Source organism: Mixophyes fleayi, chromosome 5 (assembly GCF_038048845.1).
Source record: "Mixophyes fleayi isolate aMixFle1 chromosome 5, aMixFle1.hap1, whole genome shotgun sequence".
Taxonomy (NCBI): Eukaryota; Metazoa; Chordata; class Amphibia; order Anura; family Limnodynastidae; genus Mixophyes; species Mixophyes fleayi.
In genome coordinates, this window is record NC_134406.1 from 16356754 (window position 1) to 16428842 (window position 72089).

At 42.8% G+C, this 72089-nt stretch overlaps 1 protein-coding gene and 1 pseudogene across 1 annotated transcript; one reads left to right on the forward strand and one right to left on the reverse strand.

The window, feature by feature from the left end:
* Window positions 1–3073: 3073 nt before the first annotated feature.
* LRATD2 (LRAT domain containing 2) lies at window positions 3074–9591 on the forward strand. The gene is made up of 2 exons (XM_075211714.1): window positions 3074–3955; window positions 4316–9591. The coding sequence occupies exon 2, from the start codon at window positions 4320–4322 to the stop codon at window positions 5142–5144; it is 825 nt and encodes a 274-aa protein (XP_075067815.1). The 5' UTR covers window positions 3074–3955; window positions 4316–4319; the 3' UTR covers window positions 5145–9591.
* A 21803-nt stretch (window positions 9592–31394) lies between these two features.
* On the reverse strand, window positions 31395–31610 carry LOC142159696 (U2 spliceosomal RNA; annotated as a pseudogene).
* Between the last annotated feature and the right edge of the window lie 40479 nt (window positions 31611–72089).

Here is a 72089-nt window from a genome sequence, read left to right on the forward strand (position 1 = left end):
CCCAAACTCCAATGTTGAATTTCCCTGCAATACATTTTTTTGCCACATGATGGCACTGTAAAAGAATCATATGACGTATTTCAGATGAATGACAAGTATGCAATGCATATTGTGCTTTGTGAAATAGATTTCTATTTTCAGGTCCCTACTTAAATGATTGAATTGGCAACGTCTGTGGTCTGAGTGGAGGTAACTGCCAGTTACTTGCAGAAAATCCCCCACATGTGGCTGAATAGTGGAAAACTGCAAGTCATTGATAGTAACTTCTGATCAAACCACATCACTGTGTAATAAAAATAAATAATTGAATAACAGACAACATGTTCCTCCCCCCCAAATCATCAACCAGCCCAAGCTCTTGACAGTCGCTGTACATACACCAAAATATAAAAAAAAATAATTATATATATATATATATATATATATATATATATATAATTTTAAAGTAAACTTTAATGGATTAAAACACTCCCAAGAACCCTTGTTCACCACTTTAATAAATATAAAATAATTTAAATAAATGTGTTGCTTGCTTGATCCCTTGTAGGCTACATTAGTGAGCATAAAAAATCCTGTAGAATCCACAGCACAAAATGATCCCACCTCACGCTACAACATACTTGCCAACTCTCCCGGAATGTCCTGGAGACTCACGCATTTTAGATGAGTCTCCCGGACTCCCGGGAGAGTATGGCAAGATCCCGCATCTGCAGAATTAGGGCCAAAATACCGCTATTCTCCGGAAATCGTGGCATTTGGCCCCGCCTCCCACTGTAAAATCATTACGTCACGGGGCGGGTCCAAAATGACACGATTTTGGAGCCCCGCCCCCCGCACGCCCACCTCCCCAACGGCAGCTCTCGGAAGACAACGCAAGAAAGTTGGTAAGTATACGCTACAAACAACTACAGCTAAATTATATAAAGCAGGATTCAGATGCAACACCAGCCAATCACACATGGCCAGTGGGGGGAAAATGCTTTTGATTGGCTGGCTATAGAGAGGAGTTTTTAGCTAATCCCGGTTATAGTCATTTTATGTCTTTGCGAGCAGCTGAATGTTTTCCATGGGGATTTTTTTTAGCTTTTGTTTTTCCCACTTGGACTACGACGGATAAGGAAATGTTTTAATGTATATTTAGTTGTGAACAAGGATATTACAAGTGTTTTATTAAAATTAAGCTTTATTTTAATTCTATATCTGTGTGATTGGCAAAATCAGAGGCTAGTTTTTAGGTGGTCTCCCTGTTATAATGGAAACCAGTCCAGGCTGTCCGCCAATGGGGCTGGTTGTCTGTTTTTTAATTCATTATTATTATTATTATTATTATTTACAGCATATGTGGTCTGAGTGGAGGTAACTGTCAATCATAATAAATAAATGTTGATGATGATGATATTTATCAAGCGTTGCTTCCGAAAAACTCTGATTCTTGAGAGTTTGTCGTCATTTTTTAAAACAGCAATTTTATTAAAGACAAAATGGTTTTGTCTTTAATAATATTGCAGTATTACGGATCCCGCGTTTGATAAATATACCTCCAAGTATTCACTTTTACAACACTATTTATATCCTCTTCCAACATACACTGCTACTCATTTGGGTTACCCTGTCTTTAGCATAGCCCTGTGATATGAACAACACTTTCAATTCATCCTATTGAATCCTTTGTGAGCGCCACAGCTAACAGTGAAACAAATGCAGCTTATATGATAAGCGTTAATTCTTTTTATTGGTGGGTTAAATGTGGAAAACAAAACCGGACGATTGAAAATATACCTCCTATCCTATGTCTAACCATTAGTTAGATACACTCTCTAGCAGGGAGTATCTAACATGTACCTTTTCCTGCAGCTTTTTGACATGCCCCCGCAGGCAGTGTCAGAGAAACCTAGGTATATAGACCTGGACTAGTCTAGCTACTGGGAGGCAAATGGCAGTGGGTATAAATGCTGTATTGATCCAGATATAACACAGTCACTGATATCTCAATAAAATAATATTCATAGCATACAAGTCCAGTAGATGGGAATTGGTATTTCTTTAAGTCTCTGCTAGTGCAATATAAATATTCAGATCACTGTCCACATATATCACATGGTTATTGCTGCAATGCTTTCAAATTTAACTTTGTTTACTTGCAGTTTCGATGTATATAGAGATGGTGGCCGGGTACCCAGTGTGCTGAAATCAGAGGATGTTTCTCGTGGTCCGTGCTTGTTACTGTTGGAGAGGAAGGTGCCTGCGTTCCACTGTGGAACGCATCTGTCCCTTCCTGTTCTCGCGTATGTCCAAAAGATAAATTGTATGCAAGTTGGGAGTCATCTGTTTTCTTAGCTCCTCCCTAACAATGGAGGGGGCGTGGCTATAATGTGGCGGGGCCTACCGGTGGATAGTCCTGCTGCCCTGCAGGCCAGTCCGAGCCTGCCCGCAGGCACAACACAAACCAACCCCACAAAGTAGTGTCAAAAGCTTTTTACAATATTCCATTAAAATCACTTACTCGGTGGCGGGGTCCGGGTATAGGAGAGGAGCCCATATGCCTAGCCCCTTGCGTATTGAAAGCTGCAAGAAGAGGTACATGTTAGATACACTCTACTAGTATGTATCTAGCCAACAGCTAGATAGAGAATAGATGTATACTTGTAAAAAAAAGACCCTTTGGGTCTATATTCCACAGTTAACACAAAATAAATGCCATAAAGGTGTACTTTTCCTTTAATATTTTCCACAACACTGATGTTTGCCACAAATTAGTATATCCCCTGTATGCCCTCCCTGCCTTATATGCAGTGTTACTTGTATGGGTCAGTTTTTGGTTGGTTGCACTCTACACACAGCCAGGAGCAGATACAGTCATTCTGATTGTTTCATGTGAATGAATTACACAGGATAACAATATGCAAACAGGAGCCAAGTCCTGTGACCCCGCCTGTGTAGGAAAACACACACAGACACACACACACACACAAGGTCATTCTCTTACACTTCCCTACTTCAGGTAACATTATGAACAACTTGTAACATAACCTCCTCCACCCACTGCTGATTGCTCTTCTCTAGAAGTTCCCAATTCATTTACTGTTGCAGTTTCCTGTGTTGATTCCATTAATTGATGAGATTGCTTTTACTTGGACATCGATTACATTAATTCAGCCCAGGTAACGACAGCAGCAAATGATCTTGGTAGTTCGAGAGCACTTTGTACAGGACAGAATGGGTCGTGTTGGACGATCTGATTTAAACTGTGCTGTATATAGATTCCAACCAACCCCCCCACCTGATAGCAATTAATGGTTAAAAGCGATTTACAGTCACTTCATAAGTGGTTTAAAATTGCATGTGAACACTGCAGCAGAGTGTTCCCACATTTCAATTAATAGGAGCTTTTCCCCATAGAACCGGCGGCTGGAAAGAGCTCAAGTATTGATACCGAGGTATGAAATAAAAACAAGACAGGACAGGTTGTGACTTATGGAATCTGGCAAAACTTCCAAAAAAACTAATCTGCCTGATATTCAGCCTAACACACCTGGATGGTGCTTCTCTGCACCTGCTACACTACAAGATACAATCAAAAACTCAACTTTTCTTGCAAAATGACAATGTGGGAGCTGTGCACAATGTAGGAGGGGGAGAGAAGGAGTTAACCTGTCATCCGTTTAGTAGTCTCAGATACACTGAGAGGGAGGGGGCAGTGTGCTGAAGGGAAGCATGATACAGGAAGCCCTGGCAGACAACACACTGCACTGTGTCTTTAAATGTTGAGGGCTCAGCCGGATCTGGAGCGCTGCACAGAGCTGGTGGCTCAGCCGTAGGTGCGGTTGTCTCACTCCGGCACAGCCCACCGTACAGACACACAACATGATCCATGGTGTCTCCCCGTACCAGGACTCAGCTAGTATCATCTACGGAGGCTTTTGGGAGAGATTATCGTGCCTAGCGCTGCTGCATGGTAAGTTTGTCCTGTGCGCAACTGCCCCAGCGCTATTGGCACCTGCGCTCCCGTGCGCCTTGGACGCGTTTCCATTAAACTTGTTCATTTTTATTTATTATTGTTCTGCTTTATTTATTAAATTTTTTCTATTGGGTTTTATTCAGCTGTGTTCAGTAGCTGCCATAGAGCAAGGAAGAGGTTAAACCACTTGCAAATGTGTGCTTGAAAATGAAAGCAGCCTATCCTCTCCCTAGGGTGTGCGCTCTCTCTCTCCTGCACACCTCAAGTTACACAGCACCTTGCTACGTAGCTGCTGCCTAGCATCCAACAGGTGGGAGCTGAACTCTGATGGGTCTCTCTCTCTCTTTTGTTTTGCAGGGAGATGGGAAACCAGGTGGAGAAACTGACTCATCTAAGTTACAAAGAAGTTCCTACTGCGGATCCTACAGGTGTGGATAAGGATGATGGACCTAGGATTGGAGTCTCCTACATCTTCTCTGCTGATGATGATGACTTAGAAGACACCGGACAGGACCCTGACAAACAAGGGTCTTTGCAGGAGGATCTGCAGTACGACCACTGCAATGAAGTGGAGTGTTTTGTATATTACAGAGAGGAGTGTATTTATGAGAAAGGCTTTGGGGCTGGGGAACAGCTGAGCACATACTCCCCGGAGAACCTATTGAACAAATGCAAGCCTGGGGACCTTGTGGAGTTTGTAGCCAAGAACCAGTATCCCCACTGGGTGGTGTACGTGGGTGACTTCCAAGTGGTCCATCTATACAGACTGGAGATCACCAACAGCTTTATGACTGATGCCAGTCAGGGCAGGAGGGGCAGAATAGTCAACGAGCAGTACAAATACAAGCCCCTCAGCCCTGAGATGGTGGTGCAGAACGCCATGGAGCAAGTAGGGGCCAAGGACCAGGAGCTGAGCTGGAGAAACTCTGAGTGTTTTGCTGCTTGGTGCAGGTATGGAAAGAGGGAGTTCAAGATAGGTGGGGAGATCAGGATAGGGAAACAGCCCTACAGGCTGAGGATCCAGCTCTCAGAGAAGAAGAGCCACACGTTGGAGTTCCAGAGCTTGGAAGATCTGATCATGGAGAAGAGAAGGAACGATCAGATCGGTAAAGCAGCTATGCTCCAGGAGCTCTCCAACCATCTACACGCTGAAGATGAGGTCAGGACTGATCACAATGCTAACTGATGGATTAGAACTGAAAGCTGCGAAATTGAGCTGTTATAAGCCCTTTGGGCCGTTTCAGTGCAGTTTTATTCAAATAGCATGTGAAGGGAAAGCTGATTAGTTCAGCTTCGATTTAACCCTTTCACTGGTCGAGCCCTCCTCTATGAGGTTTAATGCAGAGACTGGTTTACATATTTGGAGCAAATTTAATAGGTTCAACTATTTTGATCATTTTATATTCCTGGAGAAACAATCATATTCTATATTTCTTTTTGTGTCATTTGTTTTATTTTATTTAACTTGCTGATAAGAGCTATATCTTGATTTCACATTTTTTGGAGTCTCCTAAGCAATTTTTTTTAATATATTGCTTACACACTATTGAATCATTCTCTAATATAGGATTAACTCTTCATACTTTTTTTTTTCTTTACTACAGCCAATCGTTTTCCTCTACCATAAAAAAAAAATGAAATTCTGCTTTAATTTTATATTTTATTCCAAAACCCAGAATCTTGTTTAATATCTGTAACGTCAAGGTGTGCAGCTGTGAAGTTTTCATTATATAAGATGTGTCCTCCTGGCGCTAATGTTTGCATAATGGTCACATTTTGTGCTCATAAAAATGATTTGTACTCTTTAATTTTAGGATGTGACTGCTGTGCTGAGAGTGGGGGGAGGGGATCATTTTATTTTTGTCATCTGAGATCTGGTAAACATTATAAAGACGATGAAACGTTAATGAAAATGTGGCTGCACTTTCCCTGCCATGTTGAAGCTTGGCAGAGATCTTGGTCTACAAGGTGTTAAAGCGTTTCTGCTTGAGCAGCTGGCTGATATGTCTGGGGGATGGATGGTGGGCTTCCTGGCACAGGTAAAGGACTATTACAGGTTGCTTAAGGTCTAGCTGAGACTCTGTATCAAAGCATTAGTACTTCTCAATGTCTGTTATGTATCCTGTGATGATCGCTGCAAGAAAATGTCTTTTTTGTTGAGTTTTATTTATAATTTAATGTATTGTTGTCAGATTCCTCCAGAACTATCCAAATCTCCTGGGTAAACTCGGTGAAGGTGATTTTGTATAGTTGAGAAACATTTTAAGGGGAAGGGAGGCATAAAAACAGCAATAACTATTGCACTTTGGTTTGCAAATAGTCAACTCCTGTCCTTTATCTGCAAATGACCAATAATAAGGCTATCCATGCAAGAAAGTTACTAGCCAGAGTGCACAGTGGCTACCAGTGCTCAAGAAGGGAGTTTCTGTAGATCAGTGTTTCACAAACCCAGTCCTCAGGACCACCTAACAGTGCAGGTTTTCCAGATGACTGGTGAAATAATTATACCACCTGTGGATCTGTTACAATGTGTCAGTCAGTAATGAATACACCTGTACTCCAGAAAGGAGATATGGAAAACCTGTTAGGAGTCCCTGAGGACTGGCTTGGGAAACTCTGATATAGAATATATGGGTTGGAAGTCCTATGTTCTAGGATAGTTTCTGATGATGAATACAGAATATAGTTCTAGTGTTGGCAAATGGCGTTAATCAAAAATTATGCAAAGACTTGTGAATGTTTTATTTGCAATTGTCACGTGTAATATTTTATTTTACTAGAGCCTGGTATCATTTGCTGGGCATCTTACTGCTCTGTGGTAACCATGACAACCGAGGTCTATAGGAAATGAAAAGGTCATTAGTAAAGAGCCATTAATTTGCAACTTTATAACCATATTAATATGTCTTGAAAGCCACAATCGTGGCCTTGTTTAGATAATCTGGGGAGAAAAGAATGTGTTCAATAAACATGACATGTTATTGGGCATAGATACTCAACTGTCACCAATTATTGGGTATACCCATCCCAGGGCTGTTGACATGAATATAAGATAACTATGCAACAAGAAGGTTTTGCTGTGCCCAATAAGAGTACATGTCCTGATTTCACCCACTTCCTTCCTAACTGTTCCTTGTACTCTGCTTATGCTTAAAGTCTATACTTCTTATATCAGTGTTTCCCATACCCAGTCCTCAGGGAGCACTAACAGAGCAGGTTTTCCAGGTCACAAGTGAAATAATTATACCACCTGTGGATCTGTTACAATGAGATATGGAAAACCTGCACTGTTAGAGGTCCCTGGGGACCAGGTGTGGGAAACGCTGTCTTGTACAGACAAGTAAAAGAGACACCAGGAACAGTCTGTGATTAAAGTAGAAGGATCCTACAGCTCCAGCATCTGTGGGGAAGGTGAAGGGGCACAGAATGCTCAATCCTCATACAAAATAACAAGATTTAATTTATTGGTTTATCATATTTATTTCTGCCGGATATGGAGTCCTAGATACAAATTTAATTTGGTGTCAAAAGTAGGTGTGTGTGTAGTAAAAGCTGTAGCTGATTGGATCACATATATATCTGAAGCTGATTGGATAAAAGATTTATATCTTTTGCTTGCATTATTTTTTTCATACACAGGAGAGACGGGATAGTTAGACAGGAGGCACCGCATAGAGGGTGGGAATGTCAGTTTTTCTATCCTTTTAAAATGAGCTCTAACCTTCTCATCCTTTTAATCTAACCTCTTGTATGTCCCCTCCTGCAACTTTTTCAGACACATTGTTTTATCTCTGTGGTTCCTGTCTGTCCTTTTTTTCTTTTTTTAGTCCTGTACTAATCTATAAGCCAGGGTTTTCTAATCTTGTTATATGACACAGTTGTGCTGGTCTTCATAGTAGGCAGAGATCAGCTTCTGTTGTGTACATATGAATCAGGAATATATCTGTTTGAAAGACACGTCCGGATAGTGTAGAGGCTGCTAGAAAAATGCAATGTATGTCTTCAGAAGCTGCCGGAGGACATGTACAAGACAATGGAACAAAAGTATTAAAGAAAAGTGGGAAAACCCGTTTTAAAATCATATAGGATCTCGGTATGCAAAATGTGCTGCACTTTTTATACAACATATGGAAGATGCAACGTTATTGGCAGATAATCCATCAGCACATATGACCGAGATATCTCCCTGTACACACGGAATGTGCGTGGTGTCTAAACGCAGCTGCTATCGGCCAGCGGTTTTAAAAGTCCGATCCTTCTCCCAGGACAGAATTTGTTTATTTTCCTAGAATAAAGACCGTCCGTATCTGATTTGACCTAGCCTGATGGAAGCTTTAGTTGACCAATATCTGTACTGCTGAATCTTGTTTTCGTCTGTCTAATGGATGAAGTATAATAGTGGAATGTAAACGCCAACTCAAAGCCTTGTTTTGGTGACGCTCTTTAAGCCCTAATTGCACATCAGAAAGACTGATGACAAAACAGACTGCTCGTCTTGTAAAGTTAATTAAGTCTCGCATGTTTTGGGTATGATCCTGGATTATGATTATGGCAAACTTTAAACTGAACAACGCCCCTCACTATCTTCTGTTTTTTTATACAACATTGTTTAAAATGTACCCACTGCTGTTACACAGCAGTCATTTAGTGGGCTGAACCAATAGTCATGAGGCTGCAGCCTGTCCCTTCACATCTCCGTGATGTCACTAGTTCCTAGTGAAGGGATTGACTGAATCCATTGCGTAAGGGCAATGGGTAAACCTTTTAAAGAGCCCCTGTCGCCAACTTAGACAGTTGCGTATGGAGCCAGGGTTTAGGGGGCACCTAAAACACAGACATAATGTCACTCATCCAGTGTCTATTGTCACGGCGGTGTCCCAATGCTTACCTGTGCTGTTCCTCCATGTTTGTGATGGGCTGGGGGTGTGGCACTAGGCTATGATGTCATAGCCCAGAGCCATACTAGACAAGGGGGAGGGGCCGTGCCTGGGGAAAGGCAAGTCGGTGGTGCACGAGGCTTCGGGGGTTGCCTAGAACACCCAGAATGCATTGGTGCTGAGGGTGGCCTATCTTTTCACGCGGAAGCATTGATAGCCGACACTTCACTGTTGCCTTCTGAATCGATAGGCTATATACTCTTACTGGTTTAGCCCACAAAATGTTTGCCTTCATTGTGTAGGTGACACCTTCCTTTTGCTCTTGAGAAGTGAAACTGAGATGTTTTAAGTGCTTTGGTACATAGGCCTCTAGTTCTAAGTAGATGGCACTTTCTAATTTTTGTGCACACCAGGATTCATTTACTGACCTCGCACTTAGGTGCATTAAAGTATAGCAGCCAATCAGATGCTTGCTTTTATTATATGACTTGCACTAAACAGGTACAAGCTAACTGATTGGCTGTTGTGATTCAATGCAAACTGCAGTTCATTGCTGTCGGTAAGTGAGCACTGGTGTATCTTCCTTGTTGGAATGTAGCTCTGCAAAAAAAAGAATAACACATCTGTGTAGATATTCATATTGAAGTTTTTCTAGCAATCATATTGTTTTTCTCTATTTAAATCTAAATATTTTCTTACAACTATTTTTGAAAGCTGCGAAAGTCATTAAATTTTGCAATTTATAAAGTAAATGAATGCATTGTGTGTGTTTCTGTATTATTCTCTGATGTTTCGGAAGTTTGAACAGTAAAGGAATGTATTTTACTTCTCTTGTTAAACCTTTTCTCTAGGGCATCTGAAAGAATCCAGGATAAGTGCTGAACACTTCTTCCCCTAATCTATAGTTCACATCCCATACAGCACTATAAGTTAATAGGTTGCGAAGAGCGTTTAAAATGCAAAAAAAAAAAGAAAATGCTATCAAATTCAATAAACTTGTCCTGATAGGGATCATGGTCCTTCAGATTCCTCTGCGACAATATCACATGTAGCATGAGTAGTTCTATGTGCCCCAATGTATTTGTAATGCAGGGTTAGTGCTTTAGAATGCAGCATCATCGTCATTTCTGACAAGTGTTTACGTTCACATTGATGTGTGTACAAGTCTGTTTTGGCTTATGTTGTTACTTTTGCACTTTCAGCGTTCTCTTGTGTTTAATCCCCTTTGATACGGAGTGTTAAGTTCCTAAACCTAATCATGTCTGTGTGTGTATGCCTTATGCTCACCCGTTGGGAAAAAGAAAGATGAGAGCGATATAACAGTATTATAACAAGTTCAGTTAGATTACATTTCAGAATTCTCCCATGAATAAAATGCAAACAATATTATTGGGCTACTAAATGATTATTAAATAGGACACATACAAAATAAGAGTTGTTATCTGGTAAACTAGTTGTTTAACAGTACCTAACTCGCACCATTAAATGTTACTTGTCTAACACAGGAGAAGGTGTAGATATGCCTAAACAGAAATAAGAAAGATAAAGTCTGACCCTGATGGCTTACACCTATGTGTGCTAAAGGAACTTAGTTCAGTACTTGGTAGACACAATCTCTTATAATTATGTACCAAGTGTGTGCTGTAAGATTGGCAAAGCGCAGGTATCTATACTTAAAAATATATAAAAAAAAAAGAACAAAATGAGAACCAGGGAAGTGGAGACCTGAGAACCTGACTTTTCTTGTGGGTATATTATTTGGAGGGCTTCTGAGCAATGCAATTCTGAGGTATTTTGTAAAAAAAAAAATTTGATTACAGTGTCAGTATGTAGTCAAGAAGGGCCCATCATCCCTAACAAATATTTTTAGATTTAACTAAATCCAAGTAGAGCAACTAATATATCATCATTATCAACATTTATTTATATAGCGCCAGCAGATTCCATAGCACTTTACAATTAGGAACAAACCGTAATAAAACAATACTGGGTGATACATACATACATACAGAGAGGTAAGAGGACCCTGCTCGCAAGCCTACAATCTATGGGACAATGGTTTGATACACAAGGGTAAGTGCTACATTATATTGTATATTTGTCCAGCGAGAAAGGTTACAAAGTATTTAGTGATCAGTCACACAACTATGTTGGTCAGAGGGTTGTTGTCTTGTGTTAGCTGTGTAGAGGGTGGTAATAGGGTAACCTGGGGAGATTAAGAGGGTGGTAGAGATATACTATAAGCTTCTATTTATAATGCAGGGGGTGCAAATTGGTTTATTACATCTACCGCAAAGACCCCTTCTCTACTGCTGCCATCCAGTACCTATAGCACAATGGAGCAACTCAATTATGGGCACAGACTATACAGACACCCCCATAGGTTTCTAACAGGCGCTCCTCACAGGGGTGGCTGGCAGGCCCCTGAGCTCCGCTACAGTGCACCTTCATAACGAAAGTTGGAAGGGAACTGCCCCAATATCCACTTCTAAGTCAGACTAATCCCCATCGGAGCTCTACTGCAGACTGAGCTGAACCAACACCACCTGAGAGGAGGCCGGACCTGTTCACTGAACAAACCCAGAGAAGCAGGGACTCGTTTATCTTACTTAGACTCTTCAATTCAGTGGACTCCGCATTCATCGATCTACTGTCAGGGTCTGGGACTTGGGTCTTCGTAAAAGGACAGACACACACCAGTGTGGTAGGAAACAAATTAAAATCAGCTTAATTCACACTATACTCTCAAGGCTCCGGCCTCCAATGTAGTATCCCATCCCCCCATGAGGACCACCCCAAGAGGCATTGCTGGGCCACCACAGCAATATCACCATCACCACCCCCTACTATGGTAATACCACCACCACACTACAGCAATATCACCATCACCCCATACTACAGCAATATCACAACCACCACCCCCACACTACAGCAATACCACCATCACCCCATACTACAGTAATAACCCCACCACCCCCACATACAGCAATGCAACCCAAACACACACCTCATCACTGGGCCGGCCGTCTCCTGCTGCTTAGAGAGCAACATAGTTTCCTTCCCCTCTGAGCAGGTTCTGTGCAGTGTCAGCGGTCATACAGTGAAAGCCTCTGACCCCACACTCACACTCGGCCGTTGACAAGGAGCCAGAAGAGACACGACGGATCAGAGCTAATTAGTGTGACACATACAATAAGGTGCTGGTGGTGGAGAAGGGCCCGGTCACATGTAACAGGTCCCTTCCTTTAAAAAAATAAATAATATATATATATATATATATAATTTTTAGTTTCTATATAAAAAAACAACATGGTAATACAGAGTAACAGATTAGACATACTGAGAAATTAGCTGACTGTCAAAGTTTTCAAATGGTTCATTAAATCAGAAGTGATCTTATCAGCAGTGCTAGCAGGTGCTTGAGGTTTAAGGTAACTGGATTCATGGATTTCACTGGAGTGTTGGATTTTGTCCTCCTGTATCAGTGGTATCAGATGATACCACTGCTCTCCTTATTGCCGTCTGTTATAACGCTATAACGCTGGATCATGCCATATCACTCTTAATACAAATGTAACTAACACACTAGCTAAGCAGCCCATACACACCGTATGGTTAACAGACACGTGTGATCAGTGACTTCAATCAACCCCCAATACCCTCCCTCAACAAGGGCTAAGCAGACAGTGAAAGGACAGCACACCTTGTATTAAGAAGTAAAATTGCGCTTTCGTAATTCAGTTCAGATACTGGTGCAAATAAGGTATGGATAACTACACATTGATGAAAGTAAGGATGGAGATATTAGTCACTTATCATGGTCAGATATAGAGATAAATAATATGAACTCCAGTATAACTCTGAATTATGGTTTATCACTCTTAATACACTTGTAACTAACACACTTTGAACTAAACACAGTAGCTAAGCAGCCAACACATACTCCATATACAGTCTAGTCCAATCTCCAGGGTGATCTAACAAAGGCCTTGAGGTTCTTGGAACACACGAAGGTTCAGATATGTCATCATGTAAAAGGTTTGTCATGCGTACGGTGAATTATTTGGTCACCTACTGTGCGGAGGAGATAATCAGTGTGCTGTTCGGGCTGCTTGGTCTGGTTCACCTCCTATCAGTACGGCAACCTTTCTCTTTCTTATTCTCAGTTAATGTTCTGTTTGACGTCTTACCCTGAAAGATTGATTGATCGTATAAACACACTATGGAATGGGGTGTTTAACTCCCTCATCGTGGACGATCTTCATGGTAAGTAAAAAGTCAGGTGCGATAAAAAGTCTTGGAGAATATGGTTTGCTGGATGAAGCCTCTGTTGCTCCACATACTGATGTAAACACCCCTTAGGCTGAACAGAGATGATCATTATGTAACGTGTGAGGCAGATAGAAATAGGCACCAAAATGTGGGGAAATGTTTTGGTGATTTTTCTGCCAAAAGTCTCATTAGGTGGTCTCTGAGGGCCCGTTAGTTCTAATAGTGATTATTTATCTTTTAGGGCATATACATTCTAATACAAACACCATTTATATTTTCCTTCTGTGCTTTTTGAATTTAGAAATTGGCTGAAGAATGGGAGCTCTTTAAATACTTTTGTTATTGGGCCCAACGACTACTTCTTATGCCCCCGTGGTGGGCTGTTGACCTTACATCTTCTTATACTATTTGAAACTTTACTGGGTGGTGATCTATGCGATCGTAATCGAGATGCCGGTATTCTCAAGCAGGAGTGTCTTTCCCATTGGGCACGCTGGGCAACTGCCCGGGGGCCCCACATGCATAGGGGTCTCATAGCCGGGGCTCTGAAGTAATTAAAAAAAACAAAAAAACCCTTACCTTTGTACGGTCAAGAGGTGCCGATCCGGTTCCCTCCCTCTTCCCCTCCTCTCTGCTGCGCTGGCACTGAATTTCGGGAGTGACGTCATCACGCACGACATTTTCAGTGAGGAGCACACCGAGAGGAGCGACAACACAACGGACAAGCAAGCGAGGAAGAGAGGAAACAGAAAAGAAATAAAAGAAGAGAAGAAAGTGATAGAAGGGAGGTAAATAGGAGAATAATGGAGGGCACAGTCATAGTATTTGATACAGGGGTGGGGGGAGGCCAGAAGAATGACGAAGGGGACAAAGAGGAGCATAATGGAGGGCATAGTGTGTGAAAAAGGGGCAGACCAGAAGCAGGGTGAAGGGGGGGAAATAGCCATCAAAAAACGTTTATGTGGATTAATCCCTGTAGTAAAGCATGTTTTTTTTTTTAATGTTTAAGCACTGACTTTTTTTGCGGATAACAATAAATATAAACTTAATTTTATCGATAATTTACATTTCCGTTCCTGTAAGTGCTTGAGTAGGTACGTGCCCCAGTAAACTGCTTTTGCTCGGGGGCCCAGAATGTTGTTGAGATGGCCCCTTTTTTCAAGTTGGAATATGGCGGTGGACAGGGTCAGTGCAGGGGCACTAGCCGCTTTAGGAATCCCATCGCTGCCACCACCATCGGGAGCGGAGACAGTCAGGGGAGGGTTAAATCAGTCTCAGTGCTGCTGCGTGCGGCTGCTCCCCTGTATTGGCGTACACCAGCGCCTGGTTGCCAGCCTATCACTGACAGAGCAGCATCATCAGAACAGAATTTAAGAAGCACGCAGGGTGTTGTCAGATTAATTTTAATTATTCAACAAACCCCCTCTTCCCCTTTCTCAGCCAATGTGTAAGAGGTGTGCATTTAATTTAAATCCCCAGGGTGCATAATGTCACTCATTCAGTGTTTTAGGCACCAAATAATTAAGTTTGGTTAATGGATTGTTCCCGTAGTGTGATCTGTATATTCTCAACTTTGCATCAGTCATAGATTTTCCTCTTTAGTGATATCTAGTTTCTTTATTTTCATGTGACTGACCAAGCTAATTTGCATAAGGTGTATGAGGACAAAACCCTCCAATCAGTGCAGCTTGTATCCACTCTCATTTCACCGTTTCATTGAGAAATATTTACATGATACATCTATTTCACTTACGAGCTAATTGTATGCCTGGGCATTCTGTGGGCGATTAGTAAAATGAATAAAACCCTCAGTGTCTCGAGTATACCTCTTAATGGAAAAATTCAGGTATATGTGTAATTAATAACACTAGCAATTAATTAGAGAGTAGGCAAAGTTGGCTCTAAAATGAAATAGCTATAAAACTGAAATACAGGATTGTCAATATTGAAAAGCGAGTGTAAAAATGTGCTGAATGGATGGGTTTGTGGCAGTGTGTGTCGTGTGTATCCTTTAAATGATATGACAATTAATTAGCTGGTTCAGTCATGTGCACATCGAATAAAAGTACATTGCTAAATATCATTGTGTCTAAAAAGAAGCAATCTTGAATATGACTAATTTATCTTGTGATAGTGGTGTGGAAACTTATGAAGGAAAAATATAATTAGGTCTTCGTCAAACTAAAAAAAGTTGCCAAGTTATGTTTTTATTTCACTAAATCAGCGAATAACACAATCTGCTCCAGGCAGAGGAAGGATGTGTTTTATTTTATTTATTTATTAAAATGTTGAATGTTGAAATCATACTTGCCAGCTCTCCCTGAATGTCAGGGAGAGTCCCTGAAATAGGGGTGATCTCCCTCACTCCCTGAAGCGTCTGGCATTCTCCCTGATGCTGAGCCAGTACAAGACATGGTTGGCTTCGCCATCTGTGACACGATGACACAGTTCAGAAATTGTGTCCTATGTCCATGTATTGATGCCTATGGAGGTGGCCATTTTCATGGAGACCAAGATTTAATCAAAGACTGACAGGTAAGACAACATGACTTCAGTAATGGAGACAGAAATGTAAAAGACACTTCAGTCTCTAGAGATTCATTCGCTGCTTTTCTTTGACGCATAGTTGCCTACTCTCCCGGAATGTCTGGGAGACTCCCGCATTTTTGGTAGATGTCCCGGGCTCTCGGGAGAGCAGGGCAACCTCCCGGTTCTCGCCCCCGCAATAGATAAGTTGAGGGGGGGGCTTAATGTCGCAAATATGGCATCATCTTAGCACCGCCCCCTGCTGTAATTGGCCAAACTTGTGACAATGGTTTAGGGGGACGGGGCCCCGGGATCTCCCTGAAGCCAATGAGGAAGGTATTGTATAATGGTAACATGACAGATTGGCACTTGTCTCCACCATTCCCTATCAGTAGAACAACCCCTAGTAGGTGGGAGGCTAAGTGAAAAGAAGGGGAGACTTGAAACTGACAGTCTAGGCAGCATTAATAGATCTATGAAAATAGATGCGTATGATTGTTAGTTGCTAACAGATAAAAATTACAAAATCATTTAGTGCTTGAAATAGATGACACCTATTAGATGTTACTATAAATCTTAATGGCATGGTGAAAATTACTGGGGTTGCACTAACTATAGGCCTAATATAGGTTAGGAGTAAAGCAGCTAGGAGGTACAATTTTTGCACCTTTGCAAAATCGTGTTGCACTGCAGGGGGGGGGGGGGCAGATTTAAAATGTGAGGAACGATTTAGAGTAAGAGCATACTTACAACTTTATGTAAATTCCCTCCCAGAGATCCCAGAAGGGAGGAGGTGATGTTACAACTAAGATGGGGGAGGGGAAATTCACTTCATTTTGGCCCCACCCATCATGTTATTGTGCAGTAGGGGCAGGGCTAAAAGTGCGTTGGCTCATTGGTGCATGAGTTGGAGACCGCTGTATCTCTGGTAGTCAGCAATGCAGCAGGGCTACATAAAAATGGCGATATAGAGGGTGCATTGAGGGCTGGAGATTGGGGGGAGTGAGGGAAGAGGACTGAAAATAAAAGGAAGTTACCACCGGCACGGAGGGAAGCCCGGCAGAGTGCACCAAAGAGAGCTGGTAGAGGGCACAGCAATAGAGACAGATTTGAATGCTGGAGAGTCCCTGCCACAGTGATTCAGGAGAGAGTCTGAGGGAGAAAGGTAGAGAGTTTAGGAGACCCTTTATATGCCAAGGTGGAGTGCTGAGCAGAGAAGAGGAGAGATTACACCGTTGATGATTGAAGAACACGTGATACCGTGAGAGCGTCAGAGACTAGAGAGATTGTACCTCTGCTCTGGACGTGGGATATGTTTTAACTGCAGCCTATCAGCATTGGAGTGTAACACGAGCCCATGGCCAGAGAGGGAGAGTTCTGACCTTGGTGAATGGTATGTGAGCTGGAAGGACAGCAATCAAAGTCTGCTGCGGAAACCGGCTCTCCCTCTACCTTGTTGTTGATACTGCGCTGACAGATAAGTGTATTTATCATCTAAACACATATGCATATTTTACAAAGAGACCCAAGTGTAGCCGTCTACTGTTCCTGAATTGTGTGACTGCTGCATTTCATATCTATATTCAGTGTCGGTCTGAAGGGCCCACCGGGGGATGTCATGGTAGGGTCCCACCAGAGGCGGTGTGGCCAGCCACCTGAGTGTGTGACTAGAGGGGGCATGGTCAGCCCACCGAGGACAAGGCTAGTGCCATATTGTAGTATATAAGGATGCAGTGTGTACAAAAAGTGCACAGTCCAGGCCCCAGCCTCTAGAACGGTACAAAGTGGAACAGTCACCCAAAATCATGACTGTCCCACCAGAATCAGAACAGTTGGCAGCTATCCTACTGTATCCCACCTGTTCTTTCAGCTTTCACTTCCTGGGGGTATATTTACTAAACTGCAGGTTTAAAAAAGTGGAGATGTTGCCTATAGCAACCAATCTAATTCTAGTTATCATTTATTTAGTACATTCTACAAAATGACAGCTAGAATCTGATTGGTTGCTATAGGCAACATCTCCACTTTTTCAAACCTGCAGTTTAGTAAATATACCTCCTGGTCTCTGAAGCTCCATAGTTGCTTGTTTCGATCCTGGAATGTTGGGCTAATGTAGATTATTAACATTGTCAGAAAAAGCTCTAGATAAAGAAATTCTACAGAAGAGAAAGACAACAATGAAACTGTAAGCACGGTGAGCTCTGAAAGCAGATCTCATAAAACCATTAAAGACACTAGTTAAAGTCCTAAAATTAAAATATGTTCATATATTATTCGTTTGATTTTTACATTAGACCAATTCCAAGGGAAACAAATAGATTCTCCTTTCTTAAGATTTAATAAAACTGTATAACGCAGAAAGAGAAACGCTGGATTTCCGTCGTGCGCTACACAGTCCTCTATTTGTTTTTTAAACTAATTTTTTGTGTTAAGTTCATTGTTGGAAATTAAAATATGACTTTTATCTCAAACATTATATAAAATATTTTTTATTGTTATTAAAAACAGCGAAATGTATGAGTGATAAATGAAATAAACGGGGTTTAAAGGAACCGTTGAAGTGACTTGTATTTTTTGTTTTATATCTGAAAATGATGATGGGTTATTGAAATGATTCTATTATTAATTCTATTATTAACTATATATTGCTGTATAGCTCTGTAGAGACATAAAGGGGAGGGAGCTCACAATCTAATGAGATGAATCTTGCCGGTTAGTGCTTACAATATGATTCATCTACACAGAAGAGGGATGGGAGCCTATACAGATACAATTACATGCTTCTCACTTACCTCTACGTTAGCGATGACAGAATAACATCCACATATTGGATACAATGTGCTGTGTGCTTGCCCCCCAGGGCTAAAGTCTGCCAGCCCTCCCCTGAGTAACACTACATGCAAATGAAAGTAAAACAAGTAATTTTGGACTAGCAATGGTCATTGCCAGTTAAGTGGCACCTAATAAACTGCACTAAATAAAGCATAATGAGGACATAATGAGGACAAGAAAGGATATAACACTGTAGTCAGTAGGGAATGGACACAAAAAAAGCTGTTGCAAACGTGTCCATGTTTTGTGTGTGTTAAGCCACTTGCATCCCTCAATTCTGCGTGGAGGTCGGGCTGCCTCCTCCGTAGATCGATCCAACGGCGTTGCAGCTGCACAACGGAGCGAAGACTGCCCAATTGGAGCCGCAGACGCCTGCGGACGGCCCGATAGCCATTCACCTTGTCTTCGTTTGCAACATACCGAGCTGAGGGTTGAAAGCAACGGTCAAGTGTTGCTGTCAGGACCTGCAGCTCGGTACGCGAGAAGGCAGCTGCTCGCATGTTGTCAGGTACGTGAGACAGTCTAATATCCTGCATAGCTATTGGTTCCCAGTGCACGTAGGTGCGTCTGCACGTCATGCCACTACAAAGATGGCTGACACACCTGTTAATTAAATTAAGTATTCTAGTAATTCGGGGGGGGGGGGGGGCGAGTTGGGGTTTTGTGCCTAGCGTTCTGACGCCTACTGGTGCTTGCGCAGGAGGATGCACCGGTACCCGCTATAAAACCCCACTGCATTCATTAGTCAGCCCTGACAACTTATGCATGGCTGACAGGTTATTGCTGTTAGGTATGGGATTTTGCCTGTTGATTTTGTGGTAAGTAAGATGGCCGTAGGTGTGAGCCCTTACATAGCATACAAGGAAAAGGACTAAATTTGCTTTCCTATCTGTTCTATAGCTTTCCATTGACATTGCTAATTACCAGTACATCTACATCAAAGGATCACCCTCCATTTTGTGGAGATGACCCTAGGTGTGCGCCTTTTTGTATAGTGAAGAAGTAAAGTTTGTTGTTTTGAATTTGAAGAGATGTCTGAACAAGTCAGGCTTCAGAATCATATTCCTTTGCAGTGAAAAAAACGGCAGCCAAATCTCTCAAATGCAGAAACAGAAATTTTGGTGGATCCAAAGCCAGAATATGGGAAGAAATAACGAATGAATTCATGACGTGGCTAAAATCAGACGCAAGGTAAATGAGGTCCAAAAAGGGTAAATATGGAATGGTGCAGCAATTTTCGGTTTGTTCTTATATAAAATATGTCAAAGTTTTGGGGATAATTTCATCCTTTTTGTATCCATTTTGCACACAGCTGGCAAGATTTTAAGCATCGCCGTAAGGACAAATTGAGTGAGAACAGAAGGCATGCTCAAAGGACGGGCGGTGGTCCCCAGGCCGCTAGAGCTCCCTTCATTGGAGACCAGGGCAATGGCCTGTTTGGGTGCGGAGATGGTGCAATGGGTGGGCTGCATTGACACCGGATATAGCCCACCTATCACACCACCAAGTATATAAATATCCATATATATAGATATATAGTCAAGTCCATAAATATTGGGACATCGACGCAATTCTCATATTTTGGGCTCTATACACCACCGCAATGGATTTGAAATGAAATTAACAAGATGTGCTTTAACTGCAGACTTTCAGCTTTAATTTGAGGGTATTTACATCCAAATCAGGTGAACGGTGTAGGAATTACAACGGTTTCTACATGTGCCTCCCACTTTTTAAGAGACCCAAAGTAATGGAACAATTGACTCAAAAGCTATTTCATGGACATGTGTGGGCTATTCCCTCATTATTTCATCATCAATTAAGCAGGTAAAAGGTCTGGAGTTAATGCTAGGTGTGACATTTGCATTTGGAATCTGTTGCTGTCGACTCTCAATATGAGATCCAAAGAGCTGTTACTATCAGTGAAGCAAGCCATCATTAGGCTGAAAAATCAATTTATATATATATATATTTTTTTTAATATATGCATAATTTTTTTTGGGGGGGTGCTTAACTAGCAAAATCAAAACGCAAAGATATTTGCACTTCCATATAGTGAGAAGTAATGAAGCAACACTTTAAACCCCACACACACAACGTATAAATTTGTACTAGCAATGAATCGTTACAGAGTGGCACATACCGTAACACGGGTTCTTTTGCTGAGCATGCGCAGAAGAGTTTGGCGTATAATGCGCACAGAATAAGGACATGCGTCTCTAAATGACTCAATCCCATAGGCAGAGGGAGGGAGGTCCAAGAGAAGGCCGAGAAGGGTAAAGTTCACGTAAATGCGACTGAGTCTGACCTGGGCAGACTCAGGTCAGAGCCAATTAAGGGCAGCATGGTGGCTCAGTGGTTAGCACTTCTGCCTCACAGCACTGGGGACATGGGTTTGATTCAGGACCATGGCCTTATTTGTGTGTAGGTTTTGCCTGTGTTTGCATGGATTTCCTTCCACACTCCAAAAAACATATTAGTAGGTTAATTGGCTGCAGATAAAAATTGTAGCCTAGGGGTAAATATTTTAAGTGCTGATTTCTGCAAGTCGCCGGAGATCGGTGACTTTGCAGGGGAAATTTAAAGTGGCGATGGCTTTCAGAGGCAAACTTTGCCGTTCGTAGTTTGCTGTGTACATTTACCAATTGAGGTCCACTGTTTACATTAAAAGAAAACCCACTTAAAATGTTTAAATTTAAGTTCAGAAACGTTCCAATTGCCTCATACATGTGCAAACTGGCTGCAACATATTCAAACCAGGTCGATCATTGTAGAACATGTTGAACCTGTTCGACTTGCTCAATTTTAACTTCAGTTTTTAAAGCGGTCTAAAGTTCGAGAAACTGTCAATTTTCAAATTTTTGTAAATGATGCAAGACTCCTCTTATGCGGGATTAACTTGTTTAATGTTCAGTGGAGGACAGCTTTGACCATGTGGAATTGTTTTCTCTAGGTCTTACCTCCAGATTTGTGTCATTACGTCGCGGGGGCCAAAATGATGCGATTTCGGCGCCCCGCCCCCCGCACGCCCACCTGCTACAGAGAGTCTCCCGGACACCAACTTAAAAAAGTTGGTAAGTATGATGTAACTATGGTTTTCTTTCCAAGAGGTAATGCAATTATGATATATCCTAAGGTGTAGGGTGCACACATGAATGGCCACAGACAGATACAACAGTGAACAGTACAGGTGTGATAGGAAATGTGCTCAATTAAATATTGCTCCATTAGTTACCAAACTTTGCAAGACAGAAAATAAAATCACAAGTAAAAATATTTTATAGATATTTGTGTGTTAAGCTGGGCATTATTATTATTTTTGCACAAGCTCAGATTTATGGCAGATACTGAAGTGCATTATTATGGGAAGACTTTTCATTCATTTTCGACAACTGAAACTTTTTCTGCTTCTTAAACAAATAAGTATCAGAGATCAACGTAAAGGTACATTGTCATTTTATAGGTTTGTTATTCCACAGCTGTTTATGAATGTTCTGCAGAGATGCAAACAGTTTTCTACTGAACATTATAAAAGGGGTTTGCTGTTGTCGTTAGTACAGTTTAGGCAATCAAATGCAGAAACTGCAAACTCTCCTCTCTTGTTGCCTCTTAGGCATTGATCTATTTTTTTGCACTGACCTTTTACCGGGAGGGAGAATTGTTAATATTTGCCCGGCCAATAGGCTGGACCCACACAGCACTATTTATTTTATACTGTGCTTTTCACTTTCACGTTTATGTTTTATTTCACGGTTCTAGCATGTGCGGGAGGCCCTTATAGGTTCTGTATTCTCCCGACAATCTGTAGGGGGTGTAGCCCTGAGATTCCCGTGGGCATGTTTCCAGACCCTAGGTCAGTGGATCCCAAACTTTTTCAGTTCAGAGCACCCTTAGGTCTCCATAATTTTTTTCAAGGCACCCCTAAACCAAAATAATTACCAAGTAGTCCCCCGCCTTGCTTAGCACAGGCTCTGGCTGAGGCACCCCTGTGAGATTGCCGAGGCACCCCAGGAAGCCTGGGCACACAGTTTGGGAACCACTGCCCTAGGTAAAGCTTGGATGGATCCCAGGGTAAATGGACCCGCCCTAACCTTGGGGTAAGTCTGAGGATCTTGCCTCTTAAGAGGTAGAGATGTTCACTGATCCCCATCTTTTGGTTTTGGATCTGAATTGACTTCGTGTTTTGGTTTTGGCAAAACCGCCCTAGCACGTTTTGGTTTTGGTTTTAGATCCCTATTTTTTTTTCTAAAATCCCAATTTTTTTTGCTAAAATCACATAATTTGGCTCTTTTTATTGTTCCTACATTATTATTAACCTCAATAACATTTATTTCTAGTCAATTTTTCTCAACTGACAAAAACACTGCTATCTCTACTGTTCAGGGGAAGGCTGGTAAACTTTAGCCCGGGGGGGGTAAGACTCTACTCAGCAGGCTATTTTAAAGGGAAAAAAATGCAGGTGGCCTAGTGACTTATCCCAAGGTAGTCCAGCCCAGTCTGCCCCTGCTCCTGTTTCTGTATGAGCAATGGCACTGAAGACTGGAGAGTGACAAGAACACTGCTACCCCTGTTTCTGTATGAGCAATGTCACTGGAGACTGGAGAGTGACAAGAACACTGCTACCCCTGTTTCTGTATGAGCAATGTCACTGGAGACTGGAGAGTGATAAGAACACTGCTACCACTGTTTCTGTGTGAGCAATGGCGCTGGATCTCCTGGGGACGGAGGTATTTATGGAATCCAAAACCCGCGAGATCCGACAACGCAACAATGACATTTTGCCTCGATTCAGATCTGAATCCCCTAAGTTCAGGTGGGTTTGGTTTTCAGAAAACCGAGCTGGAGCATCTCTATTAAGAGGCCTTTTGGCTCTGGAGGTCGGAGAAAAGGGGGCACTTCCTCTTTAGAGGAGGGCTTGACGTTTTTTGCAACCTTTTGCACATTTTCGTTGTTGCACAATATTTTTGCACCAGGGCATGAAAGCATCGATCCTGATCTCTAATTAACCAAAAAATATCTATATATTTGTGGTGCACAAAATTAGCAACAGTGCCCTCTCCTTCCTCCCCTCCAACCCCCTCACCACCCCACCATGGAAGAATATCAGTTATCAGTTGGGTCAAATTACTTTAGGGCACAGCTTGGGCTTACACACAACCAATGCAAATAGTGCCAAGCTGCACCATAAATTAATGTGCAGAAATAGCCTTGTGGCCAGGGTAGTCATACAGATTTAAGCCTTATCTTGGGCATAATCGTGGTTGACGTGAGTAGGCCCAAGCTGTGGTGTAAATTAGTAAACAGTACCCCATTTCCGAGGCCCGTATTGGTCATTATAACTTAGAGTGTTGCTCAGGCCTACCCACTACAATAGGAGGAGGCCTAAACCAAAGCTTAGTTTAGTATGTCACCCGGCCCTGTCCTCAGGTGGCATTGTCATAATAATTTTGACTGTAGCGCTATACTAAACTTAGGCATTTTTAAGTTTCATACCTGTCTAACGAAAGCCTAACGCAGGAAATATAATACACATTATTAAGCATAAGGCTTAGTTTCACTTTGAAATGGAGTCACAATAATTTTCAATGGGGGACTGCAGTCTGGGGCAGTATAATAAACTCCAAAAATCCTAGAACGGCTAACGCCCATCTAAATATGGCATTAGCTGGTCTGCCCTATGGGGAGAAGATCACAGGAGAGGGAGCTTTGGATCCTTCCTGCTCTTCCCTCCGGTAACTATTGCAAAATCATCATCATCATCATCACCATTTATTATATACAGATTCCGTAGCGATGTACAGAGAACTCATTCATATCAGTCCCTACCCCATTGGAGCTTATAGTCTAAATTCCCTAATATACACACAGACAGACAGAAAGAGAGAGACTAGGGTCAATTTTTGATAGCAGCCAATTAACCTACTAGTATGGGTTTTTTTTGGAGTGTGGGAGGAAACTGGAGCACCTGAAGGAAACCCACGCAAACACGGGGAGAACATACAAACTCCACACAGATGAGGCCATGGTCGGGAATTGAACTCATGACCCGAGCGCTATAAGGCAAAAGTGCTAACCACTGAGCCAAAAATAGTGTACTCACACCCATACATAGACTGAGTAAGAGGCATCGCAAAGGGGGCCCAGCTCTTCACCTGAAGCCAATACGCCAGTTTTACGTCAGACATTCATAATCGCACGTACAAATAGCCACAGCCAGGTCATAAGCGCAAGGAAAAATTGTTAACATTTGTTATTATAGTTAAAAATACATTTGCTATTAGCCTTGATATAATATAGGAGATATAATATTTCTTCTCACACATGAAAGTAGCAAAATGTTGCTTTTTCAAAAGATGCCCACAACAGCCTATAATTATTGCACGATCAATGCAGAAAGTACCAATCACTTTAAGATGTGAATTTACTATCAGTCAATTGAGTAGCCATTAACGACAGCTGTCATTGTCATCAATGTGTATTTACACCTACCCTCTAGCAGAGCAGTTTTCAGAGTGCATGCATTTATTTCACTGGTGTGCGTCAGCATCAGTCCCTAACTGCATTTCTATTCAATCTATATTTGCATTTTGCCTCTGATTCCCTCCTCCCCAACTCCCTGCACCGGGGCCCATAGCTCACTAGTTCCACCTCTGGCTATACGTACTGGTGTAGTACTCACTATATGCACTGGTGTAGTACTCACTATACACACTGGTGTAGTACTCACTATATGCACTGGTGTAGTACTCACTATACGTACTGGTGTAGTACTCACTATGCACACTGGTGTAGTACTCACTATATGCACTGGTGTAGTACTCACTATGTACACTGGTGTAGTACTCACTATATGCACTGGTGTAGTACTCACTATACACACTGGTGTAGTACTCACTATATGCACTGGTGTAGTACTCACTATATGCACTGGTGTAGTACTCACTATACGTACTGGTGTAGTACTCACTATGCACACTGGTGTAGTACTCACTATATGCACTGGTGTAGTACTCACTATGTACACTGGTGTAGTAGTCACTATATGCACTGGTGTAGTACTCACTATACGCACTGGTGTAGTACTCACTATATGCACTGGTGTAGTACTCACTATACGCACTGGTGTAGTACTCACTATGCACACTGGTGTAGTAATCACTATACACACTGGTGTAGTACTCACTATGTACTCTGGTGTAGTACTCACTATACGCACTGTTGTATTACTCACTATATGCACTAGTGTAGTACTCACTATGTACTCTGGTGTAGTACTCACTATGCACACTGGTGTAGTACTCACTATGTACACTGGTGTAGTACTCACTATACACACTGGTGTAGTACTCACTATACACACTGGTGTAGTACTCACTATACACACTGGTGTAGTACTCACAATGTGCACTGGTGTAGTACTCACCTATGTACTCTGGTGTAGTACTCACTATACACACTGGTGTAGTACTCACTATGTACAATGGTGTAGTACTCACTATACACACTGGTGTAGTACTCACTATGTACTCTGGTGTAGTACTCACTATACACACTGGTGTAGTACTCACTATACACACTGGTGTAGTATTCACTATGTACACTGGTGTAGTACTCACTATGTACTCTGGTGTAGTACTCACTATACACACTGGTGTAGTACTCACTATACACACTGGTGTAGTACTCACTATGTACTCTGGTGTAGTACTCACTATACACACTGGTGTAGTACTCACTATACACACTGGTGTAGTACTCACTATGTACACTGGTGTAGTACTCACTATGTACACTGGTGTAGTACTCACTATACACACTGGTGTAGTACTCACAATGTGCACTGGTGTAGTACTCACTATGTACTCTGGTGTAGTACTCACTATACACACTGGTGTAGTACTCACTATGTACACTGGTGTAGTACTCACTATACACACTGGTGTAGTACTCACTATGTACTCTGGTGTAGTACTCACTATACACACTGGTGTAGTACTCACTATACACACTGTTGTAGTACTCACAATGTGCACTGGTGTAGTACTCACTATACACACTGGTGTAGTACTCACTATACACACTGGTGTAGTACTCACTATACACACTGGTGTAGTACTCACTATGTACTCTGGTGTAGTACTCACTATACACACTGGTGTAGTACTCACTTTGCATCATCTCCCAGGTTGATTGGAATATAAATCAAGATAAGTAAAGTCACAATTCATCCCCAGATCCTTTGGTACCACTCCAAATGTCCTTATTATAACCTGCCATTGGCACTTCTCAGAGACTTTACAATGCAGCTGTTTTTTTTTTTTTATGAAAACTAAATGACCCTCTTATTACTTAACAGATTTTATTGTAAATTTGGCAATTTATTTTCATTTAACTTTCATTTCACCCAAGCTGAGTCATAGTTTAGCTTTAGAAATGTTTCGGCTTCACTGTGAATTAAATAAGGTATAATATGTAAAAACACAATAGATAAACTATGCAGTTAGCATACACCCTCTGAAAGCACAATAACCACGGTGGATTTTCTTTTCAACACAACACTTCCAATGAAAATTACATAATAGCAAAAAGAATCTGACCAACAGGCTCAATCGTTACAGGATGTGACCTATTGTTCATGTGCAGGATTTTTAATATTAGAGATACTTAGGAAAATAATACGCAAAACTTTATCTAATAGGATACATTGTGCTGCATGAGGTGACACATTAGTATAATGGGAACAGTAATTCAAAATAATGTCTCAATATAAAAAAGTCCTTGATGTATTTTGATCCCGCTGAACCTGGTTCATGCCGAATCGTGTTTGGTTGATCAACCAAACAGGATTCGGCATTAACCAGGTTCAGTGGGATCAAAACTCATCAAGGACTTTTTTATATTGAGACATTATTTTGAATTACTGTTCCCATTATTCCCGTGTCTAGCTCTCCTAAGCGGTAAGCCACTCCCATCCCTACTATTCTCCCTAAAATTACCCACGGGGACTAGAGACATACCTCTATAACTTCAGGAGGGTGGGACATATGCCTGAATGTATATTGTGGACTGTACTGCTGCATTTATAAATGACTACCACCCAATCTGTCCCGTGTAGTGTATCTCACATTTCCTTACATTAATATTTATAGATTATTATTATAATAATAATAATAATAATAATAATAATAATAATAATAATATAAAACAGCAATACTTGAGGAGTCCCTTTATTAGCTGTGGGCCACAGCATATTGTACTACAAGTGCTGAAGGATGGCGCTATACTCCGCTCCGACAACTGGCGCTTGGGCTTAGCACCTGTGTAGGAGAAGAAGCTTAGTAAATAACAAAATAGGTAATTGATTTAACATACAGCATTAATATAAACCAACATATAATATTAATATAGAAAATATATTTTATGTCTTTGGACAATATTCCTTTTTATCTTTGCATCATATACATTTCTGTTCTGTCTTTTCTAATTAAGATGTGTGTTATTTAAGGGAGAAATGGAACATGTTCTACTACAAGACGCATTAGGTCCATCCCTGAGGGCCTATAGCGCACAGGTTTCTAAGGACAACAACACATTTCAATGGGATCTAATTATGTTTCCTGAAGTTGAATTGTAATAAACATTCGACTTGCAGAATACTATAGTTTCACAAAACAGTTTGTGGGGATTTTGCAATAAATTCAGCTTGTGGGGTCATTATTTCGGCATTTACCGATTATTCTGAAATTATGAAGGACGTCATATAAAATTCTCATTAACCTCTGCACATATACAATTCTATAAAATGTGTAACTTTGTGACCTGAAATACATCTAGGGCCTGATTCAGTAAGGAACGTAAACGCCGATCCTTGCTTTATTCTGTGTTATATTGCACTGCACATGCCTAGAAAAGAAACATTACACCAGAGAACCTAAGTGCATGCAATTTATCTTCGAACGCCAAGGACGCTTACAACAGCCTACAATTTCAGGGGCGGTACAGAGAGAAAAATGGGCGAATTTGTAGTCAATGTACAGTAAGGGAGCGCCAACCTAGAGTGCACACAGCAGCGCCCGATTCAAGCTTTGGGCATCTCAAAGATACGTGTTTTTCAGCCATATCACTTGCACCAACTATAGGTCTGGTGTAAGTGCCGATTACTAGTGATGACGGCTGTGTATGCAGCTAGAACATGTGTTTGCAATCAGGAGCAACTATAGAACATTATATATTTACTTTGTTGTGGCTCCTTAACCACCTCCACCATTGAGAGGGGTTCCTCAAGTTCCACCGCCATTGAGAGTGGTTACTCAGGCACCACAACCATTAGGAGATGCTCCTCAGCCTCCACCACCACTGGGAGGTACTCCTCAGGCTCCACCACCACCGGGAGGTACGTCTCAGGCTCCACCACCATCGGGAGGTACGCCTCAGGCTCCACCACCACCGGGAGGTACGTCTCAGGCTCCACCACCACCGGGAGGTACGTCTCAGGCTCCACCACCATCGGGAGGTACGCCTCAGGCTCCACCACCACCAAGAGATACGCCTCAGGCTCCACCACCACCGGGAGGTACGCCTCAGGCTCCACCACCATCGGGAGGTACGCCTCAGGCTCCACCACCACCAAGAGATACGCCTCAGGCTCCACCATCACATGGAAGGTTGATGATAATGGTGGTTGTTTAGCAGAGGTCCTAATAATTGTAAGACAGAGTCGTTGAGCTAAGCAAATGGCAGGATTGTCAGGAAAGTGCCCAGTCACCATCGAAATACATGCATGGGGTACAGGAGTGTTAAAAAATTCCATCAAGTTATGTGGAACAATTCGTCATGGACATAACGTTTCTCCTGCCATCCCTGAATTTGTAAAACGCGGCGGGTTTAACTGGCGCTATATAAATACATTTTAATAACAATAATACGCATAGTTACGCACATAGACTACCAACAGTGCACACAGGATTTTCTGCAGTGCTCAGTGACTGCCTCGTGTTCCGTAGGTTAATACAGGATGTGGAAAAGTTCATAAACATTTACTCAATACATTCTCGGGTTTAAGCAGAAGCCACTTAAGTGTATGACAACCTGGCATCAAATGACAAAGAAAATGTGATGTATGTGTACACTAGACTGCTTATTAATCTCTGTCTGTCTTTCCATAACGCAATAAAACCAAAATACAAGAGCACATCATGGAAAACAGAAATATAGGAAGCACATGATTTGCCTAGATAGGAAAATAAGTTTTATTCAAATGATAACATTGAAGGTAATGTATGAAAATAATTATTTGTACTTGGCTGCTACTGTGGAACATTTTAGATGCCTATTCTAATTCTGGCTCAAGTGTTCCGAAATTAATTTATTTTATTTATGGTGATGCTGTCTGAAATGTCAACAACTCGGTGCAGGTACTGTCTGCAGGAAATCAGAGACATTAAACTACTTTAAACCATCTTTAGAGTCCATTTTTGTTTTGTTCAAAGCCCAGGAACAATGCTTATGTGCTAAAGTGCAAAGAAAAGGTGCAAAACACTAAAAGTGCACAAGTGGGCGGAACTAGCCCTTCTCAAAAGAGAAAGGGCCCTCAATCCCCGACCCCCAGGAACCGCAAGGCTTCACAGGGGGCCAAGGGTCTTCAGACCCCCATGACCTGGGATCTGTCGAAACTTCACCAGGGTTTGAAACTTGCCCACTAGAAGGGAGGGCATCGGAGGGGATCAGGGGAGTTGGAGTTTACAGAGCCTACCCGTACCCCAAAAAACCCACGGAACGAAAAGCTTAAAAGTGAAATTGACTAACAAGAGGTGCAGTCAGCGTCGGACTGGCCCACAGGACTACCGGTAAAATTACCGGTAGGCCCGGCTACCTTACGGCCACACCCCCTTTTAAATGTGGGTGGAGCTTACCTCGAGTTCCGTTGTTCACACCAGGGTGCTTGCATTCTTCTCCGGCGTCCCCGCTGTTGCGGATGACTGGCTGTCACTGACAGCCAGTCATCTTTCACCTTTCACATGCGATCGCAGCTGCGATCATGTGACCCGCCCACTCACCCTGTCAGCTGATGTTCCCGCGCCACTGAAGGGAGAAGATCAGAGAGGCTGCATAAATCAACTTTTGGGTAAGTATACTTTAACCAGTTGTTTATATTGTTTGTGCTAAAAAATCATTTATGTATTACAGTTTTTTATCTTGATAACACTGGATTACAATGTTATTAGCATTGGTTTTGATATTAATTTAGCTTTGTTGATCATTACACACACCCAGTATTAGATACACATTACAGTCCAAATCTATCTATACTAAACTATAGGGGGGCTGACTATACTAAACTCTAGTGAGGGGGGGCTGCACAGAGAACACTATAGGGAGGGGGTGATGGGACCTTTAATGCTGAGGTGTTTTGGGTCTATAATTGAATGTGGGTGCTGTTGATTTAATGGCAGGGATGGTTGGCATTTCTAAATGTACCCATTATTTTTTCCAAATAGGGCCCTCAACATTCCTGGATCCAGACAAGCCGCAACTAAAGAAACCAGCAGCCACAGGTGGTAAAAGTGACAACAACAGGTAGGACAGTCTGTCAAATGTTCTGAGTCTAGTGCAGGCTTGGCTAACTTGTGGTACTCCAGGTGTTGTCCCAGCATATCCTTACAGCAATAAGCTGCTATATATTGGCAAAGCATGCTGGGGCTTGTAGTTTCACTACACTAAGGTGCTAGCTGTCTTTCGTGGAATGACCACTGCCCCTCTAGTGTCTGGTTCCGCCTCTATGATGGCTGACCACACCCCCTTTGGTGGGCCCCTAGTGTTGCATTCCCCGGTGGGCCCTTCATGCCCCAGTCCGACACTGGGTGCAGTAAATTAGTGGCTAATGGCCGGGCTAGTATAAATATGTTCCCGCCCAGCCAAAGGACAAGGGCAAAAGGAAGGCAGTGCATAAAATAAAATGGTATAAATGTAATAAAGTGCCTTAAAATCACGTGCCAGGTGTAACATAGTGATTTATGGCACACCCAGGTCGTCATTTAGATCAGGGCTTTCAACGTCGCCTCCCAGGCCCCGGCCAGAGGACCAAGTGCAGCCTGTCCTAACAAGAACAGATACTACACTTGATCGTAGCCAAAAGGCTGAGATATGCGTAGAGTCCATTCGTCCTCTTGAATTCCAAAGTTGTTTGGAAGGCAGAATAAACCAGCAGTGACACACAGGAGAGCACTATGGTACAACTACTTTTTTTGGGAGGGAGAGTAAAATAACTGGAGTAGAGAGGGCTTGGAGGTGAATTTGCACTGTTGCACCTAGTGAGTATAGATTGGACATCACTAGGACTTGTGAACCCATCTCAGGCAGCGGAAAATACTGTGAGAATTGTGACTTTTGTAGTTCAAAAAAGTATGTGCAAAGCACAGAAGTCGGAATTAAAGTGAAAAAGATTACACACCTGCTCACTATACATGAACCCTGGAAACTGCAGAATGAGACCCACACTGAGCTGCAGAGGGGAAAACCATGCATCTCTTCTGTCCCGTCTATGGGCTCTAGTAAAGTTATGTGTTGCTAATGACAGATGGAGGCATCGTCATGTCATCGCCAAACAACATGTAACATATTCATATGGGTGCGTACCCCCAACAGTCTCGATTTAGGCAAGACAGTCCCCAGGTTGCTGGTACTGCCCCACCGTCCAGTGGATCCCTACATAACTCCTAACTACAGAACATTTTGGTACCCCTTCAATCTTATGCGTACCAGCGGCAGGTACACGTGGCATTGAAGGGATGTTTTTAGTGCTGGCCACACCCCAGGTGGACGTGGGACTCCCTAACATGATTAAGCCACATCCCTGCGTGCATGACTACAGGCCCTTCTCATGCACGCACATGAACACTGTCCCAATTAGGTGTGGGTGGGAATCCCTCTTTTGGTACTTCCACCATTTGCTCTGTACAGCAGTGTCACAGAGCTCACTGTGCCTGGGAACCTGTCTTAATAATATCTGAGAGCTGCAGGAAGAAGGTATCCAACACAGGCCTCAAATGCAGGGACTGCTGTGACTGTTCCTCCCAACAGCCCTGGGACATGTTTGTCCTGGAGGTGGGAATGTTGGGGGAAGGGAGGTAGTTGATGGACAGCTTAGTACCTGCATTGTGACATGGCCACGCCCCCATTGTGATGTGGCCACACCTCCGTCCTGCTGCAGTCTTGCAAGTTGGGAGGTATGGCTGTGACAGCCTTGGGGTCACACAATCAAGGAGCAATCTGTACCTGTGCTCTTGGTCCTTCAGCTCTCCTACAGCCTTTCGGCGGCTGTTCAGTAAAAGACCACTACCACGCTAACTACACCGTCCTGCTTCCTTAAGCTAATAGTGGGAGACTCAGGCATAGGCAAACCGAGGGTGGGTTTACTAGTGCCTGGAAACCCCCCTCCAAGCCTGGGGCACTGCATAATTGAGGTGGCTGGACCCTGCCCCCGCTTCGCACGGCTCTGCTTGAAAAGGGGAGAGCTGCGTGCACCTAACAGTAGTGCATGCAGCATTGCCCAAGTATATTATAGGGATAGGAAGAGTTGGAGAGCAGCCAAGCACTGTCTATTATTATAGCCACGCCCCCATGCATGCTGGTCACGCCCACTGGTGGGGTGGTGTGGTGTGGAAACCCCCCTCTATGAATCCTGCATTTGCCCCTGCTCAGGGGCAGTATATTCACCGTGCCTCAAATGTTGCTCCTGATCTCCCTACAATGCCCACTTTGTCCACTTCCATGTAAGCTTCGCCCATTTCAAGGTCCGAGATTCAGGACTGTCCACCGCCACCATATGTATTCCCCTGTGTACCAGTGTAATTTTAGGGTCTATCAACTGTAGGTGCTATATATTTACACAGGGAGCTGCAGTACATGAGTAAACTGCAGAAGTTATATAACAATCCCAGGACATTCATTGCAAGACATTTTATCCATTTTTTAATACAACAGTATTAAAAGTTTTAATCAGCCACATCTTGCCTTTTATATGGATCAAAATGTGCAGAAGAAGTTGACTAGCCCTCGAAATGCTTAAAGTAGAACTTAGGTTTAATTAAATCAAAAGTAGGTATTTGTTTTATGTTTAAGGCATGGAGGCTATATTATACATGGTTCTCACTTATAATGATTCTCTTTGATGTCTGTAAATTGATTAAAATCCTTCTTTAGAAATACACCAGGGGACCGGGCACCCGTCGAGAGTAGGCTGACAATTTGGAGCGGAAATGATTTTAGAACACTTGAAAATGAGCTCTTTATATAGACATAAAAACCGTGACAGAGCTCATGGCAGCGAACACATGCAAATGCCACAAAGGGACCAAGAAATGCATTAAAGAGGTTATTGCAAAAATATCATCTGGCAGGAAGAATTTAAACAAAATAATCTCACCCTCTTCTTGGTTACTATGTTAAAACGTAGTCATTTTTCCCCCCTCATTATTATTTTTATTATGAATTTCATTGGTATCATATATTACTGTAAAAGGTAACGGTGAAAACCTCCTACTTTAAAAAAATAAAAAAATTAAACATGATATGAAATTCATACATTTTACTTTAATGTGAAGCGTTTTCAATTGTGTGCAGATGTAAAAGGTGGATTGTAAGTTGTCATTCACTGTGTCCTTCCTCCTCTTCCCTCCTTGTTCCCATGCCCTCACGCCCCTAACGTAATATTTCTCTTACATTCCATGCACAGTATTTGGCTTTTATCCTTCACATTTGTTATCTGTTTTACGCAGTTATCCAGTTTTTCCTGAATCACTCTACTTTGTGTCTGCAATCTCTTCCACCTTGTCTGTGCTTAGCTATGTAACCTGCACTCTGCTATGAAGCAATCCCAACGGCAAAGCTATAAAGTACTTACCAACTTTATCCTCTTTCCCTCCGGGAGGTGAAGTGTGGGTGCGAACAGGAGGGGAGCGGCCAATCGTGTCATTTTGGCCCGCCGCACGATGAAAAGATGCCAAAGCATCATTTTGCTACGGGGCCAGAGCCAAAATTACGCAACTCACCGCAAAGCGCTTCATGGAGGCATCCTAGTGAGGTGGGCAGGATGCGGCAGAATGGTCTGCTCTCCCGGGAGGCTGGGGGACCTACCCAGAAATCAGGAGTCTCCCGGATATTGCGGGAGTGTGGGCAAATATGAGCTATAATGGTTGCAGGATGTGCAGTGCAGCCGGGGACTATGAGCCAAAGGGGCCCCGCCCCAGGCTGCCCATCGTGGATCCAGAGCAGTGACAGATGGCCCCATATTTCTGGAAAGGGAAGGGGGGGACATGGGCCACATCAATTATGCAGAATTTTGTGATGCCTTATAAATAAATAAATAAATAAATAATAATAATAATAATAATAATAATAATAGTGATAATAATAACAAATTGTAGGCAATATGTGACTAGTGGATCTAAATAAGTCCTTCCATGCATAAAAACATGAATTTTGCAAATACATGCATTTGTTTTGATGGATAAACATTCCCATGTTAGATTTTTTTTGTGCATCTATCATTGTTATGTAATGTAAAACTTATTTTTCTTTTAGATGCATCCTTAGGCGGTATGATTTGGCCACTTACCACGCTAGATTAAACATTTGCATATGTAGCTTTAAACATACGCGTCAGTCCATTCACACTGGCTGCAGACGTAGGCGTATTTATAATACATATCCTGCCCCAAGTGCGCGCTCAGAAATGATTTAGTGAACAGTGAGCTTTGCAAAGTTAATAATCCACAGGTCGGCACCAGTGTACCAACAACATATCTAAATATTTTGTGATGACAATTTATTTTTAGTGTAAGTTTTTTCTCATTACAAAAACCAAACCCATAATTGCAGTTGCTTTACAAGAATCAGCTGGGAGTAACTTCAACAAAAATAGGTGTGAAAGTTTGAAAATACAGATGGTGTTTAAAATAACTTTTCTTCTATGGTGGCAGCTAGCGCACTAAACTTTCGGTGTCACCGACTAGAGACAATGAGTCTGATTCAGGGTGGAACACAAGCGTAGCCGTAACTTGGGATTGAAAAGTGTATGTGCATGTATGCCGTATTCACAGCCGAAGATGCATCTAGGTCTGATTGAGTAGCGGATGAGTGCACTTGGCAGAAGACACAACCCTGGGACACTTAGGGGGAGATTCAATTAGAACATCGCGGCTGCGCATTTTTGCCATTACTGCAGTAAATTCTCAGCTGATTTTTCCCTGCCCCTCTCTAGGGTGGAGATTTCTTGTACAAATCCTGCGGTCGCAATGTTCTAAGGAACATCACATCTAATGGGGTTAACCTATGAACAAAAAACTTTTTTGAGTACAAAATATATTTTTTTTTATATCTTTGTCACCTTATACATTTTAGTCTTCCCATAGGCAAACCGAGGGGGGGGTTCTAGTGCCTGGAAACCCCCCTCCAAGCCTGGGGCAATGTATAATTGAGGTGGCTGGACCCTGCTCCCGCTTCACACGGCACTGCTTGAAAAAGGAGAGCTGCGTGCACCTAACAGTAGTACACGCAGCATTGTCCATGTATATTATGGGGATAGGAAGAGATGGAGAGCAGCCAACCACTCTCTAAAATTATAGCCACGCCCCCATGCATGCTGGTCACGCCCACTGGCAGCGTGTTGTGGAAACCCCCCTCTACAAATCCTGCGTTTGCCTCTGCTTCCCTTTGTATTTGTCTAATGAAATGGTTAATAGAGGAATGTGTTCATTTCCGTGTGCAGTTCTCAGTACTAGTTCTCATTCTGTATGTTGCAAATGTAAAGGTTCATCCAAGGTAAGTATTTTAAAATTAAATGGTAATATGATCATGGTACCACTGTTTATGGACATGGAAAAGAGAACTATCCCCTCCCCCTCAAAATATAACTCAGAAGAAGTGTCTTTATCATCCCCATTGCCTTACTACACCTCACACTTAATATCACAGTCTGCTAATTACAGTGGATGTTCTTGAGAAATTGAAACACAGAAAATAGTTTATTTCTCTGCAGTTTTTTTTTGTCTTAGAGCGAGAATCATATCTCCATCACCCAAGTATTCCACAAATACTTCACAAGTTCTTCAAAAATGAAAAGGTGTGTATACATAATATCATTATTATTATTATTATTTCCTCACCCAGATAGCAGATCTGACGCTGGAATGAAAGTTTGAAGGGTGAAGAGAGGTGTCTCTTGGATTTCGAACCCTTGACTGTTCTGCTAGTCAGGTAGAGAAAGATAAATTCAAATTAAAAAGTATTGTGTCTGCAGGAACAGATTAAAGGGTTGCTCATTTTGGACAAATCATTTCTTGTTAATTAAGCCTTACCCTAAGGAGATTAGGAGTCTGGAGAAAAAGTCAGATCTCATTGATAACAGATAGATAGGATGTAGGTAGAAGTGAGAGTCGAGCACTTTTGAAAGCAGAAAATAAACAAAAACAAAACAAATGTGAAAGGTGATACCTTTAATCGTTGAGGCGCTAGGTACACACTGGAGAATATTCCGACCAATCTGCTATCTACAATGATCGTACCTACGACTGAAGGTCCGACCGGTCGGGCGCTTCATGCATACACACTACACACGATTTACCTTCAGATCTGTGCTCTTCATTTGGTCCTATATTTGTTTATAGAATGACAGCACGATATAATAATTAATTAATTTCTGTCACACTGATTAACTGCCTTGTTATAGCTATCCCCATGTCATAAAGAAGTTCGTTAGCTTCTGTGACTCAAAAAACAAAATATTCAGTCTCAGAACGAACTAACAAATTATTCCACCTACAGCACTCTCTACATTTAGAGACCGGGACATGTTCGTTGCCGGTATCGGCTGAGAAGACCATGACTCTGTAAACTCTATGGAGATCGTGAGTGTATACACACTGCAGGATCAGAAGGTGATTGGAACAAGATTAACAAACAAGCCGACCAACCAAACAAAACGACAATCGGCACTTTGGGATGACTGTTGTTCATCATGTAAGTATACACACTAACGCGATATCTGGCCAAACGGTCGTAGATCAGCTGACTTGCCCAATGATTGGCTGAGAAACCTCCAGTATGTACCTAGCCTAATTATATAAGAAATCATTGCAGGCTTCCATACACTAATGCCCCTTTCTTTGGCAGGTTTTAAATGAAGTTAAGATGACATATCATGTTTGTACAACAAGTGTAGGCAGGGGTGGACCACTGCAGTGCTCCAGACACATGTAGGTCAAGCACCATAGATCTCCTCTACAAGGATTCACCACCACCTCTGCTAACAGTAACAGCAGATCTGGCACCTAACATCTCTTATTTATTGTGCTTCCCCATCAAATTATTTTATCCCATCACATCAGTGCATTGGTCTGTACTCCCTCCCCCATGTTTGTCTTCTTGCATTTCATATGGTGTAATACATACACTGTATCTAAATATGTATTTGTCATGTTCATAAATATGTACATGTCATATCATCATATTCACCATCGATCAGATTATTGGCGATAGTCCATTGTACCCGGAGGTAACCCCGCGGCGTTACGTATCGCCCGTCCTCCCTGGTGAATTCTCCCCCAGGAAAGTCTTCTGAAGATGGAGATTACAGTACAGACAACTGAATAAAATAATTAGTTGATTACATTTTTTTTTTTCAGTCTGGATCACTTTGTAAAATATAGGGCAGTGTATTTTATATGGGGGGGGGGGTGGAATATCAAAGTAATTATAATATTATGTTTATATTTCTTCCACTGCTGTATATTTCTGCATATATATATATATATATATATATATATATATATTTTTAACATTTAGTCCTTTATTTGTAATAAAAGTGGAACGGGGAGCTCAAATGGCGCTTCCAGTTGTACGCACACATCGGGTCACTGCGCTAACTCAGATTAGGGACGTCCAGAGCAATAATTACAATTGCTCATCTGCCACAATAATACGATATTTATAAATTGCAACAAAAAGTTATTTTTTTCTTGCCACGGTACGCCGAGATAAACAATTACACTGATCGCCGCATTAAGTGTCATTTTTATAAATAGGCCTTTTAGTGTCATGAATGCTTGCGATAATTTACTAAACATTTAGCCATTAATGCATCACCTTTTATTCACTTTTGTTTGTTTTTCTTTTGCTTTTTTCCCCCATTTTCAAAGTGCTTTGACCTTATAATAAGTCACTTGGAATATGCAACATTAATAAAAGAAAACGTCCATTATCATCTAGAGGGCAATGACCTGCTATATGTTAAAAGCATCCCTCCATTTGTAATTGTTCAGTGAAAAGACATTTACCTCAATTTGTATAACTAATTGTGCTTTAAGACTTAAAATGCTATAGGCAAATGATGTGTCTGTCTATGGTTCTATTTATCAACCAGTGTAATCTCCACAAAGGACACTTACTGTGATTCAGCCACAATTTGGATCCTTCAAACTTATGATTGTTGCATTGCAGCAGATATCGTGGATATCTGCTGCTTTGAATTCTATTTTGTTCTCTGAGCAGTGCCCATAGAATAGTATGGGGACCGTAGGCAAACCGAGGGGGGGGGGGGGGTGCCTAGTGCCTGGAAACCCCTGGGGCACTGTATAGTTGAGGTGACTGGACCCTGCCCCTGCTTTACACGGCTCTACTTGAAAAGGGAGAGCTGCATGCACCTAACAGTAGTGCACGCAGCATTGCCCGTGTATATTATAGGGATAGGAAGAGTTGGAAAGCAGCCAAGCTCTGTCTAATATTATAGCCACGCCCCCATGCATGCTGGTCATGCCCATTGGCGGTGTGGTGTGGAAACCCCCCTCCACAAATCCTGTTTTTTTTGCCCCTGGGGACTGCTCCCTAACGCAATCTAACAAGTTCCGAAAATTATTAATTTTCGGAAACTTGTTATATTAATGTACGGCAGCTGATCTTCGTAATTGGTCTTCTCTTGACATTTCATTTCTGTCCAGCTCTGCTCCGAAGAGCAGAGCTGGACACCGCACGTGCGGAGGGATCATGTGATCCCTCCCTTTCACATGCTAATTTGTCTTTCTTCGATTTACACTAGGCTGCTCTGTGCACATGCGCGAGTTTTGCGGTCGGCGCATGTGCACAAAGATTACAAAGAAGCTGAAGAACATCACTGAAGGACTGCAAAAGAAAACACAGTGTTAGCTAAGTGATACGCTTCACAGGAACAGCCGTTTTTCGGAACGACTGTTCCTGTGTCGTTTTTTTTCGTAAATATGAATATAGTTCAATCCTTATCAATGCAATAAGGATTGAAAACTATTTTTCATTGTATGCGGTTGTTGGTGAATGTGCCCCAAAGTACGTTGTATTCCTTACAGAAGACAAATGAGAGATAAGTGTCTCTATAACAGGAAAAAAAATATTCTAATCTCTTCTTCAGCTATATCTTACAGTGTTAATAGGCGAAATATAGTCTACTCCAAGTTGAAGTACTGTTCAACTGAAGTAAGTAAGTAAGTAAGTTGAACTGAAGTACTGTCTGATAACCAAGTCTTGCTAAGGTTCTCTCTACCATAGTTGAAGTCTTATACAGTTATTTATCCCAAGCATGAAAGGACCAATCACAAGCCACAACCAAGAGATTGCTGCGTGTGATTGGCAGTCACCCTCACACCCCCCCTCTAATGCCATTTTAATGTGGAAAGCAGAGATAATTTGTCGTTTTGTATTACCTGGATCTCTTACAGAGGAGTGTTCACTAAAAATTCAATAAGTGGGAAAAATGGAGTAAAAAATTAGTAAAGAGTGTTTGAAGAAAGACATATACCATATTCTATAAAAGTGGTGTTTTTTTTCCAGCAAAGTATGGTTTTTTAATTTTTGCCGTCAAACTATAAAGAAAAAGTATGTTATGGCTTGTATATAAAAAGTCATATAAAGCCCCTGGCCCGGATGGCTTCACCGTCATGTACTGTAAATTATTTAATGCTCTGTTTTTGCCTTATCTTACTGATGTGTTCAACAGTGTGCTAAATGGTGGGTCCTAAAGAAGTTGTTGAAGATAGAATTATTGTTATTCCTAAAGAGGACAAGGATCCCTCAGATTGCGCCAATTATTGGCCCATTTCACTCTTGAACACAGACATACGCGAAGGCTCTTGCGGAGCTTCTTAACGCAGTGTTACCTCATTTGGCCCATAAAGATCAAGTTGTTTTTATACCTGGAAGACAATCATGCGACAACACTAGGCATATTATTGATCCTATACACTGTATTACTAACCTCCAAGACCCCAGGCGTTGTGCTCTCTCTGGATGCCGAGATGGCCTTTGATCGCATTAGTTGACCTTTTATGTTAGAAACCCTCAAAAAGTTTGGATTTGAGGGTAATTGTTTTCAAGGATCCAGGCCCTATATTCTGACCCCTCAGTGAGGAGGATCTCAGTGAACGGAGTACTCTCCTCCTCTATTCCGATTTGAAATGGCACTTGTCAGGGATGTCACCTATAACAATTGATTATTGCTTTTGTGATTGAGGTCCTGGCGGCGAGAATACGTCTCTCCCTGGATATTAAGGGAATTGTGGTCGGTTCTGGAGAATATAAGCTCAACTTATTTGTGGATGATATCCTCCTCACGTTGACCTTGCCTCATACCTCCATTCCAAATCTAGTTGACAACCTTGCTGCCTATGGCTCTCTCTCGGGGTATAAGAGTAACCTCTCCAAAACCGAGTCCTTCCGACTCTGTGTTAGGAACTCCCAAGCCAGCACAATGAAACTCGAAGTCTACTCTGAAAGCCTGGTGTTCGCTGGAGCCCCTAGTGATGGGGACAGACTTGGCCGCAGGCTGACGGAGGGTCGAGAATCGTATACTGGCTTAAGGAGAACCCAGGAGTGGAGTGATTGGCGGACAGCAACGTGGGGTTCAGGCAGAGAAAACCAAGATCAGAGGACACAAGCACAGGTTCGGAATCCAGGGACAAGCGAAAGGTCAGGAGCACTAGCGGAGGAGCAGAATCCGGATTTTAGGCAAATGGTCAGGGTCAGAAGCATAGGTTCAAAGGTCCAGGAACAAGCAAAGGTCATACACGGGAAGTCAGTCAAAGGTATAAACACCAAGCAGAGAGTGAACAAGCAGGCAGCAGAACTGAGAACAGGACGCTACATAGTACAGATGGCCAATCAGAACCCAGTTCAGAATGTGTCCTCAGCTGCAGTATAATGGATTTGCAGAGCCTGCAGCCTATCATGTCTAGAGAGTGCCAGCAGTAATGAAGCCAAAATCAGCCTTGATTGGCTGAACTTGAGAGATATGCAGGGCTGGCCCTACCTACACTTATGCGCACGCGCCCGGCTGTTTGACAGCTGGCCGGGCGCGGAGTCAATAAGACCAAGGCGTCCCGGTTGTTGTTCAGGCAACCGGGACACAGAAACCGGAAGTGACGCCCTGGTTGCCGTAGCAACGGCCGGGATGTCACTAGCAGCAGCAGGAGAGTCGCGGCGGTGCCCGGAGCCGCCGCGACCACTAACAGTCTGTAACTCCTTAAGAGTAACTTTAATTTCTTCAGGCAGTGCTCTAAACTACAGTACCTAGGGGTCTGCATAACTTCCAATTATGATACATTGCACCCACGAACTCAGCGAACATCCCTCACATCATTAACACAATTAAGCTGGATCTGCTCAGATGGCAGAAAATGATTATTTCTTGGTAAGGCAAGATTGTCTCCCTTAAAATTAATATAGTGCCCCGTTCACTTTACCTGTTTCAGACACTTCCGGTGAAGGTACCTAGATCTACTCTGTTACATCGTTGGTTTTCACAATTTGTCTGTCGCCATAAATGTCCACGCACCAGCTTTGCCACTTTACGCAGAGCTACTCATAATGGAGGTAGAGGTTTTCCAGATGTTCGCCTATATTATAATGCTACTCATCTGAGCCAGGCCGTGGCATGGTTCTCCAAAGGACGTGGCCCAAGATGGATAAACTTGGAATCCTCCCTTTGTAATGTGGCGCTCTTGGGCTGAGCTCTGGGAGAGCCGGCATGTGATCGACATAGAGCATTGAGAGCTCACCTTGTCACCTCCTTCACGTGTCAGATATGGGACTACTGTACTGTATTTCAATCCTAGCACATGATAGGTATCAGGATGGTCAGAGATGTACTTGAATCTGGTCACTACATGCCACTGTTGTCCCTACAGGAGAAGTTCGATTCCCCGAATGTCAGCCCTTTCGCAAACATTATGTCGAATTCCTTTCAAAATCTGCCACTACGAGAGAGTTGACTCCACTGGAATCTATTTTTGTTTGAGACCCTCTTCAAAGAGGTATTATTTCTATCCTTTGTAATCTTCTATTCACCTCCAAACACACCAATACCCCAATTCATGAACTTAAGTGGGAGGCTGACTTGGGCAGGCCACCAGATCTCAAAGATCTCTGTCTCCTCTTGTGAAAGAAAACGCTTATAAAATTTATTTTCAGTGGTACCTGGTCCCATCTAGACTGAAAACTAGGGCCGGACTGGCCATCTGGCACTTCTAGCAAATGCCAGAAGGGCCGATGGCTGGATGGGCCGGGCCGACTCCTCCTGTCTACCTGGTGGCTGGTTCCTCCCCGGGAACCAGCCACCTCTGTTGCGCGCTGCTCATCTCCCTCCCAGTTATACTGTGACACTGGTGAATTTCCTGGGGTTTTTTTTTACTGAAGAGGGGGGCGCGGGGGTGCCGCGATTTTCGCGGGGGGGGGGTTGCGGGGGTGCCGTGATTTTCAGGGGGGGGGGGGGCGGGAGTAAAGAGTGTGAGAGAGCCAGGTGGTAGGGGGTGCTGGGAAAGGCGGTGAGAGAGCCAAAGGGGAAGGGGGAGCTGGCAGAGGGGGTGAGAGAGCCAAAGGGGAAGGGGGCGCTGGGAGAGAGGGGTGAGAGAGCCAAAGGGGAAGGGGCGCTGGGAGAGGGGGTGAGAGCCAAAGGGGAAGGGGGCACTGGGAGAGGGGGTGAGAGAGCCAAAGGGGAAGGGGGCGCTGGGAGAGGGGGTGAGAGAGCCAAAGGGGAAGGGGGTGCTGGGAGAGGGGGTGAGAGAGCCAAAGGGGAAGGGTGCTGGGAGAGGCGGTGAGAGAGCCAAAGGGGAAGGGGGCACTGGAGGAGGGGGTAAGAGAGCCAAAGGGGAAGGGGGCGCTGGGAGAGGGGGTGAGAGAGCCAAAGGGGAAGGGGGTGCTGGGAGAGGGGGTGAGAGAGCCAGGGGAAGGGGGCGCTGGGGAAGGGGGTGAGAGAGCCTGGGGAAGGGGGCGCTGGGAGAGGGGGTTAGAGAGCCAAAGGGGAAGGGGGTGCTGGGAGAGGGGGTGAGAGAGCCAGGGGAAGGGGGCACTGGGGAAGGGGGTGAGAGAGCCAGGGGAAGGGGGCGCTGGGGAAGGGGGTGAGAGAGCCTGGGGAAGGGGGCGCTGGGAGAGGGGGTTAGAGAGCCAAAGGGGAAGGGGCGCTGGGAGAGGGGGTGAGAGCCAAAGGGGAAGGGGGCACTGGGAGAGGGGGTGAGAGAGCCAAAGGGGAAGGGGGCGCTGGGAGAGGGGGTGAGAGAGCCAAAGGGGAAGGGGGTGCTGGGAGAGGGGGTGAGAGAGCCAAAGGGGAAGGGTGCTGGGAGAGGGGGTGAGAGAGCCAAAGGGGAAGGGGGTGCTGGGAGAGGGGGTGAGAGAGCCAAAGGGGAAGGGTGCTGGGAGAGGCGGTGAGAGAGCCAAAGGGGAAGGGGGCACTGGAGGAGGGGGTAAGAGAGCCAAAGGGGAAGGGGGCGCTGGGAGAGGGGGTGAGAGAGCCAAAGGGGAAGGGGGTGCTGGGAGAGGGGGTGAGAGAGCCAGGGGAAGGGGGCGCTGGGGAAGGGGGTGAGAGAGCCTGGGGAAGGGGGCGCTGGGAGAGGGGGTTAGAGAGCCAAAGGGGAAGGGGGTGCTGGGAGAGGGGGTGAGAGAGCCAGGGGAAGGGGGCACTGGGGAAGGGGGTGAGAGAGCCAGGGGAAAGGGGTGCAGGAAAAGGGGTGAAAGAGCCGGGGGTAGAGGGTGCAGGAAGACGTGTGAGTGCCAGGGGGTAGACGGTGCAGGAAGACGTGTGAGAGAGCCAGGGGTGTAGGTGGTGCAGGAAGATGTTTGAGAGCCAGGGGGGAAGTTGGTGCAGGGAGTAAAGTGAGAGGGACAAAGGTGAAGATGGTGCAGGGGCATAGGTAAAAGAAAGTGTAAAGGGGGAGACATCTTAAGAATGGGAATGTCAGGGATGCAGCTATCATAAAACACAAGTAGTAATAAAGAATGGAAATGCACAGAGGGGACAAGTGTTAAAAAAAATAAAAAAATCAAGCCTTCATACTCCATTCACTTATATTTTCTATACCCCCACTCCTAAATTTCTGCTTCGACCACTGCCCTCTGTTCCTGCTCCCGACTGCCTGTGTGAGCTGACAGCTGCTGATCCCTCCTCGCCCAGCGCGCCCAGTAGGAGAACAGAACACAGGATGCCATAATCAGGTAAGTTCATATATTTTCTCGTGTGCAATGTGTTTTTAACCATCCTTTCTTGAACTGGGGACACTACAGCATATCCAATAATGTTTAACACTATGTATTGCTCATTATTGCGCTGTAATGTTTGTTGCATATTTATCTGTACAGAGATTTTTAATTAAGAGGAAAAAACATTGCTTGTCATAAATTTTATCTGTGATTGTGTCAATATATCTATTTTTGTTTGCATTGTAAATGATGTATTAAGCTGCTCTTGGGACTTCCACTCAGTGTCTGATATGCTGTACCAATTTTTATTTGTGAATGAGTTTTTGTCTGGGCACTACTAATGATTTGGGGGCACTACTATGGCATAATGTTATTTGGGGTCACTATTGTGGCATAATATGATTTGGAGGCACTGTTGTGACATAATATGATTTGTGGGTACTACTGTATGGTATATGTTTTGGGGGCACTACTAAGCCATAATATGATTTGTGGGCACTTCTGCATGACCAAATATGAATTGAGGGTAATACTATGTGGCATAATATGACCATGGGGCACTACGATGTGGCATAATATGAACTGGGCACCCTACGGTGTGGCATCATATGAACTTCTGCCAAAGGCAAGTCTTTCATTGTTGAATATGATGGGAGCCAAGAGAAGTTGCTGTATCGGGGCCCAAAATTCCTCTTGTCAGCCCTGCCTGTGAGTCAAGGGGGTAGACGTCTCCAGGTAAATAATCTAAATGTTTCCTATCTAATCAAACTGATGGATCACACCCAATTATCTCTCACCCACCTCCTCTATCCCCCTTAATTTATATAATGTGTTATTTAAAATGAATAGAAAAGACGCATATCCAATTACTGTAGTAAAAAAATATATCTTTCTCTGACATTTTGCTGCAGATGGAAATACTTTTTATGCGGCCGTGTGGGTTCAAATGATCATTCAATAGTTATGTTTTTTTTTTAGATATATGTTAGTTTTATTTCATGGGGAATGATTCATGAAAATTCTGCCATTACTATTTAATTGAAGGAAAAGGGTACCTGTTACCTATATGTGTGTAAGTATTCTGTTCGTTGTGCTATTTTGTGGGAGATTTGAAAGAAGCAAAACATTGGTTTTCTACAGTGGCGCCTGTATAATTGGTGGTATTGCTGTAGTATGGGGGTGGCAATGTTGTAGTGTGTTTGGGGCTCAGTATTGCTAATAAGTAGGAGAGGGTATTGCTATAATGTGGGTGGTGACGCTGGATGCTGTAATGTGGGGGGTGATGTTGGACGCTGTAATGTGGGGGGTGATGCCGGTTGCTGTAATGTGGGGGTGATGCTGGATGCTGTAATGTGGGGGGGTGATGCTGGACGCTGTAATGTGGGGGGGTGATGCTGGACGCTGTAATGTGGGGGGTGATGCTGAACGCTGTAATGTGGGGGGGTGATGCTGGACGCTGTAATGTGGGGGCTGATGCTGGTTGCTGTAATGTGGGGGTGATGCTGGATGCTGTAATGTGGGGGGTGATGCTGGATGCTGTAATGTGGGGAGTGATGCTGGATGCTGTAATGTGGGGGGGTGATGCTGGACGCTGTAATGTGGGGGGTGATGCTGAACGCTGTAATGTGGGGGGTGATGTTGGACGCTGTAATGTGGGGGGTGATGCCGGTTGCTGTAATGTGGGGGTGATGCTGGATGCTGTAATGTGGGGGGGTGATGCTGGACGCTGTAATGTGGGGGTGATGCCGGTTACTGTAATGTGGGGGTGATGCTGGATGCTGTAATGTGGGGGGGTGATGCTGGATGCTGTAATGTGGGGGGTGATGCTGGACGCTGTAATGTGGGGGGGTGATGCTGGACGCTGTAATGTGGGGGGTGATGCTGGATGCTGTAATGTGGGGGGTGATGCTGGATGCTGTAATGTGGGGGGTGATGCTGGTTGCTGTAATGTGGGGGGTGATGCTGGATGCTGTAATGTGGGGGGGTGATGCTGGACGCTGTAATGTGGGGGGGTGATGCTGGACGCTGTAATGTGGGGGGTGATGCCGGTTGCTGTAATGTGGGGGTGATGCTGGATGCTGTAATGTGGGGGTGATGCTGGATGCTGTAATGTGGGGGGTGATGCTGGATGCTGTAATGTGGGGAGTGATGCTGGATGCTGTAATGTGGGGGGGTGATGCTGGACGCTGTAATGTGGGGGGTGATGCTGAACGCTGTAATGTGGGGGGTGATGTTGGACGCTGTAATGTGGGGGGTGATGCCGGTTGCTGTAATGTGGGGGTGATGCTGGATGCTGTAATGTGGGGGGGTGATGCTGGACGCTGTAATGTGGGGGTGATGCCGGTTACTGTAATGTGGGGGTGATGCTGGATGCTGTAATGTGGGGGGGTGATGCTGGATGCTGTAATGTGGGGGGTGATGCTGGACGCTGTAATGTGGGGGGGTGATGCTGGACGCTGTAATGTGGGGGGTGATGCTGGATGCTGTAATGTGGGGGGTGATGCTGGATGCTGTAATGTGGGGGGTGATGCTGGTTGCTGTAATGTGGGGGGTGATGCTGGATGCTGTAATGTGGGGGGGTGATGCTGGACGCTGTAATGTGGGGGGGTGATGCTGGACGCTGTTATGTGGGGGGTGATGCCGGTTGCTGTAATGTGGGGGTGATGCTGGATGCTGTAATGTGGGGGGGTGATGCTGGACGCTGTAATGTGGGGGGTAATGCCGGTTGCTGTAATGTGGGGGGGTGATGCTGGACGCTGTAATGTGGGGGGTGATGCTGGACGCTGTAATGTGGGGGGTGATGCTGGACGCTGTAATGTGGGGGGTGATGCTGGACGCTGTAATGTGGGGGGATGATGCTGGACGCTGTAATGTGGGGGGTGATGCTGGACGCTGTAATGTGGGGGGTGATGCTGGACGATGTAATGTAGGGGGGGTGATGCTAGACGCTGTAATGTGGGGGCTGATGCTGGACGCTGTAATGTGGGGGGTGATGCTGGATGCTGTAATGTGGGGGGTGATGCTGGACGCTGTAATGTGGGGGGTGATGTCGATTGCTGTAATGTGGGGGGTGATTCTGATTGCTGTAATGTGGGGGTGATGCTGGTTGCTGTAATGTGGGTGGGTATCGATGTAGTATGAGTGTGTGTGGGGGTTATTTATTGCTGTAATTTGGGTACTAATAATGTATTATCATGGTATTTATTGATGTAATTGGGGTGCTAACAGTGTAATGTTGAGGGTCATTAGGAGACATAAATACCCCCCCCCACACACACACACTCATACTACATCATGTTGTACTGCACCAGCAACATGCACTGCGCCAGCTTCAGTGTGCAACAATATAGTGCATGGAGCCCACAACACGTGGGCCTGTGTGCTTTAAATGCCAGGGCTGATTTTTAGTCCCAGTCCAGCCCTGCTGAAAACGATATATACGGAACCACATTTGACCTTTGTTGGCGGTGCTATGGTGAAAGGGGGTCCTTCCTTCATATCTGGTAGTCCTGCCCAATAATTGCTCTGTTTTGGGATGATGTGGCTTCTTTACTCAGTGAGGTTACTCAAATGTCTAAATGTCGAGAACCGGAAAAACCCAGACCTCCCTTCCAGGCAACATTTCCTAAATAAAATTCGGTTCTTGGCTTCAATGGAAAAAATCTCGGCATATTTGAGCAATAAATCCCATAAATGCTCTCAAATCTGGTGCGATTGGTCCCTCCTTGTCACATGCTTATAATACTCATTCCCAGGATATTTCATCCTTCTATGTATAACTTGTTTTGTCAGTTGATCGAGTTGGATTTTGGTTCCTTCACCATTGGTTCAATGGCCGCAAGGGGTCGCACATTAGGTCTCAGTACCCCCCCCCCCCTTCTACTTCCTTACCCCCTCCTCCATCTTTACATCTTATGAAAAAAAACTAAAAACCTCACTCTCCTATACTCCGATTAGAGGTATTGTATCATATTCTTTATATTTCTAACCAGTTAAATGTATATGTATTTTGCTTGTTCTTTTTTATATACTTTTGTGTGTTTGACACAGGCTGTTATACAGTCCCCGCCAGATTTGTACAATGTCATTATATACAATGTGTGTTGGTGCTTTTATAAATAAAGTTCTTAAAAAAAAGTCATTTAAAAACTAGGGGTTACTTTTACAGTGAAAAAGTTGTATAATTTAAAAATAAAGAAATCATTTTTTCAAGTGTTTTCCAACAAAACTGTATAAAACACAATTTGTTCATTTATTTTTATACAGCACAATTATGTTGTTGGCATTAATCTAGACAACATTCATTTTACCTAATTAACATTCATTTAATCTTACATGACCTAAAATATGCTAAATTATGGTAAAGGAAAATCCATATTTATGAATTTTATTTAGTGGCTAAATGTGCAAAATATACTTAAATGGTCTATTTTATAAATACAATCCTTATCCCACGTCTAGTCTACATCGTTAGAACAGTGTCCTACTCCTAGCAGGACCTGTTACACATCAAAACCCTGAAATGTCAGTAAGTTAAGTAGCTGTGACATCATTGGCCCTGCCCACATTGCATGAATCCACCAATCCACACAATGCATTTTTTTTCAGAGCCAGTCTGCTACCCCCACTTTGCTGGCTCAGATAGAGAAGCACCGAACATTGGAACCTATTATGAGAGGGCGGAAGAGAATATAATGGGCATATTTAGTTAAGTATAAACACTCCAATTATTTCATGTATATTATTCAGCTTAGCAGCAGCCCTTGCTAAGTATTAATATCAAATAGCAGCTTCATGTTTCTCTATATCTATCTGTATAGCTAAACGTGGTTCCTCTTATAGATACATTGTACTTTAGACTCACAGGCAGACTGCAATGTACTGTCTTTAATTGTTGGTACTATTACTGAGGAATTTACAAACAGAAAATATCTGATGAATGTATTTTGTCCTCTTGGATGATTCTGACAATCAACAATACTTTCAGTTTGCCCTAAAGTGTTCTTGATACGATACAATGCATTTTACAGGGGCTACGTAAGAATATATTTATTGAAGTTGTCCTTCAAGGTAGCTTTGTATTGATGCTATTGTTAGTGCTTTTCGTGATTAATTTCCACAAGTGCCACCGGATTGAGCCCCTTATATACCTGTTTCTATAAGAAGAACGTTCTTTCCTTATGTAAGGGTTTAACCTTTTCTTAATGCATGCTGTGAAATAGATCAAAGTTCATGTGTTTAGAAATGTTTAGAGTTCTAAGCGGAAAACTATCACTCTAGAAATAGCTGAGTAATCTTTTCACACCTAGAGATAAACGTATAATATAATATAATATAACGTATAATAAATGTAAAGTATAATTCCTGCAGTAAGTTTATTACATTGATCACAGCAGAGCAAGCTAATATCTGCAGTGATCAGAGGTGTATTAGAAGTACGATGAGGTTTTGTTGTCTAAACACTTGTGGAACATTTTTTTCAGCGACGACAAGTGGAATGACTAACATCCTGTTGTAAGTTGACTTATGTCTGTATGAGCTGGCACTAAAACCAAATAATCTTTTCCACTCAGCAGAGGGTGAGTCCCACTCCCAGCTTATTTCTTACCAGCAGAGATAGTACTTTGAATATTTCACAGGAGTGATGTTCTCAATTGTCTGTGTGACATTGTTCAGGGATTCCAAGGGGTAAAACGTATCAAACAACGGTTTCGTTAAACCGCCGGTTTGAGCCGTTTTTAACCCCCTGAAGTATTAAAGACAAACCCGCTGATAAATTGTCAAAAAAACCGATTGTTTCATCAAGCAAAGCGCTCAACATCGCCGACCCAATATGTAACCTTAACGACGTACAAAACCATGGAATGGATGAAGCGGCAGTTTCACCGCCAGCAGAACAGCCAATTAAAAATAGGTGATTGTAAGAGGCGAGATTGCTCAAATTATGCAAATGGTAAGGTTCAGTTACCTACCTGACATTTCTTTTTCTGATGACAACTTACATATAAGTGACTCAGCAGCTAGATAATAGAGATTAGAAATCTAGAAAATATATCAGTGCTTGAACCCAAAATTGTATGTATAATTGTGAGTGAAATACATGTGGGCCAAATCTAGTATTACCTTAAATAGCGTGGTGAAACGCGTCACATGAAAGGACACATTAGCATTCAGTCACATCTGAATATATGTCTAAGCTGGGACATACTCCCACCATCCTTCTGTGCCACTAGTTATATTGGATGCCCTATGATTGGCCTGTATTTATTCTAAGTGTTTTAGTTAGAACTTTCCACTTTATCCCACTTCAGCCAGTCACAGGCTGAGTAATTGGGTATGAACATTCTCCCTTGATTTTAACGTCCGCTCTTCTGTGAGGCCTCTTAGACCACAAAGTATTTATAGTTGCATATTTGTGGTTAATATTTTCTTGAAGGATGATTTAAAAAGCAGCGACTCAGCGATACCGTCTATCTGAACCTCTGCGGAGTAAGCACAGATCAATTTATTTTATTACTCTCATGGCTTGACTAAAGAATGCAGAATGCGCACATTTCTTTATGTTGGTCCTCACACTTTCTTTTTATTAATTGTGTCATGTTGTAATTTAAAGGGGTGATCTGTAAGTGGTAATAGGCCAGAATTTCAGTACTTGAGCCCAAAATAATATGTATAATCTTGAGCAAAAAAACATGTGGACTAAACGTCGTATTACCTTAAACACAATAAAATAAATAATCCAAACATAATAGTGAGGGAAGATTTACTGAAGTGCTGTTTAGCCATGTGGATTGGTATGCACTGTTTAGTGTGGGAATTATCAAGGCTGATTACAATTGAGGAGAACACTGAGTCCTAAATTCAACAAACCAGTTTAATCTATCGAACCATCAGTATCAAGGCTGGAGGTTGAGCAACAGTTCATGAAATCATTTAATCACACCTATATAATCATCACATAGAAAGCACTGCATATAACAGCGTATGTCTAACCTCTTATAAGGAACATAGAAATTTCCATTATAGTTTGAAACTGAAATAGTTTGTTCAGGAGCAGCGGGTAAAATTGCAGAGTGGGAAGGATCGAGAAAGTCCTCACTTATTAGGAACATATAACCACCGAATATCCACAAGATAAAGTCACTGTATGAAATTACATTTTTGCCAGTCCTCAGGATCGAGTGTTTGTAATTATAATCAGATTGATTTTTCAGCTGTAAATGTCAGATTCTGTTTCTTTGTATTGAGCGATCAATGTTATAAATTCCAGATAGATTATACTAATTGTCTAATGTGTTTCTCCCTGTAAAGCAGGTTCACCAGAGGCCAGGTATATATAGCTGGATTCAGACTCCCTTGTGGCCCTAGACGAGATACTCATTTGGGGCCCTCCATTCCTCCCATCTTTATATATGTTACAGCTACTTACCGCTGCTTGCCTCTGCCCAGTCGAGTAACCTCCTTCTTAACCGCTGGTTCTTTGGGTCAGTACTCAGATCCACGGAGGCAAACAGGTTAGTACAGTTATTTGTTAATTATAATTATTACATGTAACAAAACAAGACTATAAAGTATTGTGCTCTATCACAAATAATTCAGGAAATAAAAAATGCATATATATATATATATATAATAGTATAATAATTCTATAATTAAAAAAATAGTATATAATAAATAATAGTCTCTACAGTGGAGGATTAAGGCTGGCTACACACTACAGGTTTATCTCGATTATCGGGCCAATCACACGATAAACGACCATTCGGCTTGATATCGCATTAGTGTGTATGCTCTAACGATGAACGATTATCATGCTGGGAGGGGTTTCCAAACACTAGGAAACCCCCCTCGGTTTGCCTATGGGGTCAGATTGTGTGATTCAGTAGCAGAACTTGGAGGTGAAGAGATGGCTGGTGAGTGTTGTGGTCCGCTCAGGTAGTGTCTGCCCGCTGAACAGTGTGCCACTTCCAGCGCAGGAATCAGTGGGAGCCTGGTGTTCAGTATTAGCGCTGGGTCTAGATGCTGCCTCTCCGATGGGCGCAGACAGAATTGAGCAAAGCGCAGGAGCGGTGATGTCACAGACCTGCAAAATGATCTCCGGCAGTGCTCAAACATAGAACATGCAACCTCCTAGTTACCAGTCTGTCTTTTCAGCCTTGCAATCTGGATGGTGTTGGCTGCTAGGCTCCTGGACCTCTCAAGCTGTACTGTCCTTTCCCCGCCCTTAATCTGGCCCTTAATGTATTAATAGCCCCACCCACATCTAATAAAGAATCACCCCACAATATTGATATCTAACGACCTAGGCGACGTCAACAAGTGTACCAATACTACCCCCCACAACAGTTGAGTGGTAGTAATTAGCTTTTATTGATCTGTCTTCAAAGTAGCCAACTCCTGTAAATAAAGGAGATGGCTCGGGAAGTGTTTAAAAATAGTAAATAATTCTCACATTATTAGCATGCCATGTTTTCTGGATGTCCCTGTCTAATAAGAAAAATGTTAGTGGCTGGCTCTAACAGTGTAATTCATCTGTACACAGGGCCCTCTTAAGAACGTCTTGGGCCCCCGGGCACAGCAGTGCACCGGGGCCCCTATTTATACAAAAATAAAAAAATAATGATTATATATATGGGCCCTGCAGCCCAGGGGGGCCCTCCGGAGGCAGGAAAAAAAAGAAAACCCTGAAAAAAAGAAGAAAATACTTACCGTGCTGTCAGCTGGCGATCCGGCTCCCTCCCTGGTCTCCTCCTCCGTCGCGCTCCGCAATGGATGTCGGGCGGGCGTGATGATGTCACGCCCGACATGCACTGCCAGCGCGACGGTGGGCCCCCCTGGGCTGCAGGGCCCCCGGGCACCTGCCCAGCATGCCCAATGGGAAAGACGGCCCTGTCCATACAGAGTCATTGATATCAATAAAGCATGTCTTGCTCAGGCTAATTGAGGTAAGGGTTTAGAAACCCGATGATCAGGTTATGCTGCGGATTACTGGTTAAGTCTTTAAGACAATCTACATACTTCTAATTATACTGTCTGGATAATCCTAAAATCCTATATGATGTGTCTTAAAATGACACAGACATCTCCTGCTGCTGCAGTATCAGGATATATACTGCAACCCGAGCAGCACTTTTGTCGAGAGTAGCAAATCTTTATTGCTGCAAAGTACTAATCACATTAATTCTTTGTTCCCGCAACTTGGATAAATGAACAGAGTTGTTTTTCACCCAACTTTATTATAATCATTTTTCATGTTTACAGCATTCTGTCTAGATGTTGACAAACTGAGAAGTTGTGATAAATTATTTAAGGAGACTTGTCTCACGGAGTTTTATGATCCTGTGATGTTTATGATCCTGATGTACAGTAACCTAGTGATAGCTGTCAAGACTTCTAAACGCTCTAAAAGCTGCAACACTCGCTGTGCTGTGATAACAGTATTTTCTCGTTAGCGGAATGCAGTTATTATTAGTGTGGACACCTCTTAAAAAGACAACATCGCATTCGGTAATGCTGTTCATTTGGAGGTAGTAATTAAAGTAACATATTGTACAAAATGGTAATGAATGGACAGAATTAAACTAGAAGTTAAAGGGGTTTTCCACCATCAGACAACTTTAACATACCCTTCTGTAACTTTTACTCAACAATCAGCTTTAGTAACACCACCTGATGTGTAGGTAGGGCTTATCCCAGAATGGGATGAGCTTATCAAAATAGATCTTACGTTCATAGTATGACGTGCTGTACTACACGAAGCCCCAGCATCCACTGAGTGGTGTAATTAATACATGTTCCTAAATCAGAGTTCCCAGCATTTGACCTTTCTGATTCTTTCCTTTTCGTAAAGTGGGTGTGGTTGCTTCATGTTAGGGGCGTGACCACATCAAAATGGGGTGTAGCAAAGTCACATGAGGCTGTCCCCAACACAGCTCCCCTCCTCTGGAAACACCTCTCCATTGGTGCCAGCTGACGCTCTCTGCCGCTGTGCTGAGCATACATTAATGTGATCCTCAAAATAATATCCAGAATCAGGACTGTCGCTCCTAAATCGGAATAGTTGGGAGATACGTCCTCAGTGGCCATAGTGGAATTTAATTGTTATGAATACACAGACCTGCTAAGTTACCTGGTCCTATGTGCATGAGGTTCCTCATTGAAAGTCTCTCCTTAGTTGGCTGTATTTTTACAGGGAAACAAAGAAATCTCTTGGACAGTAAGCTCCTTTGGGCTTGGCCATCTGTGACAGACCCGAGCCTTATATTGGGAATATCGCGCCAACCCAGTCTGTCCTCGGTGGGCCAATTGAACAACCATGACCCACTCTGTTATTAAATGCCACCTGGTGGACAGATCTGTTATTGCTGTGGTGTCCAGAGAGGGAGGGGGGAGGCAGTTCACAGGAAGTGTGAATCTGCTGTGGAACCTGTGACATCAAATTGGAGTGGAAGGTGTTAAAAAGAGGAGGGTCAGGACCTTATCTAAAATCAGGAGGTGGTCTCTCCCTATTTGCCAACTAATGTTCAAGCAACTCTGCAACACAGTCCAAATGGCACCATCACCGCAGGTGGGAGTCCGCTGATGTCATGTTCTATTTCCACCCCTGTTACCACCCAAAGTCTTCACACCACCAATCACAAGAGGACAATGAGTGGGGGGTTGACCCAGGGAGGTGGCCAGGATCAGAGATCTTGTGAGAAGGGACAAAAAGGAGCTTTCTGGGGAGGGGGTTGTTGTTGGAGAATCTTAAGACAGCGAGGACTTGGACTGTTTGAGAGTAACCGTATTCTGGCAGGGCCTTAAAGGAATGCTTGAGGCAGGAGCTTCTTGACAGAGATCGGACAGTGTACCTCTAGGACTGATTCTGTTACCACTCCATCGGGAGACACTTGCAGATTCTGGGGAATTGGTGAGCCTACATCGGTAGGGAGCCTAATACCCAGGGTCCCACCAAGCTGGTGGAGAGTTGGTCGAGCGGCTGGGATCAGCAAGATACACAGACCCACCTTAAGGATCCGAAACCCTGGCCCACTTGGATTGTCAACTGTGGATTTTATTACCAAGATTTTGGGCCTGCTAGGACTCTGTGCTTGGTGGTAACCTGCTGGGGACTTTGTTGGGGAGTTTTTAATTGCACTGGTGATTTTCTGACACTTGATATATTTGGTGGGGGAACAAGTTTCTCCTTGAGGAGCACTGTTGTATTTTACTAAATGTGTGTGCACTTTGTTTAATAAAAGGGATTATTATTTCTTTCCTGTTTCCTTACCTCTGTGACCTGTGAACCTAGAGGAATGGGTATCTAGTGAACATTGGTTCTAACCCCGGTGTCCTCACACCATTTCCTGGTCATTCTACATAATTCATTTGTGTCATGATCCCTTCAATGTACAGCACTGTGTAATATGCTGTTGCTCTATAACGATAATACAGTCAATTTTTACAATAAATTAATAAATAAATCCCTCGTTCAAGTCCTTTGTTTAGTTCTAACACAAATAATTTTATATTCTCAAAGCATGTGACAATATGGGCCAGGTTTGGGAAGACATTGTGATTGAGCGAGCCTTTCTCACATCAGTGTCATATATTGCTGTAAGGTTAAACTATCTGATCATCCAACCAGGCAGTGGAAGTAAAATAAGGAACAAGCGGTTACCTTAAATAGACCAATCTTTTTTTTTTATATATTTTAATTGCTATCCAGAGGAAGTTGTGGGTAGAAGTCACATCTGCCTTTGGCATCATCTGCGGTCACAATTCCAGCACAGAATACATACAATGTTTCTCCTCCATAGGAGAAACACAATTATTTACGGTATCCCATTCGTATATGCCCAGCAGAACTGACGCCAACAATCTCTGAGTTACTCCACACAGGCCATTGACCCATTTTGTCTTGAGTGCCAATCTGCAACTGCACTACAGCACATGAAAAGAAATATTATCTGTAGAGAGTGAGCACTAGTTATCCCAAGTCACTCAATCCTGATGATCCTGACTTAATATAATTAAAATCTAGGAATACTATTTAGCTGACGGTTCAATAAATAAATGAGATTGTCAATAAAATTCAATTTGGGATCATTGCTGCTCCACTTGTACCATGAGCATTGTTAGGTTTTCTAAAGACTCCGGTCCCGGTCCCAAAATAAAGACCTAATAGTAATCTCTTCTAGTATGTACATTGTGTAAAGTCTCTGGTGAAACTTATAAAAGAGACTATTCCTAATTACAACTGTTATACTAGTGGTGACGTTGGGTAGGGGACTAAGTTCCGACAGTGGAAGCGTCGGCAGTTAACTTGCTGACATGAAAATGACGATAGGCTAAATGCAGACATGAAAATGTCGGCAGGCTAAACGTTGACATGAAAATGTCGGCAGGCTGAACGCAGACATGAAAATGTCGGCAGGCTGAACGCAGACATGAAAATGTCGGCAGGCTGAACGCAGACATGAAAATGTCGACAGGCTAAACGCAGACATGAAAATGTCGGCAGGCTAAATGTTGACATGAAAATGTCGGCAGGCTGAACACAGACATGAAAATGTCGGCAGGCTGAACGCAGACATGAAAATGTCGGCAGGCTGAACGCAGACATGAAAATGTCGGCAGGCTAAACGTTGACATGAAAATGTCGGCAGGCTGAACGCAGACATGAAAATGTCGGCAGGCTGAACGCAGACATGAAAATGTCGGCAGGCTGAACGCAGACATGAAAATGTCGACAGGCTAAACGCAGACATGAAAATGTCGGCAGGCTAAATGTTGACATGAAAATGTCGGCAGGCTGAACACAGACATGAAAATGTCGGCAGGCTGAACGCAGACATGAAAATGTCGGCAGGCTAAATGCCGACATTCCCATTGTGGGGACAGCTTGACAATGTCGACAGTGTGATTGCCGACATTCACAATGCCGACATTAAAAGACCCATACCAGCAGGTCCGGCACACAACCACACTTTCGAAATTGTCAAGCTGTCCCCAGCTTAACTGCCGACATTTTCACTGTCGGAATTCCGACCGCCACCTGGTGAAGTCAACCGTGTAAGTATATCAAATACACTGCTAAATACCAACTAAAACAAGAATTAAACAATATGTAACAATAACGTTTTTTATTTTAACTTTTTTGTTTCATACAGTTGTAACATCGTAACATGACCAAGGTTGTTTTTTATTCTTACATAACACTATCATTTCTGTTGGTTACAAATGTTTCCTAATGTAAACTGAAAATGCATCTATAACTGTCTTTCTCTAAAAGTTGTAGAACTTCTAAGACAACCGGTAACTCCGTGCAGACTTCGGTTTTGGCCATAAAACTAGTTTTGATCAATTTAAAACATTAAGTTCCATTTTTTTTTAGCTGATATGTTCTCAAAGGAAAGAAGATGTCTGCAAATTTGTTCTTGTTGGGGTATAAATATTTTATATACTGCAACACTGTTTTTGTCTACACTTTCAGTCTGCAGTAAAAGTGTGCTTTTATCAAGATCTTATACCGTGTTGTATATCTTAGATGTCAAAAGATGAGTAAATACAGTTTTAAGAGTTACACAAAGCACTTTATAGTGGGGAGAAACAATGTTTACCCAGTAGTGGATTACATGAAAGATGTGGGGGATACAAATACTGTTTAATGATGGCTTCTTTAGGCACAATAATTTTAGTCAAATTAAATTGCATTTAAAAATCATTTCTGATTTTACTTGTCACAAAAAAAGCCGAAAGCAAAGCAAACAAAACAGTTACTGCATCTACAGGGAACAACAATTTAGATGTAAGCACTTTGTTTTATGTAAAAGTTTATTTGTACTATAATTTTCTTGCATCATAGTGACTGCAGCCTCACATCAGTACTCTGTGCTGTTGAGGAGCCTGCCCTCTACAATATCTAACTCTCAGTCTGTGGCTTCTTCTTTGCCTACATTCCCCTACTCACAATCAGGGCCGCACGGGGTGTACTGTTGTACTGGGCCCGGGCTCACCAGGGGGCCCGGGACAACAGCACAACACATACTTACCTGGGGGCCCGCTGTCTTGCAGTCCGCTGGTCTCCGCTACTCTGTCTCGCATCCTGGTGCCTAGTGCCTGGCTGGGCGCTCATCGGGGGGGGGGGGCGCTCATGGGGGGGGCCCCGGGGGACCCGTGATTTCTGAAGGCGGCCCTGCTCACAATTGCTGCCCCTGTCACATGCTGTGCTGTCTTCACTAATATCACAAGTGGACAAGTCGCTGCCTTCCACGTGATCAGTACAGTCATTTCCCACTGCTGAGGATATTCTGATGATCTGATTGGCTATGCTGTGAACATTCTGATGATCTGACTGGATATTGCTATGAACATTGTGATGATTTGATTGGCTATGCTGTGAACATTCTGATGATTTGACTGGGTATTGCTGTGAACATTCCGATGATCTGATTGGCTATGCTCTGAACATTCTGATGATCTGACTGGGTATTGCTGTGAACATTCTGATGATCTGATTGGCTATGCTGTGAACATTCTGATGATCCGACTGGGTATTGGCTATGCTATGAACATTCTGATGATCTGACTGGGTATTGCTATGGACATTCTGATGATCTGATTGGGTATTGCTGTGAACATTCCGATGATCTGATTGGCTATGCTCTGAACATTCTGATGATCTGACTGGGTATTGCTGTGAACATTCTGATGATTTGATTGGCTATGCTATGAACATTCTGATGATATGATTGGGTATTGCTATGAACAGTCTGATGATCTGATTGGCTATGCTATGAACATTCTGATGATATGATTGGGTATTGCTATGAACATTCTGATGATCTGATTGGCTATGTTGTGCACATTCTGATGATCTGACTGGGTATTGCTGTGAACATTCTGATGATCTGATTGGGTATTGCTGTGAACATTCAGATGATCTGATTGGCTATGCTGTGAACATTCTGATGATCTGACTGGGTATTGCTATGAACATTCTGATGATCTGAGCCTAAATCCCTGGTCATTAAATTATATGATTTATATTCAGACTTGACATATGCAGCGTTTGATGACAGCCGCACGGCAACAATTTGAGTTTACTGCCATTAAACACTGCAGCAGTCTGATTGCTGCTGCCCCTTCTGGTGTACAGTCTACAGGGGTAACAGGTATCCCAATTCTGTCAATCGTCAAGCATGCACTAGCACACATGGCTGTCAGGCTGAATCTAGGCACCCTGTTTCTGTGCATTGTAATGTTACCCCTGCACAACAGGGTGGTGTTAGCAGAGTTTACTGGTCCTTTAAAGACAGCAATGTGTTCTAGGTTTGTACTTTTACTGGTACATATTGCTCTAATCAGAACATGGGTCGTGGATTTTATTTGCACTAAACCAATCACGGTTAGATGATTGCAATATTGTATCCTGCTGTATATCTGCATCTATGTTAATAAATAACCTGTGTGTTCTCTCCAGAATAAATATATCTTTCTGGATCAGTTTTTTCCGATGGCAGAACTGTAATGGGATTCCATTAGGGCTATTTACTGGCACCAGAAAACTAGCGAAAGAAGGTAATGTGACTTATATCTTCACACAGTACATGTTCATTACAGCCTTTTATTGGAAATAAAAGCAGTTACTGAAAAAGAACGCAATGAAACAAGAAGTGACTGTGTAAACACACAGCAATCGGCATTCTTTCTCAGTAATAACGAAAAGTTAGGACTGTGCTTACTCTGAGACCTGTCTCCTTTCAACAAATGACGTGCAATAAAAATGATAAACGAATTCACTATTATTTACAGAATCCCCTAATTATACTGTTTTCCATGGGTTCAGATCCTATGAGTCCCAAACCAAAAAATGGATTCCCATGCCATGATAATCCTACTATGAAACTACCGTGTGTGGCCAACTAATACTAATTGCAATTATATTTAATATTATCTTGTATAGGTACTTAGTTTTGTAGTGATCAGAAATGGGGCTGATGCAGAGGGACTACTAGGCCAGTTTGCGCAGCGTATCTTACGTAAAATTGCTCCGTGCATGCCCAGAAGAAGAATTGGCGGCACACATATTTGCCTAATCAGATTTGTGTTATAACTTAGACCAAGTACAGGGTGTGTTTGCACAATTTGGAATAGATGCACAATGAGACACAGACGCATATACTGTCCAAGCCGTATTACTTGCGATTTGTCAAGGGCAGGTGCAAATAGTAGATAATGATGATGGCGGTCGCCGCCAATAGTGAACCACCTGTGATTGACTGTTTGTGAAGGCTTTCTTTGCGCATTTTGCAATATTCCTGCCTTTTCTGTTATGCCTACTGCCCTGTTGTAGTATTTCGGCGACAGCCCTTCCTTTGTGATCCCTACATAACCTGCTAACAGCCACCTGATCAAATTATGTGACAAGAGTAGGAAGAGATTGCAGTATTGGAAGTCTAGAGCTGTCCTAGTGAGTCACCTTGCTAGCATGAGTGATGTTCAGTGAATGTGGCAGCTGATTGCAGAGTCTCTTGTCCAATCAGGTGCCTCATTTAGCAAACACCTTCCACATTGACAGGTTTGAATTTTTCACCTAGGGCACCTAATGCATGACTGGGGAGGGAAAGGGTGTTCTAACGTAGGCAATGCACAGTAAGAACATCCCTGAGGAAGCCCATCATTGGGTGAAATGCGTAGGATATCGATCCCAAACGAATTAACCAACATTCACTAGCATCTCCAACTTTACACTTTCAAGCCGGCTGCACGGACCGGACATACTTCACCGCATGCGCATGCGTGAACTACGGACTTTCACTTTGGCAGCTGGATGCCAAGCAGCGTGGAACAAGGCTTCTACAGCGGCTTCCCCGAACGGACATCTGAGAAGTGGATCTTCTAGGAGCGGGGTGAGTCTACCATCTCTTTTCCCCTCCTGTGATGTACCGGAGCTGCTATCACAATATCATTGTACACTGACTTTTATATCCATTTTACTATTTGACTGTTTATTGTGCAATCAGCACGGAAACTCTATGCAGCACATGTGACTCATCACCCACTATTGTTTGGGGCCTTGTTTTTATGGTGACTGCACCAATACATTGGACTTCGCTACCATTGCTGCCAACAAACCTACTGAGCAGAATGGGTGTCCATTCAGCATTACATATGTCAGCATGATTGATATGTGCTTGTTGTTTTATTATCAGTGAAACATTGTGAGATACAATACACATCTTTATTTCATCTCTGCGATTTAATAAACATCTATTACATATTCCTTTATTGTTCCATCACTACAGGCGCCTGGGGATTACCCCAAGTCTTTTCTTGTGGTTCTCTATATTACAACCAGGGGGAGGGGTCCCCCCTTTACAGTGTCCCCGTTTTTGGCAGCCATCTCCTATCTATACTGGTTTTTTTGCGCAGGTATTACCCCACAAAATTGTCCAATGCACAGTAAGAACATGCTTGAGCTTTTTAATTTCCGGGTCGTCAGGGGCAGGTTTAAGAAGATGATGATAATGATAAACACCTGACCTAACGAAATGCTTGTGATTAGAGGTTTGCAAATGATTTACATGCACATATTGAATATTAATTTACCATTACTCAAGGTCTCAAACACCCCTTTCACTGGTAGCCCACATGAATTGGCTGCTCAAAATTGGGACTGTCTTGAGAAAATTGGAATTGTGTTACAGTTTAAAGTTTTTGGATTATCAGTCATGAGGGGTAGGAAATTTATCTTGCACTTCTCTGATTTCCAGAACCCTAAAAAAAATAAAACAATTTAACCAAACGTCATGCACAACATTAATAGGACTATAAAAGTGGTTTGGTTTGGCTCCAATGAGACTCTGGGCAAAATTGAGCTATAAGGTACAAGAGGTGAACATTTATTTATTTGTACATTCCGGGATAATAATCATAACATTTGTGGTGTTCAGAGTTAACCTACGTAGCTTGGAAATATTCCTTTCCCATGGAAGTACATTGCCCCACTTTACAGGTTGGGAAATCCTCATCAAACTGTCTCCCTTTGCTAGCAATGTGGAGACAAAAAAAATGCGCTTGAGTTTGGACATCAATTACCAACCTACGTCCACCGACTAGATCCCCGATTTATAAAAAATAAAGTTATTTGCTGGTAATATTATAGAACTCAGTACAAAACAAAGGCTATTTCTGATGTGCTCTGACCCTATAATCTAAATCCTGTCTACCTTTTAAAACAGTAATAATATAATTGTCACTCAAAGCTTTACATCTGCACAAATGTCAAGTGCAATAAATAAATGACCTACGGCCATGAATTTATCAAAGTCCAAGTAGATTAGAAGTCCCTGTTAAGAGAAATCAAAGCAGCTGTACACATTAAAGTCTTCTTGAACTTTGCTTGATAAATGTTGTTAAATGTTTCCAAAGAGGTTTGTGATATGTTTACAAATAGCGTTTATTGCTGGGAATGATTAACTACATTACATTATGGTTTGTTTTGCTTTTGTTTGTGTTTGTTGCTGTTTGGACAATAACAAATGAAAGGCAAGAAACAAAGTATAATATTCTCTGTTATTATTCTGTGCTGCCTTTAACTTTTTGCTTTTACTGAAATTCAAAATATTTTTTTTCAATGCAATGTCACACGTCTATAGTCTTGTTAAGGAGCTTACAGGCCCTCTGACACTCAATCTTCTAAATTGTTCTATGGTGAATACATCTGTGATCGCCATTATTTGTGATTGTGACTTAAAGCTGTGACTTATCAGTGACCTCTAACTATTCTAATCTTCACTTCTGTTCTGTGTATACTTGGTTAATTTACATTCAACTTAGTTGGCCCAAAACTAACTCACAATTTACTTTCATTGTACAAATTGCCCTTATTTTTAACCCACTCTCAGGCGCGGGCTGGCAGATGTCAGCCCGGGGGGCGCACAGGCGGCCGCATCACGTGACACGCGATGTGGCCGCATGTACGATGAGGCCGTTGAAAATAGACTATATTGCATCCGGGGGGAGGCCGGCCGGCCTACCCCCCCGGCCCTAACACCGGTAAAACTGAGCGGCCACCCTGCCCCCCGGACCAGCCCGCCCCTGCCCACCCTCCAGTTTTATCATTCAGTAATTTAATAAATCCCAAACCCATTGCTTCTGTACTTGTTATTACCAAAAACAATGCCAAGGCATTATATTGCTTGCTATCTCAAGTTCAGCATATGTGCACAGACAACCCCACATCACTAGTTACATTGTACCAGAAAAGAAGCAAGGCTAGTGCAAGTGGAAATGAAGACAGCAAAGAGGAGCAGTGCTGATACATCTTCATCCAACGTATTTAAAATTTAAATCAATGTAGTGGGTAACAAACACTTGTTAGTTGTATGAAATGTAAAGCAATCCATGTTTGCAGATTCTGGTGACATATCTTCACAAAATTAAATTACTGCTTGAAAAGATGTATCAAGTGGCGATAATGAAGAGGAAACAGTCACACAACTAGACTTAGCTGTCATTTCCCCAAGAAAATACTATATTATGGAGGAAAATGTAATTTATCATAAAGTGAAACCGATGCAATGCCAGACAGTGCCTTGCTATTTCTTCATCGACAACATAACACACAAGGACCAAGAATGTTCCCAATTTAAGAATTAAAAGCCATACATTATCTAAAATGGTAGTCACCATTGCCTGCTGCAAATCATCGGTTAGGGAAAGGATCCATATTGGATTTAGTAAAGGGGTTTTAGCATATTTTAGCATTGTATTAGAACAGAGATGAAAGCAATGTGAGAGATATAAATCTGATAGTTGAAACTCATTAATTTCATGAGGGATCAGGATGGGCAGAATATGATAAAGCATTTAGGAAAAAAATGTTGGTGAATAAAATTCTGGACCTTGGGCAGGGGTTGGCTGGTTGGGGGGCTTGGGCAACTGCCCCCCAGTCCAGTCCCATAGTGGGCTATCTTGGGCTGGGTCACTGAGCCACTTTTGTTCATTTTTTCATTTAAAATAGGTTACTAAGTGGAGTCTTGCCCCCCAGGCTAAAATTTGCCAGCCCAACTGGCCTTGGGCAGAAGGACATAGACTTTTGGTCCAGATTGTTAGCACATGAGGTTGCACTCGGTGAAGAGTTTCTTTCTCCCCATTGGTCAAGGCTCTACCGCTGGTGAGAATAGATAGGTAAAATAGTAGGTTGATGCAAGGATGTAGCGGAAATTCTCAGTGTAGCGTTTATGGTAGGTTTCAAGCCGCTAGGATCCTGCTGAGCATAGGACCTTGAAGTCATCTCAGGAATTTGAGCACAATATTAGAGAAGAAAGAGCCAGGGAAATTTAAAATAATTGGTTTCTATTTAAAAATAAATATACCTAGTTTTTGATGTATTGCATAACGTATATCTTGTTGAGTGAAATAAAAACTTATTATATATAAAGTAACATTTTGTTTTTTGGAAGGTAGAGATTTTTTTCTTAAAATTTTCTGTCTAAATCTTACCAATAGGTTTTCCCAAGCAATTTTATTATTTTAATGAATGAGTTCCCACCACAACTTCTGGGGGTTCATAACATGGATCTACCACCCTTTCTGTGAAAAAGTTTGTCATTAAATTACTTTTGATTCTGCAAAGTGTGTCCTTCTCTTTTAGACATCCTCGTATCTGCACAACCAACCATCCTGCTGGATTTTCCCACTGACTGACCGCACTGCTTACACTCATTTCCGCTGATACTATGACGCCAAGGTTCCTGTCCTCTGTTGTGATATACATACATCGCCATTCATTCCGTATTCTGCTTTCCAATGTTTGTGTCCCACATGCATTATTTTACATTTTACATTTTATTAGTTAAGCAATAAGGTGAAACATTATATTTTAAAAAGCTGCAAAAACATATATATTACAGAAAGATGATACTATCAACATTCCCAACTGAAAAACAAGGATAAAATCTGCCCAAATCACCCAAACCACATTCAGTTCTGTACACACCAACTCATTTATATAGGGGCCACACCTTTTTGCCAAACAGACAACATCCTTTCTAACCACTAGAAATTGGGACTGTCCCCATGAAAATCACCTGTTGGCAGGAATGTAATACGGCTTTATCTGTTGTGCCACCTAGCTAATGTTTAACTCTAACTATCAATAATGCTTAGTTACTTGAGTCTGTTATCTGCATACAAATATCTGCTACTTATTCAACTCTTCACCAAAGTCAAGCTGGGTACACACTACGGAACATTTCTCCTGGTGCGATGTCGTTAATGATTTTACCAAAGACTGGAGAAAAAAAAAGTCCCGATCAGCAGCCGACTCATATGTACACACTAAACACGTTTTACACAATTTGCTGTCAGATCTGTGCTCTTCATCTGTCATAACCATCGGCTGAAAAGATGGTGACTCTGCACACTCCATAGAGATCTATGGACACTGCCAGTGGTGAGTGCATACACACTGCAGGATTGGAACTACATTGTTCCATTATTGAATGAGATTTATAGTCCGTTTATAAAATAAAATCAAACAATACAATTTGCTTTGAAACAATCATCGTTGAGCATACACACTAATGCAATATCGAAGCAAACGGACGTTTATCGTGTGATTAGCCTGATAATCAGGTGAAAAACTTGTAGTGTGTACCCAGCCTTACATTGATTTATAACTTTAATCTAACTGTAATCTCAAATGCTTTATTAAAGATTACACTTTGTAATGAATCTTCTTTTCCATTTTGAACCAATTCTCACCACAAAAAAAACTTCCTGGATATTTTGACTAAACATTAGGGTCTGAGGTCTGTTCATGACAGCATATGTTGAATGTTTAATACCATTTTAATTCAAATTATTCTACAAGACTCCCATTAACGCACAGATAGAAGTCACATGAAAGGTAGTTTGTTAGACTTAGAAACTTTTCTTAAAAAGACACTTACTCTACAACTTAGGAATGAGTGAATCTCTTTGGAAAGTTTTAGATATCATATGAATATTTCAGGTTCGCATGGTACATATTTTGGATATATTTATCTTTTCAAATTCTTAGGGGATCAAATAGGAATAACAATAGGACCCCATCAGTTTGAAGACGTTATGTCAACAGAGCTGAATATTCTGTACAAAACAAAGTAGTTCACTTTATTTTGTGAATCACTTTATGTTGTGAATCACTTTATGTTGTGAATCACTTTAATATAATTTTTAAGTTGTTTATCAGGCTACAACTCAAATAGTTTGGGCACCTGTCTACAAGAAGGCCAAAATTGGGATGGTTCAGAGGAGGGCAGCATTATTAATAAAGGGAGTAAAGGGGTTACATTATTAAGAATATTTGGGCAAATTGAAACTTGATGACATTGGAAGATAAGTGATTTAGAGGTGATTACATTTATGTAATAAGAGCTTTACATACAAAGTTAGAAGGCATTCCTATTAAAGAACGGGGCCTTTAACTATAAGGATAGTCAGACTATGGGTCTCTTTAACATAGAAGTGGTAATGGCCACAGGGGCAAACGCAGGATTTCTAGAGGGGGGTTTCCATACCACGCCACCAGTGGGCGTGACCAGCATGCATGGGCGCGTGGCTATAATATTAGACAGTGCTTGGCTGCTCTCCAACTCTTCCAATCCATATAATATACATGGGCAATGCTGCATGCACTACTGTTAGGTGCACGCAGCTCTCTATTTTCAAGCAGAGACGTGTGAAGCGGAGGCAGGGTCCAGCCACCTCAATTATACAGTGCCCCAGACTTGGAGGGGGTTTCCAGGCACTAGGATTCCCCCCTTCGGTTTGCCCATGGGCCAATTGATTTAAAAAGGGAGTGGGTTCCTCAATTCTAAGAAATGGTATCGCCACCTGTCATTATTGCAATGTCATTATTGGGGTACTTGAAAGGGGGGCATTAATCTGATTGCAGGAAGGTTTATACCGTTTATCATACTTGCTCTCTTCAATTGTGATACCCTCCCACCTAAACTACCAGATTTCCTCCACACAGGTCCGATGCGAAGAGATTTTAGGCATCAGTTTATACCCTCAGAACATTCCACCACAACGGTATCCTGCCATATAATTCTGCCACATAATTGCATTTGAAAGCTGTGGTCTGTTAAATTTTGACATTGGGGGTAGATTTATCATACACCTAAAATCTTTTATCTAGTACATTCTACAAAATGATAGCTAGAACCTGATTGGTAGCTATGGGCCACATCTCCACTTATCCCTTTAGAAGCTTTGATAAGTCTACTCCTTGCAGTTTTCAAATCTAATGATCAATACAGTTGAAGAGAACATATCCGAAAGTTGATATGTCCCGTAAATATGATGCTATTCCATGACTTCAGTCTCTAGTTGCTACGAAAAAAGAAAGTTTCCAGTTCACTATTTAAAAAAAGTAAAGCTTTCTTCTATCTAACCTGATTTATGCAAACTAGGGCAGTTAAGTGATCTGCGACTGCTTAACCAGCTGTATCCCAATCAATACCACTTCAAATGACTGCCTTATTATCCCCGTGCTTCCACAAGGGAAAAATATTCATGCATACAAAGCAATTTACTGGTTGGTTCATTAAGTTAATTGGAATTAAGACATTGTTTTTGTGTTTCTGTGCCACGCATGACGGTTCCGGCCATTAAAGGATTTTTTTTCTTGGCGTTTCCGTATTGGTTTGTTCTCTCTTTTTACATTTCTGTAACCTTTTTTCTTTATTTTCTGCATTTGCTATGGATCTCTGCAATCTGAAAAAGAACATTTACTCTGTTAAATTAAAGGGAATAATGACAGTAAACAAACATCCAAGTATAAGTTTTTCTTAACACAAGAAGCTAATTTCCCTGTATATTTGCATATACAGGAATGATTTTCATACACCGGAACGCTTGAAGATGGTGACATGCCAAAACTGTTCTAATAAAGTTTATCTATACTACTTTTAGATGCAGTACTTTGCAATATCTTTGTAGCCTTCATAAAAAGATTACTTTCTGCCCAATGTCAACTTGTGGTTTATATAAAAAAAACAATTCAGATATAATTACTTTCAAGTATAAACTTTGCAAACTTCTTTTCTATCACCCCATATAGTGAAACCCATCATTGGCTATAGTTTTCCTTTAAAAGCTAATATCACTTTCCAATTTTCTGGAGATGTTTATTCTCTTAGGGCTTACATTTCAAAATAGACCCCTATGGGTAGATTTATCAAATTTTCTAGAAAGGAAAAGTGGAGGCATTGTTTCTAGCACCCAATCAGATTGCAGCTATAATTTTCTAGATACCAGATACATGATAACTAGGGGCCTAATTCATTAAGGATCTTAACTTGAGAAACTTCTTATTTCAGTCTCCTGGACAAAACCATGTTACAATGCAAGGGGTGCAAATTAGTGTTCTGTTTTTGCACATAAGTTAAATACTGACTGTTTTTTCATGTAGCACAGAAATATCAACTTTAAATTTCAGTGTACAAATAAGCTATCAAGTTTTTGTGTGCTACATGAAAAAACAGTCAGTATTTAACTTATGTACAAAACAGAACACTAATTTGCACCCCTTGCATTGTAACATGGTTTTGTCCAGGAGACTGAAATAAGAAGTTTCTCAAGTTAAGATCCTTAATGAATCAGGCCCTAGAATCTCATTGGTTGCTATGGACAACACCTCCACTTTTCCTTTTTAGAAAGTTTGACAAATCTACTTATATGTGTCTATTTGTTAATATAACTTCTATTCTATCTATAGTCATTTTCTATATACACTCTCTAGTAGAGTATATATATGGCCGATCAATATATACCGGTCTCCTGCACTGTGTCCTGTCACGCAGTGGTCAGTTTTAAATCTCATTAAAAATTGTTTGTACTATTGAGATGAAACCTTATGGTGTCAGGTACGTGATGCAGCAAGACTGAGAACTAACCTACGCAGATGGCAGAAAATTGAGGACAGGTAAATGCAGGGCCGAGGGGATAGCAACGCTCATCCATTATACGCAGCTCCCCAGATAGACATTAAGCCTCATGGCACACCGCAGGGCTGCTCAGTGTCAGGGAGTCGGCACAATGAGGAAGGCACCTGACTCCCTGCTGTATAGAGGAGCAAGCACGGAGGCAGGAAGAAGATAAAACAGGGTCTAGTCAGACAGAGCAATATGATGACATAGCAGGAGATGCAGAGATAAGAAGAAAAGCTGAGTAGCCCTAAGGTAGTTAAATACCTAAGGGCTAGAGATATCAGGGGGAGAGGGGACTGGAGAAAACAGGACGTTAGATGGGGTTGGAGAGAATGGTGGGGGGCAGGGGGAACAGGGGGGAGAGGGGGCTGGAGAGAACAGGGCGGTAGTGGGGGCTAGAGAGAACAGTGGGGGGGGCAGAGGGAATGGGGGGAGAGGGGGCTGGAGAGAACAGGGGGCGGTAGTGGGGGCTAGAGAGAAAGGTTGGGCGTCAGAGGGAACAGGGGGTAAGAGGGGGCTGGAGAGAACAGGGCGGTAGAGGGGGCTGGTGAGAACAGTGGGGGGGGCAGAGGTAACAGGGGGTAAGAGGGGCTGGAGAGAACATGGCGGTAGAGGGGGCTGGTGAGAATGGTGGGGGGCAGAGGGAACAGGGGGTAAGGGGACTGAAGAGAACAGGGCGTTTGATGGGGCTGGAGAGAACGGTGGGGGGGCAGAGGGAACAGGGGGTAAGAGGGGGCTGGAGAGAACAGGGCGGTAGAGGGGGCTGGAGAGAACGGTGGGGGGGCAGAGGGAACAGAGGGTAAGAGGGGGCTGGAGAGAACGGTGGGGGGGCAGAGGGAACAGAGGGTAAGAGGGGGCTGGAGAGAACAGGGCGGTAGAGGGGGCTGGAGAGAACGGTGGGGGGGGGGCAGAGGAAACAAGAGTGGGCTGGAGAGAACAGGGTGGTAGAGGGGGCTGGAGAGAATGGTGGGAGTGGGGGGGCAGAGGGAACAGGGGGAAAGAAGGGTCTGGAGTGAACGGGGGAGAGGGGGCTGGAGAGAACAGGGCGGTAGATGGGGCTGGAGAGAACGTTGGGGGGGAAGAGGGAACAGGGGGGAGGAGGGGCTGGAGAGAATGGGGTGAGAGGGGCTGGAGAGAAGAGGGGCAACTGTTGAAGAGAAGGAGGGGAAGGGGGTCTGGAGAGAACTGAGGAAGATTCAAAGTGTTGGGGGTTGAAGAGAAGGGGGGTTTTTTAGAGTACATAAATATATGCCACATTAGTACAATAAAAAATAAATAAGAACTATATTCAAAAAGCCAGTGATGTGTTTATTAGTAATAATATTCTCTATTAAATGTGGGGAAATTTGTAAGGTATTTGTTTGATTGTGGGGCTCATGCGGGAAATAACAATTTCTATTAAATAGGAAAGTTATTCATTTAATGTTGGCCTAGATAGCGTTCAGGAGGCTTAATTATTAAATGTGGGTGCTATTCATGTAATTTAATGTCAGGCCTATATGGGGGGGAAAGAAGCATAGTTATTAAATGTGAATGCTATTCATTAAATTCTGGGGCTGATTGGGTGGAAGGAGGCCTGTTTATTGAACAAAAAAAAAATAATGATTTAATGTTGAGCTGGTTGGGGTTAGTGTGGCCTATTGTTTAGGTTTTGTTCAACTTTCCAGGAGGAGAAGAGTAACTATCTCTTTTTCCAAACAGGGCCCCAACATTCCAGGATCTGGCCAAGCAGCAACTGAAATTAAAACACCGGCAGCAGCATCAGGTGGTCAAAGCTGCAAGAACAGGTAGGAGAGAGCAGTACAGGGTTGGAGAATGTCATTGTGCTTTAAAAGGGCTAGGCCTATCCCCTCTAGCGGTGAGTTTTCATGTGCCCTGGGTACTAAAATGTCTATTGTAGCGCTGGATAAATGCTCTATGCACTATACCAGAGCGCAGAGCCGTAACTAGGGGGGTGCGGGCGGTGCCGTCGCCCAGGCCGCAAGCCCAAGGGGGCGCAGCAGCCGCCCGCTCCCTACCTCTGTAAATTCAGCCATTAACTTACACAGTGGAACGCATGTGCGTTCCACATGCAAGTTTGCGTTCCAAATGCCGAACTTCCTGTCAGTGGAACACACATGCATTCCACTGCGGAAGTTATTTCTGCCAATATCGCAATCAGCCTTGGCA

What these genes read in the sequence shown, in the direction of transcription:
- LRATD2 (XM_075211714.1), top strand. Translation starts at nt 4,320, where the DNA reads ATGGGAAACCAGGTGGAGAAACTGACTCATCTAAGTTACAAAGAAGTT.